The 69,780-nt window shown below is 34.7% G+C and overlaps 10 protein-coding genes and 2 long non-coding RNA genes across 12 annotated transcripts in view; 7 read left to right on the top strand and 5 right to left on the bottom strand.

The window, feature by feature from the left end:
* Window positions 1–825: 825 nt before the first annotated feature.
* UQCR-C1 (Ubiquinol-cytochrome c reductase core protein 1) lies at window positions 826–2,952 on the bottom strand. Its single transcript, XM_075291868.1, has 5 exons — window positions 2,776–2,952; window positions 2,294–2,506; window positions 1,902–2,230; window positions 1,467–1,843; window positions 826–1,409 (listed from the first exon to the last, which is right to left on the bottom strand). Exons 1-5 carry the CDS (start codon window positions 2,842–2,844, stop codon window positions 973–975), a joined length of 1,425 nt encoding a protein of 474 aa, XP_075147983.1. The 5' UTR covers window positions 2,845–2,952; the 3' UTR covers window positions 826–972.
* Window positions 2,953–4,355: 1,403 nt separating this feature from the next.
* Window positions 4,356–7,185, top strand: CycC (cyclin C). The gene is made up of 2 exons (XM_075291867.1): window positions 4,356–5,054; window positions 6,876–7,185. The coding sequence occupies exons 1-2, from the start codon at window positions 4,467–4,469 to the stop codon at window positions 7,089–7,091; spliced, it is 804 nt and encodes a 267-aa protein (XP_075147982.1). The 5' UTR covers window positions 4,356–4,466; the 3' UTR covers window positions 7,092–7,185.
* Window positions 7,114–10,786, bottom strand: LOC142221970 (GPALPP motifs-containing protein 1). Its single transcript, XM_075291865.1, has 4 exons — window positions 10,675–10,786; window positions 7,721–8,430; window positions 7,439–7,664; window positions 7,114–7,377 (listed from the first exon to the last, which is right to left on the bottom strand). Exons 2-4 carry the CDS (start codon window positions 8,365–8,367, stop codon window positions 7,213–7,215), a joined length of 1,038 nt encoding a protein of 345 aa, XP_075147980.1. The 5' UTR covers window positions 8,368–8,430; window positions 10,675–10,786; the 3' UTR covers window positions 7,114–7,212.
* On the bottom strand, window positions 8,458–10,683 carry LOC142221971 (phosphatidate cytidylyltransferase, mitochondrial). The gene has a single exon (XM_075291866.1). It carries the CDS (start codon window positions 10,616–10,618, stop codon window positions 9,611–9,613), a length of 1,008 nt encoding a protein of 335 aa, XP_075147981.1. The 5' UTR covers window positions 10,619–10,683; the 3' UTR covers window positions 8,458–9,610.
* Window positions 10,787–12,950: 2,164 nt separating the features above from the next.
* On the bottom strand, window positions 12,951–13,897 carry LOC142221969 (uncharacterized). Its single transcript, XR_012718234.1, has 3 exons — window positions 13,629–13,897; window positions 13,459–13,564; window positions 12,951–13,393 (listed from the first exon to the last, which is right to left on the bottom strand). It is a non-coding gene; the product is annotated as an uncharacterized LOC142221969 (long non-coding RNA).
* A 1,446-nt stretch (window positions 13,898–15,343) lies between these two features.
* On the top strand, window positions 15,344–17,876 carry LOC142221968 (uncharacterized). The gene is made up of 6 exons (XR_012718233.1): window positions 15,344–15,697; window positions 15,763–16,126; window positions 16,191–16,522; window positions 16,587–16,918; window positions 16,983–17,314; window positions 17,379–17,876. It is a non-coding gene; the product is annotated as an uncharacterized LOC142221968 (long non-coding RNA).
* A 416-nt stretch (window positions 17,877–18,292) lies between these two features.
* LOC142221966 (tryptophan--tRNA ligase, cytoplasmic-like) lies at window positions 18,293–21,307 on the top strand. Its single transcript, XM_075291862.1, has 5 exons — window positions 18,293–18,574; window positions 18,638–18,866; window positions 19,480–19,662; window positions 20,416–20,995; window positions 21,050–21,307. Exons 1-5 carry the CDS (start codon window positions 18,397–18,399, stop codon window positions 21,158–21,160), a joined length of 1,281 nt encoding a protein of 426 aa, XP_075147977.1. The 5' UTR covers window positions 18,293–18,396; the 3' UTR covers window positions 21,161–21,307.
* A 741-nt stretch (window positions 21,308–22,048) lies between these two features.
* LOC142221967 (BTB/POZ domain-containing protein KCTD9) lies at window positions 22,049–24,955 on the bottom strand. The gene is made up of 3 exons (XM_075291863.1): window positions 24,240–24,955; window positions 24,060–24,174; window positions 22,049–22,603 (listed from the first exon to the last, which is right to left on the bottom strand). The coding sequence occupies exons 1-3, from the start codon at window positions 24,792–24,794 to the stop codon at window positions 22,272–22,274; spliced, it is 1,002 nt and encodes a 333-aa protein (XP_075147978.1). The 5' UTR covers window positions 24,795–24,955; the 3' UTR covers window positions 22,049–22,271.
* A 1,019-nt stretch (window positions 24,956–25,974) lies between these two features.
* LOC142221965 (meiosis-specific nuclear structural protein 1) lies at window positions 25,975–27,619 on the top strand. The gene is made up of 2 exons (XM_075291861.1): window positions 25,975–27,259; window positions 27,316–27,619. Exons 1-2 carry the CDS (start codon window positions 25,983–25,985, stop codon window positions 27,446–27,448), a joined length of 1,410 nt encoding a protein of 469 aa, XP_075147976.1. The 5' UTR covers window positions 25,975–25,982; the 3' UTR covers window positions 27,449–27,619.
* Window positions 27,620–29,272: 1,653 nt separating this feature from the next.
* On the top strand, window positions 29,273–30,653 carry LOC142221964 (Golgi to ER traffic protein 4 homolog). Its single transcript, XM_075291860.1, has 2 exons — window positions 29,273–29,812; window positions 29,870–30,653. The coding sequence occupies exons 1-2, from the start codon at window positions 29,441–29,443 to the stop codon at window positions 30,509–30,511; spliced, it is 1,014 nt and encodes a 337-aa protein (XP_075147975.1). The 5' UTR covers window positions 29,273–29,440; the 3' UTR covers window positions 30,512–30,653.
* Window positions 30,654–34,678: 4,025 nt separating this feature from the next.
* On the top strand, window positions 34,679–41,076 carry LOC142221963 (E3 ubiquitin-protein ligase MARCHF5). The gene is made up of 3 exons (XM_075291859.1): window positions 34,679–35,514; window positions 35,575–35,771; window positions 40,428–41,076. Exons 1-3 carry the CDS (start codon window positions 34,831–34,833, stop codon window positions 40,843–40,845), a joined length of 1,299 nt encoding a protein of 432 aa, XP_075147974.1. The 5' UTR covers window positions 34,679–34,830; the 3' UTR covers window positions 40,846–41,076.
* Window positions 41,077–65,777: 24,701 nt separating this feature from the next.
* Window positions 65,778–69,780, top strand: part of LOC142221962 (uncharacterized) — a 5,354-nt gene continuing 1,351 nt past the window's right edge. The window contains exon 1 of the mRNA XM_075291857.1: window positions 65,778–67,018. The gene's annotated coding sequence lies outside the window, so the exon portion shown is untranslated. The remainder of the gene's footprint in view (window positions 67,019–69,780) is intronic.

The raw sequence follows: 69,780 nt of genomic DNA, 5'->3' as shown, positions 1-69,780 counted from the left end.
GTGTTGTAAAACTAATCTGTATCGTAAGTGATCCACTTTTCCTCGCCAATCACCAACAGTGAAAAATGGGATAATACCAAATATTTTTTACTATGTTTAGTTCTCGGTAATATGACAAAAGTTAAAATAAAAAAATGTTAGTTCTTGTAACATTTCTAAATGCCTTAAATTTATAAAGTAAACAATTTTAAAGCGGATAATTATAGTCATTTGAGCTGTGTGGTTTTATCATCTATATTTTGCCAGCCCGTTATTTCAGGCTCGCTTGGACTATTCTGTCCATTGTGATACCACAGCGATGAACTTCTCTCTTATCACTGAATACTGCCCGTTTCTATGTTTAGCTCAATGACAAGGTGATAGCCGAGTTCGAATGGCGTTGCACATTGCGGCGAAATCACTTAAAGAAGTTTTTAAATACTCAGAAATGTCACGAGCATTACTGAGAAGCGATAATCCACCGGTGAAAAACATTTTGGCGTTCGGTCGACACTGGGGTTGAACCCTGCCGTATATACTTGTTTTAAAGATAGTTCATTCTTGACATAGCCATAATGATGCAGCAATTTTACGTAATATTGCAATTTTTTTGGGAATCTGACAGAATTTCTACGAAGAACTAAACCCAAACCAAATGTCCTTCCCATGATTAACATTCAAAATCCAATCACATACGCCAACATGAAGAAACTTCGGAAATTCACCGAAAAGTGTCCATACTGAATCCATAATTTTAGATTTTTATTGAGAATATCGATAAAAGCTCACTCACTAATCCATCGTTATTTAAGTTCAATCCTGGCAGAAAATTCGATTGACAACATATATTGTTTATTATTTTTATATTTTAAGATGTTTTTGTTGTTTTGAATATTTGTTATCATTAAATTAATTTTCTACATATTTCATTTTCGTAACTTCGTTTCGAAATTAACCTGCAAACTCTTAAGCAATCCGCTAAATATTTATTATTTAAACTCTCAACCAGTACATAGAAGAGCGGATTCTGTTATAGTCGGGTAGATTTTCAACGGGACCAACAGCAGCTACGGCAGGACATCTGTCGAAGATATATTTCATTCCAACATCACGAATGTTTTGTACATCAACGGCATCAATACGTTGTTCAAGTTCGTGTAGGGGGATACGGCGGTTATAGCATAACATTTGGCGACCGATATCTTCGCAAACAGGAGTAGTACCGTCCAATTGCAACAACATGTTGGTCTTCAACAAGTTCTTTGCACGTTCAACTTCAGCCTCAGTTACCATGGTGCACAAACGCATCCATTCGGCTTGAACATTGAAAAGCATATTTTCGCATTCCAATGGATCGCAAACGAAATAAATGCCCCACAAACCGGTATCTTTGTAGCAAGTATTGAAGGATTGGAAGCTGTGGCACAAATCTGAAACAGGAAGCAATGTAAAAATTTCTGCTTGTTTGATTTTATTCATTTACTTACTGTCTTCAGCGCTGGCACGAGCCAAGTTAGAGGCATTGTTGACACCACCACCTTGAGAACGATCCCAAGCACCAATAAGAGTGTTAGCAACCATCAAGGGAATGTTGTCTTGATCGGTCCATCCACAGCCCTCAACAGCAACAGCAATATGGGCCAATGGCAAGGAATCATCACGCACACGCACTTCTGAACCAGTGAAACGGCATGGTGTTACTTCAGGTGCCTTACCATCGTAAGTGTTGGCCAATTTTCCTAAATGTTGCTCAGCCAATTTAACCAATTCATTGTGCTTTACACCACCAGCACCAGCCAAGACAACACGAGAAGCCTTGTAGTGGGTGCTAATGTAGTCTTGCAAATCGGATTTGCCAATAGACCTAAAAGATGTCTCGCTTTAATTACGACAAAATCAAAAGGGCCAACAAAGCTACTCACTTAATGTTCTTTGTGGGGCCCAAAATGGTTTGACCCAATGGGGTACCTTGATAGGCAGTAGCGTGCAAATGATCGAACACAACTTCTTGCAAATTGCTTTCAACTTCTTGCATTTCACGCAAAATGACAGAGCGTTCGCGTTCAATTTCAGATTCTCCCAATTTCGAGTTTTGGATGATGTCAGACAAAATTTCTACAGCCTTAGGTACATCCTTCGACAAACACTTGGCATAGAAAACAGTTTGCTCCCGAGAAGTATAGGCATTCAAATGAGCACCCATATTCTCAACTTCCAATTCCAAGTCGGTTTGGGAACGTTTGGCAGTGCCCTAAAAATGAAAAATGTTCATTAGAAACAAAGAACACTTCAGAAAAATATTAATACAAAATACCTTAAAAGCCATGTGTTCCAAGAAATGGGCAACACCATTGTTTTGGGGGGTCTCGGAACGAGAACCAGCATCGATCCAAAGACCTACGGTGGCAGTGGCAGCACCTGAATCTTCGCTAGCAACACGCAAGCTATTATCCAAAGTGGTCACCTGAGTGGCAGGGATGTTGACGAGAGTTTTCTTTAAGCTAGCAGCATCGGAAGCCTTATAGCGCTGTAAAAGGAAATCATTAGAACCACATATACCCCTAACCTCAAAATCGCTTCAAGTTCTATTAATTTAAAATAGTATTTTATCACAAAAAGAAAGAAAAAATTAATGTCTCTCATACGCCGGCTTTTTTTAATGTCGGCTACAAGAATCCATAACAATTTTCTGGCTGTATTTTGCATTTTCCATTACGTAATGTCGCAAAGGTTCTCCTTTTGTAATCGCACTATTCGATGTAACAACTGAAATTTTTGAACATTTCTTGTTTTTACCTTCAACAAATTCACTCCTTTGGTTAATTGTCGCAAGTTTTGCGAAACGCCAAGCACACGCATAGCCATGGTGATAGATATTCCTAATTTTAATTTACTGGTACACCTTAATAATTACAAAATACTCTCGTTAAAGGGGCCCACTGGCTACGAAAATTTCTATTGCACGAAGTTAGCTGCACCAAATGACATTTGCTGTTGTCAAATTTGGTATGTTCAGTGCAATCTTGAAAAATGTGAGGGGTACAACACATTGCATGAAGGGTTAGTCGATTTTTCTCTGTCGATTAGACAATGTTCCCACTGACTCGTTTTTCCAAAACATTTCACTACTGTTCACACGAGTTGAGATGGTTTAGTTCGACAGTTACCATGGAAATTAGAAATGCTGGCAGGGTAATTATTTTCATTTTATTTAACTCATTTTACAACCAAGCCGAAATGGCCATATATATATATGGTATACCTTGAGTAAGAATGTATTATACATGAGGTATACTATAAAAAGCACAATTTCATCAAAAATCGAGCTAAACGATAAGGTCCTCCTTTGAACTCCTTTCATGTGAAATGGAATTTGTGCCAAATAAAATAAAAAGCAATAAAAGGTACATCGAGAATATGGCAAGATCACATTTATCTGATAAAAATTTGGATGCCTTCATATTTTTAAGAAGTTACTTAAAACGATGAAGTACAAAAAGATTAATGTAGTGTACGAAAATACACCTAATCTAAAGGTAAGTACTATGTTCGCTTTTCAAGTTGAAATTTTCGCGATTACTTTATTAAAATAGTTCAATATAAAGGTGGGTATTAAGTTCGAGTTTAACCGCTAAAAACGTCATTTTTTCACGATTACTTTTCTTTAATAATCCATTTTAAGGAATACAAACTTTGTGAAAATTTTCACTTTAGCGATTTTAGCGGCTAAACTCGAACTTAATACTCACCTTAAAGTAGAAAAATTAACTAAATTAATGCGCAGTTTCTTGTTCCTCTAAATTTCGGCAAGACAATATGGGAATATGTTTTGTTATAATTTTGTTTGTTTATAATTTTGATTATATCATGAAAAGAAATCGCGAAAATAAAGTGATTTTCAACTTGAAAAGCGAATATAGTACTCACCTTAAGACCTTAAAATGTTTTGCTGAGTAATTTTGTTTTTCTTTTCTTCATATTGTTCAGTTGGGCTCAGTGTTCGTTAAGTATGATAGCAATTTGTAATTGGTTTCTAATTAACTCTTATGTTCTATTTTATTTTTTTTTTGTTAATAAAATTGAATTACAACAATTTTTTGACGCTGAAGATTGTTATTGCATAAAATATTTAAAGAACCCCAAACATTTCAGGAACCCGAAAAAATCCCGGGATGCCGAGATTCTATATTTTGAAATCCCGAATCCCGGGATTTATAAAAATCGATCCAGAATGACAGCCCTAGTAATTATAAGTAATTCAAATCATAAAACAAATCCCATTGTGTGAATGCGCCATAAGATCATTACTAGATAATTTTGAGGGAGCTATCACAATGTAAACATTGTCACTTACGAGTAGTGATTGCAAGTACCGAATACATTTGCATTCCAGCCAATACCAAGCAGCCGCTTCTTTCACCTGCTTTTATTTGCAAAGAGTATATAGCTCGTCTTGGAGGTTCCTTAGTTTATTATCTGTTAGTTTAATGGCTGGAAATTTCTGGCAAAGCTCACATTCACAACAATGGATATTAGATCGCCAGGATTTAATACGTGAACGGCAATATGATTTGCAAATTCTAAGTGAGGAAGAGTACCAGAAAGTGTTCATATTTTTCGCCAATGTCATTCAGGTATTGGGCGAACAATTAAAGCTGCGACAACAGGTTATTGCCACGGCGACGGTGTATTTTAAACGTTTTTATGCCCGAAATTCCTTGAAGAATATTGACCCGCTCCTATTAGCGCCGACCTGTATATTACTCGCATCAAAAGTCGAAGAGTTTGGCGTCATATCCAATTCTCGATTGATTTCAATTTGCCAGTCAGTTATCAAAAGCAAATTTAGTTATGCTTACACCCAGGACTTTCCCTATCGTACAAATCACATATTAGAGTGTGAATTTTATTTATTAGAGAATTTAGATTGTTGCCTGATAGTCTATCAACCCTATCGACCATTACTTCAACTAGTCCAGGATATGGGTCAGGAGGATCAGTTATTAACCTTAAGTTGGCGAATTGTAAATGATTCATTGCGAACGGATGTTTGTTTGCTGTATCCACCATATCAGGTAAGTTAGTTTTATTTATATATTTAATGATTCTTTTAAACCACCCTATGAAATACAATTTTTCAGATAGATATCTGAAATTACAAAATTACGACCAAATACATAAGGAAAGGACCACAAATGGTGTTAGGTACCACTCATAGGGAAGATTTTAGAAGTCAATTATTCTTAAAAATGCCGCCTGCGAAATAATTAAGAAGAATTATTAGTCTTCGGAGGGAACGGGAAACTAACATGAGAGACTTTATTGCTGCATATTCCTCTTCGTTATGACTAGTCTGGCAGTAATAATCCTGTTCAGAATTTGCTAGTCGTTGGCCTGTCCATCATGGCAGCTCATTTAATCGTTGACTAAGAACAATGTTTATAGTTATTAATGAGGGATCATATTAGCTAGGATTCTTTGAACCTTTAGATATCGGGAATCATTCTTTTTTAACTTACACTAAGTGATTTAGGAATACATAATATTAAATTGCTTGGACATTTCATTGGAGGGGTTAGAGCATAAACGGCGTAGTGCTGATGTATACTAACCTCCATAATCTGGTATTATTTTGCAACCCTACAGCGACGTAATAAATATGGTTCAAAGTCGATCTTCCTGTCTTACTTCTTGATGGTTTTTAGTGGCAACTTTCATCCGATATTCCAGAACTTGAGCTAAGAATGCCGGCAAGTCGAAGTCTATGATATTTAAATCTTACGGTAACACGTCGTTACGTTTTAATATTGGCGGTAATATTCTTCATAACGTAAGTGAAATGAGAGTATTGGGTTTTTGCCTGGATAATCACTTGAAATTCGATAAGCATGTGAACAAAGTTATATCAAATGTCACTACCATTCTGCGAAGGGTATATAACACATCGTCCGCTATACCATTTGGTGTAAGGAAGAAGATTGGGATTAGTTTGATTCTGCCGCATATTACGTATGGACTTGAGGTATTCTCAGGATCCACTTTAGGTAGCCTTCATCATTTGAAAATGTGTTTTAATCGTAGTGTTCGCTACATATATCACTTGGGTTATTATGATCATGTCACATCTCGCTCAATTGAACTCCTAGGTTGTATATTCGATAACTTCATGAAGCTTAGAACCATGATGTTGTTTTACAAAGTACTTAAATTTAGGACACCGCCAAATCTGGCAGACAGATTCCAGTTTGGAGGTTCGAGTAGAATGCATGCGTTGGTAATGCCCCGTTTTCAGACTTTGGTGATGCAGCGATCGTTCCTAAATCGAGTCACACGGTTATGGAATACCTTAATACCTTACGAAAATAGAAATTTTAATTTACCATGTTTTAAGTTTAAGGAACTGGTTTTATCTCGGTTATGAACATCTACCATAGCTAACACTTAAATTTTTCGAACTGTGTTTACGCTACAAACATCTCTTTTTCCTTCCATTCATCCATGTTCGTGTTAGGTTCTTGAATCTTGAATAGTATATTAATAACATATTCAAAAATTATATATAGTATTGATGTTGATGAGCTTAAATTATATTTTATAATTAAGTGTCAAACCAATGTAAAACTTTTGTAATCAATTTTGGCCTTATTTGAGCTTCTGATTATGATTATAAATAAAGTGAAATGAAATGAAAATGAAATAAATATAATCTCATCGTCCTCTCGGTCAATACTTTGAAATTGCCCCCATATACATAGATTGATGATTTACTTGGTGAACGAGTTAAAGAAAGATAGTTATTTAGAAACACATAATTATGTTGTGTAAATCGATATATGAATATTTCGATATGTCTATTTTGCTACAATCAATTCTTTTTTATTATTTTTTTTTTTCAGATAGCTATTGCCTGCCTTCAAATCGCTTGTGTGATTCTGCAAAAAGACTCAATGAAACAATGGTTTGCTGAGCTAAATGTTGACCTTGATAAAGTTCAAGAAATTGTTCGCGCTATTGTTAATTTATTTGAATTGTGGAAGGATTGGAAGGAAAAAGATGAAATACAAATGTTGTTGGCAAAAATTCCCAAACCAAAACCTGCACCACAGCGCTGATAATATTGCATTTGTCTTAATATTAATTTTACGAAAAATGTATTTATCATAGTCTTAAGTTAAAAATATAAAAGAGAAAGTAATACACATTGAATATATGAATTTGTGTAGAAATTTTTAATTAAAGGTATTTTGTATGGCCTCTTGAAAATTTAGTATCCAAGAGTTTGGCTTTGTCCACAATTTGCTTTGTCTGGTGGCTATCAATTTTATTTAGTTTTAAATCAATATCTCGACTAAAAGGACGTCTTTCGGGTTTAGCTCCACTTTCTTTCAGCTCCTTCGCCTGGTTAAAGAAAAATATATAGTGGTAAATGACTTTCAATAATTCTATTTCGATTGATTACCTTTCGCTTCTCTTCTTTTCTCAGTTTCTTTTGATGAATATCTACCAATGATTCTTCACGTTTGTGTTTCTTTTTATGTTTTTTTGCCATAGCCTCTTGTTCATCATCTCTTTGTTTATCGTAAAAAGCTTGAGCCTGTGCCTTTAGACTTTCTCTAGATTCTTTGGATGTACTAGGTTTCGTTTTTTCGCCATCAGCGCTTTGAGGCGTTTTAGTCCATGATGATCTGCAGAGGAGTTACATTTATTACAAAATTGTGGGCATGTTGTTCATTTAGCTTACCTATCACTAAAGTCAGGCTTTTCTTTTCCTTGATGAAAGCCTCTCTTGATGTTATTTAATGCTGCTAACCCTCCTTTTAATCCCACCTCTGGCAATTCCAACATCCATTCTTCACGAACCGTTTGATCTATGTTTGTCGGGCAATTAATTCCATCAATTGTGGCTAATTTCAGTTCTAATGCCCGTTTTTCTAACTCTATTTGTGTAGCCGACATTTCTTTGTCATTTGCAATAGGTATGGGGCCGTAGGATCCAATTAATGTGGTTTCTTCATCTTCACTGCTATCCATTTTTTGAGGGCTAGATTTGGGACTAAAGTCTTGATTTGTTGTTTGTTCTACGTTGGTGAAATCTTTTGGCATTACTGGACCTATAACTATTGATTGACTATCACTCTTCTTATTCAATAGATGTGGTGGTAAGGCTGGGCCAAAAGAATCTACTTCTTCATTTGTGTTGTCTAAATTTCTAGGAGGAGCTATGGGTTTAATGTTTGCAACATCTTCCTCTTTTCGCGAGCGTTTTTTCTCTTTACGTAGTTTCTTTTCCTTTTTATGCTTTTTTGACTTCTTTTTTAATTTCTTGATTTGTCTTCTTTTCCTTTCATCTTCAGAAGTTGATGAACTTGAACCAGTGTCGCTAGACATTCTCCTAAGGTAATATGGGTGTGTGTGAAATCAACCAAAAATTATGATGTATGGGTGTTTTAACTAAAAATAAAAAAGAAAACAAATGAGTTGAAGCTTTTGGGAATACGTCCGACATTTATTCATTTCAACAAAAGATCCATATCGGTTTATACATTTTTCTTCTATACTATATAATAGAAGTATGTTCCATAATATTAATATTCTCATTAGTGAAGTATATATTTTATTTTTAGTTGCTTATATTTTTCTAGATAAGAGGGTACAGCTTAAGAGAAAAAGGTATCACTATTCGTTTTGGATCCAACGGACTAGATAGCTACATTAGAACATTGTAAAACAAAAGCAATTTGGCCTTTTTGATTGGGAATCAAAAGAAAACAAAACTATGGTAAAACCCCATGATTTGGCCCAGTGGCCATTTTCGAATGAAGGTTATGGCGAACTAATATTCAAAGTGTACTGTTTAACAGACCTAATCTACTAATTTTCGATAAACATCCATTAATTTAACCCTAGACAGTCAACTTTCGTCAAAATGACGACGTTAAATTTTAATTTCGACGTAAGGTGTTTTTTGCTCACTTGGAAAATCATAAATTTAAGTCATACTATTCAACCAATAAATTTTTATTTATTGTTAGTGAAAATTTAACTGAGCAACATAGTAAACAAAATTTTTGTTATCATTTTTGTTCACGGTGCAATTTATAGAGCCTTGAAATAGGCCGTAGTCAAAATGACGAAGGATGCTAAAGTCAGTACAAAACATAAGGATGACTTTCCAGGGTTAAAAAATAGTATGCTCATAGAACGCTCAAGAGATTTTTTGCGTTTACAATTACCGATAACATGGGGATTACATTAGATAAAAGTCTTAGTTAATTTATATTTTTGTTTAAGCTATTAATTCTGGAATATATCCATCGTTCAATTTTGAATAAAATGCGTAAAATGCCTTATGAAAATTAAATAAAAATATATAGGAAGTTTTCTCCATCAAACATTTACACAGGCTCTATTGTCTAGTAACAAATATATTCATATTCAAACTCTATGTCTATAAAAATAAATACAAAATATTAACAATTTGTACAATTATTTGATTCTAATACAATTCCTAGTACAAAATAACAAATGCCGTAAATTAGTACATAAGTTTCAATAACAACAAATCCAGAAGCTCTTTTGTCTTATTATTAAGCGTATAAATGTAATAACAAACCAACATGTCAACTGTCTTTTATTTTTTGAAGGTTTTCATGGCCTTTCGTGAGGCATATAATATAGATTTAAGAATGCCTGCACTGGGTATGTTTTTTATTGTCTGCGTTATACTGCTACGCCACACTATATCATTTACCGATATCTGTACTATCTCGTGCAAATTTTTCAAGGCAGCCAAGGGACCAATTATGTCTATATAGCTACCCTTGAAAACAGCATTGCGTATAAGACGTCTTTGCAATTCCGCAGGAGCTTGTCGCAAATGATATTCTACGGCTTTTATTGATTTATCCTGTTCGAATTGAGTTACCAATTTCTCCGAACCTTTTTCTTTGGCACCAAAATCTACTGCTACATATTGTGCCAAGTCTTTCATTACAGGCGAATACAGATCAAAGAAATCCTTTTCTTGGGCCTTTACAATATTGGCCACTTTATTTTTATTCTCTCCAAATATCATGCGAAAGTCGCCTTTATAACTAAGATTTGATATGGTGTGAAATAATTGATATGAGGTAAATTTTTCTGGCAGCAGGAGCAAAGCAACCTGAAATGCATTTCGTAAATTTGTAGCCAAAGCTTGCTTCAATTCTTCATCATCAACGGGTGGTACAATGTCTTGAACTGGCTTGTGCAAGCGCCCCGCCATATACAAATGTTTCCATTCTAGAAGATCTTGTAACATTTGATCTTTTGATATGACACCGTATTTTATTTTCACATCCAAATCGGCCAGTGGTACTAGTGTATTAAAATAAACACCGGCACCAAACTTCTCTTGGTATGTCATTATGCATTTTGGTCCTAAATGTCGCATTGCCGAGTAATGGCTTTCATGGCGGTTAATATTTTCAGCATGCCAACCCAAAGGATCTCGAACACAAAACACCAAATCGATAATGTTGTCCTTTTGCTTAGCTACATCAACGTATCCAACTTGTTGTTTTACCCCAGAACCATAAGCGAAAACGTAAGATATGCCGCCGCGTGGGAAACGAGCCAAAATATCTTTATACAAACTCATTGATAGCTATATGGATCTATATAATATATAAACGTTAGTTGTGGGTTAATTATTACTTGTTCGAAACTAGCGTTTTTGGAGTTTTAATTCAAGAAATCCTCAATTTTTCCGGAGGATGTTACAAAAACTCTGCACTGTGCCAATTATTGCCAGTTGTAAATTTTTTTTGAATGAAGTCATGATACAGCAGCAGCAGGGTAGTGGCAATTATACAACAATACTATTCACAGACTGTAATGCTATTTTTATAATCACCACCAAGTACAAAATTTTATTTTACTGATAAAGGCCGGTATGCACCTCTAGCGAAAAATTTCATTCCCATAAGAAATGCATTGCTATTTATGCTAACGAAATTTTCGGTAGCGTTCAATTTCGTAAGCTGGTACGCACCTCTAATGAAAATAACAGGGTTGTCAAAAGCATATTTTGGCAGCAAACATTTAATTTATTACAATCATTGTGTGCGTAAAAGTTTTAAAAGGTCTGTAAATAATAAACAATTTATTTGAGGAATATTTGGAACATATATTAACAATTTTTAAAAGCGATTAGCTGGTTTAAAATTTATGTACACAGCCCTGTTTTTTTCTTGTAGACTTAAATAAATTTTTGCTACCGAAAATTTCGCTAGAGGTGTATACCGGCCTTAAGGTGAGTATTAAGTTCGAGTTTAGCCGCTAAAATCGCCATTTTTCACTATTACTTTTCTTTAATAATACTTTTTAAGGAATACAAACTTTGTGAAAACTTGCTTTGCGCTATTCCCCATCAAGTTATAATAAAATCTGCAACAAATATGTATAATTTTATGCCTTTTTTTAACGATTTAGTTTTCACTTTAGTGAACAAATGCGGCTAAACTCGATCTTAATACCCACCTATAGTAAAAACAAATCAGCAGGGCCATGTGTTTTAAATAACAAAAATTCATGGACCAAAGACGGTACCAATTTTTAATATCCCAAATGAACGATTTTTCAAGTCGATCGAAAGCATTCATTTCGCATATGAAGGAAAGAATTCTCAAAACATAATTTCTCCACGTAAAACGAACTTAGTGCCGTCTTAAAATAAATTGTAAAGGAAAGTAAAGATTTCCTTTACAATTTATTTTAAGACGGCGCTAAGTTCGTTTTTCGTGGAGAAATTATGTTTTGAGAATTGGTAAACCAGAACAGGGGAGGCGTTGTATGATTTAGGGCTGTCCCCAGGGATAAATCCTGGGATTTTCGGGACGTGGATAATCCCGAATCCCGGGATGTTTTATTTTGAATCCCGGGGTTTTTCGGGATCTCGAAAAACTAATTCTAATTTGTTCAATTGGTGACTTTTTAGCATTATTGATTAGTAAATTGGAGTCTTCATTCAGTGCAAATGGCCCTTAGATTTCATAGCCGACCATTTGATTTAATAAACATTTATAGTACAACTTGAGTAAAGATGAGTACTAAGTTCGAGTTTAGCCTCTAAAATGAAAACTAAATCAGTAAAAAAGCCATAAAATTATATACATTTGTTGCAAATTTTCATAAAGTTTGCAAAGCAAATTTTCATAAAGTTTGTATTCCTTAAATGGATTATTATAAAGGAAAGTAATCATGACAACAATGGCGATTTTAGCGGCTAATCTCGAATTTCTTAGTGGCTAAACACGAACTTAATACTCATCTTATGATATTTGTAATTGGCTTTTAATTCATTCTTATGTTCTTTTTTATTTGTTGTTAATAAAATTGAATTATAACAATTTGTTGGCGCTGTAGATCGTTATTGCTTAAAATATTAAAAGAATCGCGAAAATTTCGGGATCTCGAAAAAATCGCGGGATTCTATATTTTGAAATCCCGAATCCCGGGATTTATAAAAATCGATCCCGACTGACAGCCCTTATAAAAACCCACCCAATAAACACAAACGTTTGAAAAATGCTAAATTTCAACAATTTTTCAAACATTTTTTCAAAGGATTAGGGTAATATTCAAGTTGAGAAATTGTTGAGAAAATCGCGTTCTCAACAAAAAACAGACATTACCCTCAACAGTGAAATTCAACACATTGGCAATAATATCTCAAGTGTTGTCCTCAAATTGAAATGCATCGCTACTCAATAATTTGTCAAACAATTTTCGATGCGAGTCAAATTCAAAATTAACATCGTTGCAAATACTTTTCAACCTAAATTTGTATGAATGATATCCCCACTTCAAATTGAAAGTCAAAGCCAAAATCCTATGAATTTTGTATAATTTATTCATTTTCATCAAAATGAAACATATAATAATACACTACACTACATAATACACTACAATACCAATTGATAAATAATAATCTTATTAAACATATGAACAAATAAGAACAAAAAAAAAAAACAAACAACAAAACTTTAAATATCTTAAACATTATTAGTAAACACTTTTGCATTGATAATTCGTTTTCCTTCCTTTTGGTGTCATAAAACAGCATTAAAATTTATTAACATGCGGGCAATTTAAAATTAGGAACGTACTGGACCGCGTGTTAGAATTGATTTCCAGCAGAACGAATTCACAAAATATCCATTTTAAACTGATAATAGCATATGAATTAAACTGACGATGTGATGCACATTTTCATCCAGAAGTTGTTGATTTCAACAATTTGTTGTTTTTAACAATTTTAATTGGTTGCACTTGTAATGTTCCTGGAAACTTTTTCTTGTCGATAAGCCACTCATTTTTCATTGGTCAGCTTTTTATTGTTTGCAAGAATGTAGCATCCAAAGATTTTAGTTTTCTGCAAAGAGATTTAAATTTAGTGACTTCTTTAAAGTGTTGATTTAATTTTTCATATTGACGTACCAATTATTATAAACTATTTGAAGCAGTTCCAGTTAATTGTCCACCATTTTTTCATTAGTCAGCTATTTAATGTTTTCAAGAACGTAGAATCCATAATTTTAGTTTTCTACAAAGAGATATACATTTAGTGACTTCCTTAAAGTTTTATTTCATTTTTTATCTTCACTTACCTATTTTTATAAACTATTTGGTTATTTGTCTAAAATTTTCCATTTTTTTCATTTCTTGCAATTGACCACGAACTTCGTTGCACAAATAAGTATTGAAAACCACATGGTTTTTTCGTTGCATTTTAGGGTAGTGTTTTGTCAAAGTTTTCTCATATTATCTTCAACACCTTTTCAAAGATTTCGTCAACATTTTGGCAAATTGGAAGTAATTCGCAAACAATTTGAAGATGTATTGAAGATGAGTTATTTCAAGTCAAGTTGAATTTATGTTGAAAATTATATTTACCCTCAAACTGAAAAGTTGTTACATTTGAAAAACGGGCAGTTTTAAAATAATCCCAATAAACACAAACGTTTGAAAAATGCTAAATTTCAACAATTTTTCAAACATTTTTTCAAAGGATTAGGGTAATATTCATGTTGAGAAATTGTTGAGAAAATCGCGTTCTCAACAAAAAACAGACATTACCCTCAACAGTGAAATTCAACACATTAGCAATAATATCTCAAGTGTTATCCTCAAATTGAAATGCATCGCTACTCAATAATTTGTCAAACAATTTTCGATGCGAGTTCAAATTCAAAATTAACATCGTTGCAAATACTTTTCTACCTAAATTTGTATGAATGATATCCCCACTTCAAATTGAAAGTCAAAGCCAAAATTCTATGAATTTTGTATAATTTATTCATTTTCATCAAAATAAAATATATAATAATACACTACACTACATAATACACTACAATACCAATTGATAAATAATAATCTTATTAAACATATCAACAAATAAGAAAAAAAAAACAACAAAACTTTATCTTAAACATTATTAGTAAACACTTTTGCATTGATAATTCGATTTCCTTCCTTTTGGTTCCTTCCTTTTATTAACATGCGGGCAATTTGAAATTAGGAACGTACTGGACCGCGTGTTAGAATTGATTTTCAGCAGAAGGAATTCACAAAATATCCATTTTAAACTGATAATAGCATATGAATTAAACTGAAGATGTGATGCACATTTTCATCCAGAAGTTGTTGATTTCAACATTTTGTTGTTTTTAACAATTTTAATTGGTTGCACTTGTAATGTTTCTGGAAACTTTTTCTTGTCGATAAGCCACTCATTTTTCATTGGTCAGCTTCTTATTGTTTGCAAGAATGTAGCATCCAAAGATTTTAGTTTTCTGCAAAGAGATTTAAATTTAGTGACTTCTTTAATTTTGATTTAATTTTTCATATTGACGTACCAATTATTATAAACTATTTGAAGCAGTTCCAGTTAATTGTCCACCATTTTTTCATTGGTCAGCTTTTTAATGTTTTCAAGAACGTAGAATCCATAATTTTAGTTTTCTGCAAAGAGATATTCATTTAGTGACTTCCTTAAAGTTTTATTTCATTTTTTATTTTCACTTACCTATTTTTGTAAACTATTTGGTTATTTGTCTAAAATTTTCCATTTTTTTTATTTCTTGCAATTGACCACGAACTTCGTTGCACAAATAAGTATTGAAAACCACATGGTTTTTTCGTTGCATTTTAGGGTAGTGTTTTGTCAAAGTTTTCTCATATTATCTTCAACACCTTTTCAAAGATTTCGTCAACATTTTGGCAAATTGGAAGTAATTCGCAAACAATTTGAAGATGAGCTATTTCAAGTCAAGTTGAATTTATGTTGAAAATTATATTTACCCTCAAACTGAAAAGTTGTTGCATTTGAAAAACGCTCATCCTCCCAATAAACACAGGATGAGCGTTTTTCAAATGCAACACCTCTTCAGTTTGAGGGTAAATATCATTTTCAACATAAATTCAACTTGACTTGAAAAAGCTCATCTTCAATTCATCTTCAAATTGTTTGCGAATTACAACCAATTTGGCAAAATGTTGACGAAAACTTTGAAAATGTGTTGAAGATAATTGGAGAAAACTTTGACAAAACACTACCCTGAAATGCAACGAAAAAACCACATGGTTTTCAATACTACTTTGGACAACAAAGTTCGTGGAAGAAATACAAAAATGTGGAAATTTTTTAATAATCAATTGAAATTGCTTATAATAATTGGTAAGTAAAACTAAAACACGAAATGAAAACTTGAAGGAAGTCACTAAACTCAAATCTCTTTGCAGACAACTAAAATATTTGGATGCTGATTCTTGGACACATTAAGAGGCTGGCCGATGAAAAATGGTAGTGGCTTATCGAGAAGAGAAAGTTTCCATAAATCAAAGTGCAACCAAAAAAACTTGGTATTTATGCTTTTCCATATCAACAACTACTGGATGATAATTCGCATCACATCGATAGTTTAATTTATATCGCATCATCGGTTTAATTTGTTATTTTGTGAATTGAAATTGCTGGAAATTTATTCCAATTATCTGGCCATCAAGTTCCTGAAAATTGCCAGTATTTTAATAACAACAATTTTGTAATACCAACGTTCTTGAGGAAATCACGAAGTACCTGGTCAGTTGGAAGAAATACAAATTGGTAAGTCAAAATAAAAAGTGAAATGAAAACATAATGGAAATCACAAAACTCGATTGTTTTGCAGAAAACTAAAATCATTGAATGGTATATTCTTGGAAGATGTTGGCCGATGAAAAACCGATGAAGGAAACAACAAAGAAAAGTTTTCAGAAAACTTACAAAGTGCAACCAACTAAAACAAAGTGCAACAATTCCTATATCAAGAACTTCTGGATGAAAATGTGCATCATCGGTTTAATTTGTTATTTTGTGAATTGAAATTGCTGGAAATTTATTCCAATTATCTGGTCATCAAGTTCCTGAAAATTGCCAGTATTTTAATAACAACAATTTTGTAACACCAACGTTCTTGAGGAAATCACGAAGTACCTGGTCAGTTGGAAGAAATACAAATTGGTAAGTCAAAATAAAAAGTGAAATGAAAACATAATGGAAATCACAAAACTCGATTGTTTTGCAGAAAACTAAAATCATTGAATGGTATATTCTTGGAAGATGTTGGCCGATGAAAAACCGATGAAGGAAACAACAAAGAAAAGTTTTCAGAAAACTTACAAAGTGCAACCAACTAAAACAAAGTGCAACAATTCCTATATCAAGAACTTCTGGATGAAAATGTGCATCATCGGTTTAATTTGTTATTTTGTGAATTGAAATTGCTGGAAATTTATTCCAATTATCTGGTCATCAAGTTCCTGAAAATTGCCAGTATTTTAATAACAACAATTTTGTAACACCAACGTTCTTGAGGAAATCACGAAGTACCTGGTCAGTTGGAAGAAATACAAATTGGTAAGTCAAAATAAAAAGTGAAATGAAAACATAATGGAAATCACAAAACTCGATTGTTTTGCAGAAAATTAAAATCATTGAATGGTATATTCTTGGAAGATGTTGGCCGATGAAAAACCGATGAAGGAAACAACAAAGAAAAGTTTTCAGAAAACTTACAAAGTGCAACCAACTAAAACAAAGTGCAACAATTCCTATATCAAGAACTTCTGGATGAAAATGTGCATCATCGGTTTAATTTGTTATTTTGTGAATTGAAATTGCTGGAAATTTATTCCAATTATCTGGTCATCAAGTTCCTGAAAATTGCCAGTATTTTAATAACAACAATTTTGTAACACCAACGTTCTTGAGGAAATCACGAAGTACCTGGTCAGTTGGAAGAAATACAAATTGGTAAGTCAAAATAAAAAGTGAAATGAAAACATAATGGAAATCACAAAACTCGATTGTTTTGCAGAAAATTAAAATCATTGAATGGTATATTCTTGGAAGATGTTGGCCGATGAAAAACCGATGAAGGAAACAACAAAGAAAAGTTTTCAGAAAACTTACAAAGTTCAACCAATTAAAACAAAGTGCAACAATTCCTATATCAAGAACTTCTGGATGAAAATGTGCATTACATCAATTTACATCCCGTCATCAGTTTGATATTTTGTGATTTCCTCTTGCTGGAATCTATTCTAACACACAAGCCAGCAAGTTCCTCGATAGTAATTATTTCAAATTGCCAGCATATTAATGACACCAACATTATGGAGGAAATGGAATTATACATGTAAAAATGTTTAAGATATTTAAAGTTGTATTCATAGTTTTATTTATTAATACGTTTAATAAGATAATTACATTTTGATTGGTATAATATTATTATTTTCATATATTATTAATGTTATTTTTAAGATTATTATATTTGTTAACGAAAAAATAATAAAATTTACAAAATCCCTAGAAATTTAGTATTGACTTTCAGTTAGAACTAGGATTGACTTTCATACAAATTGTGGTTTGAAAGTATTCGCAACAATGCTAGTTTTTTATTTTTCTCACATTGAAAACTGTTTGAGAAATTATTGAGTAGCGATGCATTTCAATTTGAGGATTACAATTGAGAAATTATTGCTATTGTGTTGAATTTTACTGTTGAGGGTAATGTCTGTTTTTTGTTGAGAACGCGATTTTCTCAACAATTTCTCAACTTGAATATTACCCTAATCCTTTGAAAAAATGTTTGAAAAATTATTGAATTTTAGTATTTTTCAAACGTTTGTGTTTATTGGGCTGTGTTTATTGGGATGTCACTACCTGCACTAACGTTCTCTTGCATCTAAAAAAAACTTTTGCGATATGGCAACTACCATTTATTTTCAAATAGGATAAGAACATCTGATCATCGTTGCCCTGGAGTTACACGTTTCATATTCCGAATAGATTTTTGTCTACGGTCTATTACTGCATTTGATTTAATTAGTAATATGAGTGATACTGTAGCTGAAGGAGTGGAAGCATTGACACTTAACAATGTTAAAGACAACGAAGAACCTGTTGCTACAGGAGTTGAAGTGACTGTTAGTGACGACCAGAATGATGTAGTAGATCCATGGAATGTGACAAGTAGTAGTGATACTGGCATTGACTATGAGAAGTTAATAAGTATGCAAAGACTATTACTGTGAAATGAAGGATATGCTTACTATGTGTTGTCTCTTTATGTAGAACGTTTCGGTTCGTCAAGAATAGATGATGAATTAATAGCACGCATCGAGAAGATAACGGGCAAACCAGCTCATCCTCTAATACGCCGTGGAATATTTTTCTCTCACCGGGAACTGAACACAATTTTGAATTTAAAGGAGCAAGGAAAGCCTTTCTATTTATACACTGGACGTGGCCCTAGTTCAGAATCATTACATTTAGGACATTTGATACCATTCATTATGACGAAGTAATTAAATGATTTTTATAGAAAGATTTCAATTTAAGTAGGGTACTAAGTTCCTGTTTCAAAGTGATAATCAGTATTCGTGGGAATACCCAATTCATTTAAAGTTCTACCCCCATGTTCCGAAATTCGGAATCACAAAATGTTTGCCTTGCCATAATTTCTTAATCCTGAAACATTTTAACATAAATCTTGGTAATATAGTTAGTTCTTTTTATTAAGTAGTTCAAATTAAAATTGTATTGGAGTCTGAGAGTATCTCTATTTTTTCGTTACAAGAAAAATAAATTCTTGCGATTTCCGAATCTCGGAACATGAGGGCTAGTTTCGTATAAATATGATGAAACAGGAACATAGTATCGATCTAAGAGCGAATTCCTCATTTCCATAATATGAAAAAAGCTACCAAAATCCAATCTTATAGATCTTATGAATCTTATATATAGATCATCCAAAAATGTTAAACGATGGTCAACATTTCCCGATTTTGGAGCTTCGATAACTTTGGTTTCTCTAGTCTTTAGTTCAAAATTAAACAAAATTAGTTATGCGCTCCTTAAAATTAATTTATTCGTACTTGTAACATTTAAATTTTCACTATATTTTCGATATTTAGATATCTACAGGAAGCCTTTGACGTGCCTTTGGTAATACAAATGTCCGATGACGAGAAAACACTCTGGAAGGATTTAAAAGTGGAAGATGCTATTAAACTGGGCCATGAAAATGCCAAGGATATCATTGCCATGGGTTTTGACGTGGAGAAAACTTTTATCTTTAGCAACTTGACCTTTATGGGGTAAGTGTATTAATATTCATTCGTGTGTAAAAAAAAATGTGAGTCATAAGACAAATGATTTCATTTATACCATTCCTAGGATTTATAGTTAAGAGAGGCGTTGTAAGTAGTACTGATGACTCTCGTTACCAAATATGATAGCAAAAGTCCAGTCACTATACGCTGTTATTCCTTAGAAAATGTAATGCTGGGGTTATGGCATAAATGCTCGTCGTAAAAAGTTTCTTGCCCAATTTTTGCTGGGTATATATTTGACCTTCTATGTTCTCAGGAGAGGTCTACTTTTCCAACAAAATTAATATGGTTAAAAAAATAAATCGGGGTATTTACATCCTATATAGATGAAATTATTACTTCCAGATCAATTTACTGGATCAATATAAAAAAATTTTGATATTATATGGCATGTTGGTTCCGGTCTGTATAAGATTGTTGCTTGTTTCTGACTGCTCTTACACGAGTGGAACCCAGTGCACTTGCAATCTATAGTTCATATCAATGTTCGCCACTCGGATCGAGGTGATATCGGTATTTTATTTACCTTTCATTTCTGACCATTCGTATACTATAAATTCGTTGTCCACATCGTTCCATATCGTTAAAACTTTTGTCAGTGTCGTAAATATAAGCGTGGTCTCATCTCTTATACATATGGAATAGGCAACGAAAATCTCTAGACTTTCATCTGCAAGACATTATTATATTTATTTCATCACAAATTTACATTTTATATTTTTTTAAATATCATTTCAGACAATGTCCTGCTTTTTATCAAAATGTAATACGTATGCAAAAATGTGTGACTTTCAATCAAGTGAAAGGTATTTTTGGTTTCGGTGACTCTGACATAATTGGCAAAATCGGGTTTCCGGCTGTTCAGGCTGCGCCAGCCCTTTCAAGCACATTTCCATTTATTTTTGGCAATCGAAAGGTTCACTGCCTTGTCCCATGTGCCATAGATCAGGATCCATATTTTCGTATGTGTCGTGATGTAGCACCACGTTTGGGTTTTCCCAAATGTGCATTAATACATTCAACATTCTTCCCTGCTTTGCAAGGAGCAAAATCAAAAATGTCTGCTAGTGACCAGAATTCAGCAGTATTTTTAACCGATACCCCTAAGCAAATAAAAAATAAAATTAATAAATATGCATTTTCTGGAGGACGTGTTACTGTGGAAGAACATCGAAAATTAGGCGGTATACCAGATATTGATGTAGCCTATCAACTATTGAAATTTTTCCTAGAAGATGATGCTAAATTAGAAGAGATTCGTGTTGCATACAGCAAAGGAGAACTATTGACCGGAGAAATTAAAAAAATTGCAATTGAAGTAAGTTAGACATTATCATTTTTTATATGATATTAAAAACTTGTTATCTTCTAGACTGTTACGCCAATTGTTGAACAACATCAAGCTGCACGTAAATTGGTCACTGATGAAATTTTGCAGAAATTCATGGAAATTCGTCCCTTAAAATTCGGAAATAGTAGTTAAAGTACATTTACTTAAATATTGACTCAATTAAAATACCACGAAATATACTATTTATTTGCGCTTGTAATACATACAATGAAATATTTTTTTGTACTTTGTATCTTTTTTTTTTGTTTAGCATAAAATATAAATTGATTACTTTGTGTAGATCTGGTACTTTACTTACTTTTCATATTTCGCACTTAAGGGGACTTGTTTGTTTTGTTAGTCGTGTGAAAAACTCCAAATCTGTTTTTGCTGCAAGTAGAGAGACGAGATGGCAGCACTCTCCACTACTGATTGAGGAAAGTTGAGCTCAAATTGGATTAGGCAATTGCAGTGTATTTTTTCATTTCTTCTGTTATGTAGGCGTTTTGATTGACTGGTCGTTGAGTCAATACTGGCGCTGCATATACATAGGCTAAAGACTCTAGCCCTACCCTAGAGTTGGTCCCAAATGCCCATATGATCACACAAAAAAAGTTTGCTAAAATAGCAGTAGTTGTCTGCTGTTATTTTTTTTTTTCTTCATGGTTTAGTGAACAACAATTCATAGAATTTGTAATGTTTCCAGTGCTACCCAAAATATTAGTAGTAACAAAAATAGATTTTTATTTCCCTCTAGCATTATTCCTGCCATCTATTATCCTTTAGAGTTTATAAATACAAACTGCTGTTGCGGCTGCTCCATGTAATATATTCGCCTATTTGAACACACACAAGACAAGTGTAAAAAATAACAAACACTGTATGCTATTTCAGCTAGCATTTACTGCTTTCCCCTATTGCTATTTTTGCAGATTTTCTGACGTGTCTACTAACAAATATCTTTGGGTGTATATTATATCAGGCTTTTTGGCTACTACGATTATATATTAACTTTCGGATAATATAAGTAATTTAAATGCATTTTATAGTTGTGTATAATATCGGTGTATATTTAAACAATATGGTATTTGTATAATTACAATGAAATAAATTGTAGGAATTAAAAAAAAAAAAAGAATTTAAATCAAATGCTACACTTACATAAATGTATGTGGTGGTGAAACCCATTTAAATAATAAAATAAATACAATGAATAACATCACAGAATTAAAACATCTCGGAAGTATGCTGCCGAGGGCGGTTATTAGCGTATGGCTTGGGCCATATGCAAGGGTGTAACCATTAGGGTAAGTTCGGCATCTTTCAAATTAGCTCCTCTTAAATTTGCTTCTTGTAAATCACTGCCGGATAGATTACAGCGCTCCAAATCCGCACCCGCTAGTACGGCCGAACGTAAATTGCAATTTTTCATATTGGCATTTTTAAGATTTGCGACTCTAAGGTTCACAGCCGCCATATTAGAACTTTCTAAGCAGGCACCTTTAAGATTAACGCCTTCTAAATTAGTTCGCAGCCCAGATGGATCCTCAAAATTGCATCCTCTTAGATTTGCACCTTCCATATTGGCACATAAACCTGGATCATGGAAATTGTAAATAAGGTAGTAAAACAGATATCAATATACTGTCAAGAATCAAATAAGGCCCTACTGGGCTCGATTAAATAAATAAAATAAAAATGAAATGAAAAAAATAAAAAATAATTGTTTAATGTCGAAGCAGGGAAATTATTAAAGTCCATATAGAGATATAATAGTATTCCATTTCACAATTTATATCATCCAACAACACATTGCAATCAGAACCAACAATTAAAATTTGCAAAACTTTTAAAATTGTCTTTTTAACATTTTGCAAACGTTGGACAATATCAATAGTCCATCGATTTTAGCCAATACATGTAGTATGTATGTGTTCATAAATAGTCATCGCATGGAGATAATATCGGGAATATTCATGCGATGACGAAAACACCAAACTACTGGCAGTAACAAATTGTTGGGTTCTAAATTATTAGTGCGGGCGCTAATCGTACCATGATAGTTTTCCACCTCTCTACCGAACACTATATGGACAGCAGTAGTATGCAGTTAGTTGAATAGCAAGTATGTTGCCTGCCGCAGTTGGGAAGCGGCCAGAGAATACTTTTTGATCACTTATAAGGCAATCATTGTATACAAGGCAAGCGACACAGCGGAATTACATATAGACCTGTCTGAACGCTGTCCTTAGAAGTGCGGTAGGGTATCTCCACATTATCACACCTAGATAACTTTTATTTGGAGACCAGTATATCTAGGGTTGTTAACGCAGAAGCATATAACTATCTTGTGGATAAACAACTACCACTAGTTGATGTGTGTTCTATCTGTAATGGTCACATGACACGCGTCACCGGTTGTCCTGCAAACCTACCCGAATCATCTGATCGTAAACTGGAATGAACGAACGTAATGTTCGATACAGACAGGGAATTAGAGGTCAATGCAGTTATTTTGCGCATTGACTTAGTAAAACAACTTTTTACTTGGGGTTTCAAAAAATATAGCCTACATGACTTAAGATTAATACTACAGTAATCCCTCGATTTATGTCGTGATTGTTCCGGAATTTGACAACGTTAATCGAAACGACGTAAACCGAATTACAAATTGCTCATACTTACTCCTAAGCCATTTATGTGTGTATATGCGTGTGCATAATAAAAACAGTAATTTCGGTAAGAATTTCAGAATAAAATGTTTCGATGTCATCATCGTTGATACTTATTGTACTTATGGAAGGCGTTTCTGATAAAGTGGGCAAAAAAAAATCGACGACTTAAATCGAATAGAGACGTAAATCGAAGTTTGATGGAACAACAAATTTGACCACGTAAATCGAAACAACGTAAACCGAGACGACGTAAATCGAGGGATTGCTGTATATGAAAAAATATTAGAGAAGTTACAGTAGCTGTTTTCAATATGTTCTAGGATCTACGAAATGTTTTGACAAATAATAAGTTATTATATAAATTATCTATAAAATACCTTTAACAGATACAAGTTGTGCACACTCCAAATTGGCGTATGCCAAATCAGTGCGTTCCAAACAGCAATACGCCAAATTTGCGTGGGACAGATTACATCTTTGCATGCAGGCATACTATAATATTGTAAGCATATCGAAATAAACGCCTTAATAAAATAATTATATTTGCTTTTACATACCTTGAAATTTATATTACGAAAATCTAATTTTCTTAAGTCTGCACCAGCTAAATTCACACCTTGAAAACGTATCTCTGTAAGATGCGATGTTTGTATTAATGCTTTAATAACATCTCTGCGGGTCAACGGCTGATTATCTAAAGACTGGTTGTTCTGCATTATTTGTGATTCGAGCTGACTTACAAGCGATTCCAATCCGAAAAATTTTGCTTCTTCTAAGACACCTTCTAAACTAATATTTGGATCGACAATAAGTTGCCCGTGCCTCAAGTAATTTATAATTGGTTCAAAATAGTGGGCACTTCGATCTATAAGATAAGCTCCTTGTTCGTCCTGGTCACTTGGTATCATTGCACCATCTTGAGAAAACATTCTAGCTAACATGCTATCTGGCTCTTTGCTCACCAATGTCCATATCGTGGTTTGGAAGACTTTACCTCCGACATTTAACTTTACCCATTTGGAATTTTTATGCTTATCTATTTCCATAGTGACTTTGTTGCTGCATTCCTTATCTTTCTGCGATGCATTGCCAATGTCCCCTTCAATATTCATAATATTTAAGGCTTTTGTGAAATCGTTCAAATTATAAAATTGAAATCGGAATATGAGTTCTCTTTACTGGCCAGTGTCTATATATAAATAAAAAAGCAGCAACCAACAAAAACTGAATTAAGAATACAAATGAGTGAAAACATAGATAGATATAGATCAGCTGATTGAACGGATAGGAAACATACTAGCCAAACGCAATCTCAAGTTAATTTTAAGGTAACGGCATTAAGACAACTAATTTCAATTGCAGAGTCGGTATGCAAACGTTAGCCATAAAAAATGCATAATTATATTTGCTGACGAAAATCCGGTGAAACATTATTGAAGATTTATGATCTTTCTTCATAATTCTTTATAATTCTTTTTTTTATGCATCTACTAGTCGAACGAAAGCATTCGTTTTGGATATTGGTATGTTTCCACTGACTTGTTTACCTCATTCGTATTTCCAAAACATTTCATCCTTCACACTGAGTTGAAATTTTTTATGCGCTTTGATTGCGCGGAATAAATGCGAAATCTTTGTTTTGAGAATTTTCAGACACATATTTATACAACCCTAGATTTTTCGCAAAAAAATAGGCAGGCATATTATTTCGCATAAATAAGTTAACATCCCTGGGTTTGAGGCCCTATTTTCGGAGATAGATGAAGATATTCGATTTTCTCAGAAACGAACTTAGTACTAAGCATTAAGGTGGATTAACATACCATGCGGTCATACGAAGCGTAGCGTGGCGTATCAGCCCATACAACCGATTACCCAACGTTTGCACAATGTAAACGTGTCGTAAGATTCAGAAAAAAAACAAAAATGTACGTGTCGTTGGCGTATCAGCTGATAAAAAAACAAGCGTCATCGATTGAAAAAAAGAAAATTGCGATTAGCATGAAAATATATTTCATTACAAATGTAGTATTGCGTAGTTTTTGGTTAAAATGGACGACGAGAAATTAATATTTTTCGTGAAATTCATTTTAAATGTAAAAAACAACTTTTTTCTGCCTGTTCTTGATAGTTGGTACGTTTTTTTCAAGTTGGCTAATCGCCAAAAAATCATACGTTGCCGTTATGTTAGGGGCATTTAGTGGCTTTAGAATTTATACTTCTACCTTATATGTATACCCTGAGGAAAAGTGATGCTATCATACATTCGCTATATCTGTGTACTTGGCATCACTGCTGGGATGTCAGGAAAAATTGATGTCATTTATCGTAGTTTCCCGGGTTACACTTTACAAATTTATTTATTAAAAATGTCCTTCCGTTGTATTTCTGACAGTATTTCGAAGAAAAATCCAGATCACGAAAACTATTTCCAAAAATACGTTATCGATGAAGGAAGACGTGCTAAAACAAGTGAAATACGTAAAGATCAAAAAACAAATGAACATCAACCTCCTTCTACCCTCAACAGTATATGCAAGGAACTAAGGGATTATAAACATCGTGACATTGTAGATCAAAAGCGGAGACAACAATTACGTCAGGAAAGCCATGAGTTGCGTTTGCTACAAAATCAACTTAAGTCTGCTTTTGTATCCAAACAGTTGGCTGAGCAAAAAGAGGAGCAGCAAAGACAGAAGGAAATGGAAAAGCAAAGGAAGCGTGAGGAGGATTCCAAATGGATAGCTGAATGCGAAAGGTCCAAAGAGTTACTTCGGCAGCAGGAGGAAAATGAGCGACGTAAGAAGGAATCGATTCGTGATTTGCTTCAAACACAAATGAAGGAAATGCAAACGAAAAGAAGGAACGAGATCGAGTCAGTCATGAAAGATCGTGAAGAAATGGAAAGGACTTTGAAAAATATTCAAGCTGAGGAGCAAGCTGAGAGAGATTTAGCACAACGTTTTCGGAGTTTATGTCGAAAGGAGATGGAAGAGTGTGTTCGCAATAGAGAAATACAAAGGCAATTGGAAAAAGAGCAAAATGTCGACGAAAGTGAGAGGCTGATGGAGTTTCAAAGGTTAAAGGATAAACACAAAGATCAAATGGAGGCAGAAAAGAAACAGTTACTTGCCCAGAAAGTGGCCCTAAGTGAAAAGATCGGTTTCAAGTTGGCCGAGATAAATAAAGAAAAAAAGAATAGGGAAGATTTACTACTCTCACTACTGATAGAGGAGCGGAAAGCCAAGGAGGATGTTAAATACCGCCAAAACATTGAAAGGAAAATACGAGAACAAGCTAACATTAGAGCAGAACTAGAAATGTATCGCAAAGAAATTGCAGCCCAAAAATTAGCTAAAATTCAAGAGGAAGAAAGAAAGCTACGCGAGGACTTTATGCGCCAGATGGCAGAACGAGATAAATTAGATCAATTGTCCAATGAGAACCGCCGTCGAAAAATTGTAGAACACAGTAAAGCCTTAAGAGAAATGATAGACTTAAGACGAAAACAACGGGCTGAGGAAATAGCGGAACGAATCGGAGAATTCGAAAGATCACTAAAAACTGAACAAAATAGGTAAATGCTTTACATGATTTTTTTTAAACTGTTCTAAAAATGTAGACCTATTTCAGGGAACAACGTATTGAAGAAGAACGTATACATATCCTACAATCAACTCCGAAAGAGCTATTAAAATATTTACCGCCAGGCACTCTTAAGCCGTCAGATAGAGAGTTTCTATCAATACAGCCAGAAAAATATTAGAGAATATTTGAATATTGTATCCCTATATGCGATTGGCATCATTAACATATAGAAAAATGATCTTTACGTCGGTACCCTTTTTGTAAAAAATTTTAACTTCTGTATTTCCTTGCGGTACTATGATTACCTATTGTGGTGAAAATCTCATTAAATTCTCGGTTTTTAAAATAATTGGTATCAAACAAGTAATTTTATTCAGTTAATGTGTAGAAACTTTCCAACCAGCTTTTGTACGGGTATGTTTCTCCGATCTATTTTATTTTTAGCTGTATCAAAAGATGACCCCGGCATCAAATTTTTTGCCAAACCCGAACATAGCACCATCCTTAGGGTAGGACTTCATTCATATCCATGAGTGAAGAGCAGAACAGTGTCTTACATTGTTAAAGTATGTACCAAGTTCGAGTTTAGATTAGATTAGATTTCAAGGCATAGAAATTTCACTTATTTGGTATGTCGCAACGTTCTCTTCACCGTTTTGGCACAATTAAAAAAAAAACTATGTATTCAACCACATTTTAATTTTGAGGTTGCAAATAGCACCCGCTGCTAAGGCCTGGGGGCTAATCACGGCATTCGATATCGAGAACTTTTGATCGAAATCTAAATTTTTCGGATCACGGGAGTCGATATCGAGTTTTGTTGATCGACAATTTTTTCGATTGGTAAATTGCAATCGTAAAACATTTTTCACTTGTTTTTTACATTGTTTTCGCCATATAGGAGTAGTAAATATATTAGTTTTAGTTCGAGTTGTTGCTAATTTGTAGTAAATTTACATATAATTAACATATTTTGAATATTTAGGACTAATGCAACTCCAATAAAAGTTAATCAAAAATTGGTCATAGTCGAGTTCGGGAGTGAGCATCCTAGCTTGGCAAAGAATCATATATAAAGTGCACATGCTAGATCAATATCCTAGAGATTGTGATCAACCAATTACCGTACCATTCCGTGACAACATAACGCTTCTGGACCACCTTGTAAGAATAGTGAATTATGAAGGCTTCCACTCGAAAAAAGTTTTTAGACGGCAGACATTTATTCCTTATTTGTCGCCCATTTTTTTATTTTCATCTCATCCTCCAATTAGGAAGGAATTCGGAGGAATGTAAAAAGAGATATGGGTCCATAAGATATAATGCAATACCATTTACTTTTTACTTTGTTTTTTTTTCTACATTCTATTTTGTGACGCTAACTTAATTTTGTCATTTCATTTTGTTCTGCTTCTTTTTCTGCTGTTGGCAATGCTTGAGAAATTGCATCAAATTTCGATCGAATGCCGTGATCCAAACTTTTAATCGTATCGACAATTTTTTCGATACGATTATGAATTCGATATCGAATGCCGTGATTAGCCCCCTGTTTTGTTTTGACATGTTTGCTTACAAAAATTACTTGAGGCGTTGTTATTGATTAGTTTACATGGGAAAACTGTATAATTGGCTTGCAAATTAAATTTCTGGTGGATATGCAAATGGTATTAAGACCTTTACTATATTCGATTTTCGCATAACTTTTTTGTAAAATACATATTTAATTTTAAAGCAGATAATTTTACTCAACTGATCGGAATAGTCTGTTTCATCTATATTTTGTCAATATTTTATAGAAGTATGTTTTCTTTTATACTTTTTATTATTAAAATTAAAGTAACTACAAAACAACTAATTTTAAATTCAAAGCCAGAACATAGTGCCGTTCGATAGAAAAAAATTATTTAGTTGTAATAGCGAAACCACCTTATTAGTACGTCACGGATACAACACCAGAAAAATCTTCTCTGTAACATTTTAAAAAGGTACTATAGTACCAAGTTTTCCATCTCTGAATAGAAGTCGAAAGGAATCTATAGAATTGATATATCCAATGCAAATTGTACAAAACTTGGAGTTAGCATATTGTTCGTAAACACAAAATAACCAAATAGTTTGTCTATATACTCAGTTGAAACCATAGTTTAGAAGCAAATTATTGTGTAACGATATGATGACAGCACCTGACAAGGCAGCCACGGCATCTACTGAGAGAGGTCAAAGAGGTGTTAGTCGTGTCTTGGCTAAATTGGATTCCTCCTTAGAGTCTGGAAATTACTATGAGGCACATCAAATGTATAGAACCTTGTATTTCCGGTACACGGCACAACGAAAATTTGATGAATGCTTAGAGCTACTCTACAATGGATCTCTGAAATTAATTTCTAAACAAGAGTCGACAAGTGCTGCAGATTTAGGACTTTTGATTTTGGACACCCTTGAAAAGAGGGGCAACTGTAAAGATGGTGATTTGTGGATAGAGCGTATTGGTAACATAATTACTTGTCTTAATTCAGGCTGTGTGGAACGTGATACATTAATTGTACGTAAACTGATGGAAACATAATTTCATAATTTGTTAAAATTATTTCTTTCCAAGAATCGTGCCATCAAATGGAGTGCTGAAATGTCCGGTAATTTTCCTGGAGATCCGGCTTTGTATAAAATTCTTGCTCATGTCTTTTGGTCTGAAGGAAATACGGAATTAGCCCGACGCTATTATATGCTCTGTCGCGATGGTAACCTCTGTGGGCGCATACTAATTAAAATTAATGAAACCAAGGGTTATAGCAGTGAAGTGGATTTATTTATTGTACAAGCTGTTTTGCAACAAATTAGCGTAAACGACCACAAAACAGCAGAAGATACTTTTGCAGCGTATACTCGTTACCATCCGAAGATCAATCGCAAGGAAGCTCCTTTCAAACAACCATTATTGAATTTTGTACATTTCCTTTTTCGTTTAATGGATACAAAGAACTTGGAAGCCTTTAGGGCTCTGTGTACATTATATAAAGCTCAGTTAGAACGCGATCCAGCCTTTGACAAATACTTAACGAAGATAGGCGTTCAACATTTTGGTGCTAGTCCACCGGCTCCCGATAACCGTTTTGGTGGAATGTTTGGTGATGTTTTGTCTCATTTACTGCAAGGCATCGATGAGGATGATGATGAAGACGAGGAAGCAGGTGCTGCATCGGGTGCACGAGGCCGTGGAGATGGTGCTCATGCGCTGGACTGACGTAGTCCCGTTTGGTGGGAATAAGAGTTTATGTTTCTTCGTAGAAATAATATATTTCAAAAGTTGCTTTAGTCATATATTTTTCCAACATAATTAATGATTCAGTTTTATTTCATTAAATATTTAAACGTTTCTTAAAGGATTTATTGTGAATTTGGTTTGAATACATTTACGAATATTTTGCGTCATTGGTTTAAGTTCCTTCTTGATTAGATCTAATTCACATAATCTATTGTTAAATACCCTACACTATTTGGCTTATTCGTTTTTTAGAGTTTTTATGCATGCATACATTTTGGTGATGAGTTTAGACACATACATACATCTTCTAAAGCGAAGATTGGTCCTCGGTGAATCTGGAAATGACGTCATGTCAGAGTGAAATATTTTGATGCAACACAGCCTATATCATAGTTAAAAATTTTTTAGATTGGCCGAAACGTAAATTGGACGAAATATATGACAAATAAACTCTGCTGGAAAATCTGTAGAGCGCATTATATATGACATTTCGTCACAATACAATACTTTAAACCAGGTCTAAAGGTTGAATTAAAGTGGAATTACATACCATGCGGTCATGCGTGCGTACATTATATGCTATTGTCAAAAAAAGTTAAAATGTTGGAACTACAATTGTTTAAGTTACACGACAAAAGTAACGTATGCATATGACGCATAAAGTTGACGAACTTTTAACTTTTCAATGCGTCGGGTGCGTTGACAACATTAAACAACATGTAAACAAATCAAGAAACGAAAAACAATCTAAAATATGGACGAGAAATTATTGATTGAATTTAAAATACATAAAGTACTATACTTTAAAAAGTGGGTGGTATACAAAAACATAACAAAAAGCTTAGGGGCAAGTAATGTAATCAGTAAATTCATTGGTATTCCGACGCATACTGTGTAACTTAATTGAAGAATCGTATTCGAAGACTATTCGAGTTTTTGATTTCAAAGAGAAATTTCAACTCTTCAATCATCGGACCCATTGAACGCATGGTATGTTCCACCTTAAACCAGTCCAGACAAAGAGGCGATATTTTTTAATGCAGCTTTTGTCAACCGTTACTTTTTAAATGAATTGATTTAAAAATATGAAATTGTCCACAATCATTTCTTTAAAACTTCCATCAAAGATTTGACAAAATTAGATAATGATATAATCGTCGTCATACATATTTTTGAACTTTTAGAGTTTTGGTGGAAAAACGGAACATAGTATCTATCTAAACATTTAAAAATCGACTAGTCAAATTTAAAGTTTACAAAACGTCTCTTTGATATCTTTGAACAAAAATTCCATTTTTAAATGTTGTATCCCTAATAATAAATGATAATTATCATAATAACCCAATAAACACAGGATGAGCGTTTTTCAAATGCAACAACTTTTCAGTTTGAGGGTAAATATAATTTTTAACATAAATTCAACTTGATTTGAAATAGCTCATCTTCAAATTTGCCAAAATGTTGCTGAAATATTTGAAAAGGTGTTGAAGATAATATGAGAAAACTTTGACAAAACACTACCCTAAAATGCAACGAAAAAACCATGTGGTTTTCAATACTTATTTGTGCAACGAAGTTCGTGGTCAATTGCAAGAAATGAAAAAAATGGAAAATTTTAGACAAATAACCAAATAGTTTATAAAAATAGGTAAGTGAAGATAAAAAATGAAATAAAACTTTAAGGAAGTCACTAAATGTATATCTCTTTGTAGAAAACTAAAATTATGGATTCTACGTTCTTGAAAACATTAAATAGCTGACTAATGAAAAAATGGTGGACAATTAACTGGAACTGCTTCAAATAGTTTATAATAATTGGTACGTCAATATGAAAAATTAAATCAACACTTTAAAGAAGTCACTAAATTTAAATCTCTTTGCAGAAAACTAAAATCTTTGGATGCTACATTCTTGCAAACAATAAAAAGCTGACCAATGAAAAATGAGTGGCTTATCGACAAGAAAAAGTTTCCAGAAACATTACAAGTGCAACCAATTAAAATTGTTAAAAACAACAAATTGTTGAAATCAACAACTTCTGGATGAAAATGTGCATCACATCGTCAGTTTAATTCATATGCTATTATCAGTTTAAAATGGATATTTTGTGAATTCGTTCTGCTGGAAATCAATTCTAACACGCGGTCCAGTACGTTCCTAATTTCAAATTGCCCGCATGTCAATAAATTTTAATGCTGTTTTATGACACCAAAAGGAAGGAAATCGAATTATCAATGCAAAAGTATTTACTAATAATGTTTAAGATATTTAAAGTTTTGTTGTTTTTTTGTTCTTATTTGTTGATATGTTTAATAAGATTATTATTTATCAATTGGTATTGTAGTGTATTATGTAGTGTAGTGTATTATTATATATTTTATTTTGATGAAAATGAATAAATTATACAAAATTCATAGAATTTCGGCATTGACTTTCAATTTGAAGTGGGGTTATCATTCATACAAATTTAGGTTGAAAAGTATATGCTACCATGTTAATTTTGAATTTGACTCGCGTCGAAAATTATTTGAGAAATTATTGAATAGCGATGCATTTCAATTTGAGGATAAAACTTGAGATATTATTGCTAATGTGTTGAATATCACTGTTGAGGGTAATGTCTGTTTTTTGTTGAGAACGCGATTTTCTCAACAATTTCTCAACTTGAATATTATCCTAATCCTTTGAAAAAATGTTTGAAATTGTTGAAATTTAGCATTTTTCAAACATTTGTGTTTATTGGGAATCATGCATGTTCTGGGTCTCACCGCACTGTACACCACATAACACACATTCTTCAAACCTCTCAAAAAATTAGCTGTTCTGACTCACACGTGAGAAAACTTTTTTCGGATTTCCGATCGAAAAGTTTAACCATAAATGTTTCTTTTGCAATGAATTTTATTTGCAGACAGAAACTATACTCTACCTATTTTACCGGTAAAATTTCTGTATAATGGAATAAAACTTAAAAACAATCCCTAAACATATACATACACCACTCAAAAGAATTTTTTGTTAAAATTTTACACTTGGCCCACACAGAAAAAATTTGTACATTTTTCAGGTCTGTGGCGGTGTGAAGTGTAGTGCAGAACACCACTTAAGTGTGACACCTCGTGAAAGCAATACATGTGTGTACCTGAACAGGCACGAAGTTATGATTCGAGTTAATGATTCGTGCTCCTGAAAAGAAACTAAAATAAGTCAATATATATGTGCCCCAATTTCTTACTATCCAAAATGTTGCTATCAAGTCATACTTAATGATTTACTATCGAACACTGAAGCAGTTTTGATTCCCGAGACTCATGTCATAGAGACAGAAATCAGTGTTTTTTTGACGATTCACTCTTCTCGAGGCGAAAGATAGGTTCTACGAAATTGATTTTTGTGATATTGTTCGTTACGTGGGCCGTAAATCCGACCAAAAATGTATATATGCATTACATTACATATTGCAAGAAGTATGTTGAGTAAAGTGCATATGTTTGTTTTGACATAAAGAAATCGTCGGTAAGCTTTATGCTTAATACAAAAGCATTCTTTCGTAGTTCCAACGAAAGAAATTTGATTTTGCAACTACTATTTCAAGAGGCAAGTCACTTCATAACAAACGAAACGAACTTTCAAAAATTGAAAACTCCATATTGATTCGAATTCGAGGGACTGATTTTCTTTCGAATAGGTTTTAGTGCGATTCGTAGTGCATTAATCTTTCTTAGGGCAGGTTTATCAATGTCGTCGTGTTGAAAAAACAGCTGAACCCATACAAAATTATTAATTATTATTAATTTTTATTAAAATGATTAATTATTAATAACCCGTAGTCTATTATCCCGTTAAGTATTAATAGGATCATGAGGAACTGACCCTAACACTTTCAATTTTACTGTGAACGGCGAAAATTTACTCACCTTCAGGTATTATCAGAGCTACCCACCTTATGATTCGAGAGCTGTGGAAAACTGAACGTACTCTTCCTAAAAGTCAAAATCAATCGTATAGAAAAGTGCTCCAGTGATCATATGTTGCCATATTGCATACACAAAGCTGCTCTGTGACAAATTAAGTCCCCAATCATAGTCAATAAACAACAAATCAAGCGATAATATTCTAAAAAAGAAAAAAAAATATTAGGTGTCGTCGGTCAATGTAGGTGTTATACAAAGTTCAATTCCGTAACTTTGCACAAGAAAAAAATGAATACGATTTAGTGACAGTTTAGGACGAGCACGAAATTTTTGAGGTGGTTTTTTGTGTTGCAAAAATAGAACTAATTACGAACAAGAGATAAAATGAGTGATTCCCATACTACGATAACTACGAAAGCCGTGATCGAGACGGCTTCCAATGAAAATGAAGGACATGACGAAGATAGCAATTCTAATAATGAAAATACGGAGGATGCCATATGTTCTGCCACGCCCGTGTCTCCTTTGAAAACAGTTGTTGTTGTTGCTGCTGGGGAAGAGGGCACAAACAATGACACTGACACCAATGTGGAAGACATCAAGCGGCGAACATCATTGCAATCAAGTACGTCTGCCATAAATATATTAAGTTCAACTGGCGATATTGCTGCCAATGTTGAAGGAACTAGCTCATACAATGTCCAGGATGCTGGAAGTAATGGTGATGGGGAACGAAGTTGCTGGATATGTTTTGCTACCGATGAAGACAATCGTTTGGCCGCTTGGGTTCAACCTTGTAAATGTCGTGGTACCACGAAATGGGTCCACCAAAGTTGCTTATACCGTTGGGTAGACGAGAAACAAAAAGGCAATGCTTTGCGTACCGTAAATTGTCAACAATGTCAAACGGAGTATATTATTGTGTTTCCCCAGATGGGGAAAGTGGCCAATATACTAGAGGCATTCGATAACATTATTAGGCGCGTAAGTCCATTTTTGGCTGCTGGTATTTTTGTTGGCTCTCTCTATTGGACGGCGGTTACATATGGAGCTGTTACATTTCTACAGGTTCGTATGCACACTTAAAATGGCATGGAGGGTGTAGTGCATTTCACACTTCTCTTTCAGATTGTTGGCCATAAAAAAGGTCTAGCTCTTATGGAAAATGGTGATCCAATTTTACTATTAATTGGCCTTCCTGTTATACCGGTAGGCCTGGTATTGGGTCGCATGATTCGCTGGGAAGATGCTGTGATTCGCCTCATCCGTAATAGACGAAATGTGTGCCGTAAACTCCCACTTATGAATTTTATCATTCCTTATCCGTAAGTTCGCCAATATATGCATGCATCATTACATAACTGTGAGTCATAAAATACCGAGCAAATTAGTTAGTAAGATTATAAGCTGCATATTTTACGTCTTCAAGTGTATACATATAACAATTTAGTTATTAACTACGTATACATATAGATATACACAAGTACATTGCACATTATTTGTTGCTGTTATGAAATGAGTTAAGAATGCTACTAGAATAACAATATCAGCAGATTTTGTTCTTAATGCATATGTGTACGGGTACATTGAAAGATCGTCAGGTTTCAAGATTATGACAATATTTTCTAAAGATCCCTTCAACAGAAATAGCAAGCGTTCAATGAAAGCCAAGAGATTTGAAAATGTTGGTTATAATTGAATCCATAGCAAAAGAATAATACAGGGAACAAATCTGTATTATTATGTCTTGAAATGATATAAGATACTTCGTAGATGCGATTTGGTTATTCCTAAAAATAACGAAAATTCTTCTAATATGCATTAATGATTTTCTAAATTATTGATTTCCTTGAATTTCATATACATAGTTGTATATGAAATGCAAGAATAAAAAAGGGTATTTTAGAAAGGTTAAGGGATCGCTGTCCCACTTTCTTCACATCGTAGGTTTTATTGATAGTTTTGTTCCGACAGCAAAACTAAAAGTGACATGAAAATTCTTCTTATTAATGATTTCCTCATAAGTATGTAAATATATGCAATTCAAGAATAAAAGGAATGAGTATTTTAGAAAGGTTAAGAGATAGAGTTTGTCCCACTTTCTTTATATCGTAGTTTTTATTGATAGTTTTGTTCCGACAGAAAAACTAAAATTGCGGACTCTTGGTCATTGTCGAGTTGCATACTTTTAGGTGTTAGCCTGAAAATATGAAAAGTCTTCGGATTAATCTTTTACTAAGAGTAAACTTATATGAAATGAAAGTGGTTATTGAGTTTACCAAAATCTATAGATAGCATACACAATCTATTTTGGGTCAATTTCATGCAATGTCTTCTAAACTGGCTCAAAAAAGCCTACCAGTTTAATACCTGTCTAATGTCACTGTGTAGACGAAATGATGGGCGGAACATTCACATTTAACCATCCTTACTTGTTTAATCATCCTTACCAAGCCTTGCATTCGTGTGTCTGTAAACACTAGCACATGGGTAATCAGATATTTACGCATTTGATAGTCACCACTATGTGGAATTGTTAAATTCAAGCATTCTCTTGCCGAACAATTTTAGGTGTTGTATTTTTTCGACTTACTAGCATGGCGTTTCATTACCAGAGTTATTGTACGGATTTATGATGCGATACAAAAACATTTTTTTCACATTGAGCTGTTTGAGTTCGCCAATTGCCTCCACGCTATTTTCATTTCCAGTCTATCGGTTTCTGGGATCTACCGTGGTGCATAGGTTAGCATGCCCGCCTTGCATACAAAAGGTCGTGGGTTCAATCTCAGTTCCGACCAAACATCAACAAGTTTTTAAGCGGTGGATTATCTTCTCTAAGTAATTCTGGTGACATTTCTGAGTGTTTCAAAGCTTCTCTAAGTGACTTCACCGCAATGTGGAAAGCCGTTCGGCTATAAAAAGTAGGTCTATTGCCATTGATCTATGGTAAACATAGAATCGGACAGCACTCAGTGAGAAGTTCGCCACGGTGATATCAATATGGACTGAATAGTCTAAGTGAGCCTGAAATAACGGGCTGCCACTATACCTATCCTAGGCTATCGGCCTAGCCTCTCGTTTCTAATGCCCCCGTATAAATAAGTTTATTATAATTTGTAATCGTCATAACTTAAGTAATAAATATATATTTTCCATCCAAACAAAAGTTGTAGCTTCTTACCTCCAATATTTTAATATTCTAAACTCTACTCATATGACTCAAATTCTGACAGAGTCTTACTCAAACCTTGTTTTAGAAAGATCATCCTAATTTGATTATTCGGATTATGGAATGCAATTCCTTCCGATTATAAGAAATTTTCAGTATGTTTTGAAAGCTGAATGAGTGAGCATTTTAATTATATACTAAATCGACAACTATGTCAGCCAATATTGCGATATTGATTGTTAGTCAAATTGAAAAAGAAATCTGGAATTTTATTTAAGTTTGCTTCAAAAAATGAGGAAATATGTTACGTTAATAAATAATTGAAGTAAATCTTACCATAAATCATAAGGACCACTTATCATCTTAAATCAAAAAAATATTTAACACAAGAATATATAATCATAGTTTGAAGAAATATTTATTACTTTATTATAATTAGAAGCCCCAAAAATCCCCTATATAGCCAATTTATAACGATTGTTTTATGTCGGTATGCCACTAAAAGCGAATTGCCTTAATGCCAGTATGCCTTAACAGTGCATTGACAATACCTGTCCATGCAGTGTTTATGGAAAGAAATGTGCATTTGTTTCGTAATCTTACGAATATTGTATTCACATTTGTTTCAATTTGTTCAATTTGTTTATGATTCCGATAGTACTAATTTTTAGCTGTTGCTGTGTTGTTCATTTTATGCTATTAATGTAGGATCCAAGAGGTCTAAAATGCATTAAAATGTTTTGAATTTGAATGAACTCAATCAAACTGTTACAAAAGAACTCCATCATGAATAACTTTCTTTTTAAATAAATTCAGATGCAAGTGCTTTTTGTGGTTTGTAACAATATATAGTTTTTAATGAAATGAATGTCATGTAGCTTTACATAGCTACATAGAAATATAAAGTTTCACACATACACCTTATCGGCAGAAATTTCGTATCTGCAGGATTTGAGCTTTTACCAAATCATCGTTTTTGAAACAAAATTTAGCTAAAAAATATAAATTAATTTTTAGTTAGTTAATTAAAACAAAAATCAAGAATAATTTACATTTTTAGTGTATCAACTAATTCTTAATTGACTTCGATGATTGTGATCATTTATGTGATTGTTTTAATTTCAATTAAAAGTTAATAGAGTCAATTATTTAGATATTTGATGCCAAGAAATATTTGTGATGTATACGAGGGCAGTTCGGAAACTACTTAGCCTAGCACAAAAAGCGCGGTATAAACAGAAAAAAGTTAAGTGTTTTGGAAACTTCCATCTCTGTTATGAACACGTGTTAAATTTTGTTTCGATCTGGCAACGCCTTCATATAGAAACAGGTGTTCAAAAAAGACGCATCCGCAATTTTTTTACGATGGAAAATTAGAAATGCGTGCTGTCATTAAATATTTATATAAAATAAATATTTATAAATATAAATTTATATAAATATCGGGACAAGAGATTCATAATGATATGGTGAATGTGTTAGGTGAAAGTGCTCCTTCATATGCAACAGTAAAAATGGGTTGCTGAATTTAAACGTGGTCGTACAAGCATTGAAGATGAACAACGTAGTGGACGTCCACCTCAGTTATGCTGGTGACATTTCTGAGGGTTTCAAAGCTTCTCTAAGTGGTTTCACTGGAATGTGGAACGCCGTTCGGACTCGGCTATAAAAAGGAGGTCCCTTGTCATTGAGGTTAACATGGACTCGGTGATAAGAGAGAAGTTCACCATTGTGGTATCACAATGGACTGAATAGTGAGCCTGATACATCGGGCTGCCACATAACCAAACCTAACCTAACCTTGTTAAAAGTCGATCAAAAACGCATAAGAATGCACATTTCTCAAGCTTGTTTGGATCGTTTTAAGCGAAATAAAATGGATTAAGCGTCGTTTCATAACTGTTGATGAGACATGGATCCACCACTATACTCCAGAGACAAAAGAACAATCCAAACAATGGAATGAGGCTGGAGGAAGTGCCCCAAAGAAGGCAAAAACAATTCAATCGGCTGGTAAGGTTATGGCAACGGTTTTTTGGGACTTCAAAGGTATTTTATTGATTGACTATCTGCAAAAGGGTAAAACAATAAATTCAGAGAACTATTGCAACCTTTTGGATCAATTAAATGTACAAATTCGAGAAAATCGTCTTAGCCTATAACACAAAAAAATAATTTTTCATCAAGACAACGCACCAGCGCACAAGAGTATTTTAACAATGGCTAAAATCAACGAATTAAAGTACGAGTTGACCACCCACCTCATTCTCCTGATTTAACTCCCGGTGACTTTTACTTGTTCCCAAATCTAAAAAAATTCCTTGCTGGCAAGCGTTTCACCTCAAATGAAGATGCAATTACAGTTGTAAACCACTATTTTGAAGACCTTGAGGAAAACTATTTTAATCAAGGGATAAAATTGCTAGAAAAACGTTGGACTATGCGTATTGAAGTTTCACGAGATTATATTGAAAAATAAAAATATTTTTGAAAAACTAACTATTCTCTTTCATTGATAGGCTAAGAAGTTTCCGAACCGCCCTCGTATGTAGAAATTTTGAGATCTTGTGGTACGAATTATCGAATTTCTGTCGAAATCTGCCAGCTCCAATCTATTATCTCTTCGAGGAGATTAAGAATTGCGACTTATCTCTAAGGACGATATCCCTTTCTTAGTTTCCATAAAAATAAATTAATTTCAATGCTCGAACTTTCTAGTTATATGTAGAATATAGTTTAGTATTATTATTCCAAGTTGGCAAAGAAGGTAACTAAACCCATTATTATTTTTATATTTGAAAACATTTAGCGAGGAAGATGAAGAACAAACAGCCCAAAATCCTGCAACACCAACTCTGTCCGATCCCGTTTCAGCTACACGTATATTTTGCGGAGCTCTATTATTGCCAACTATATCCTCAATTGTTGGTCGATTATTATTCGAATCGATTGAGAACACATTGCATCGCACTCTATTGGGTGGTCTTACATTTATAACAGTTAAAGGAATTTTAAAAATTTATCTAAAACAACAACAGCACACACGCAAAAAGAAGCGCCGAATTGTTGATTATACAGATGAAAATGTACGAGTCTATGTAAATCGTTCGAATTCGAACAGAAGTCAAGGTAATGCTGCTGGAGCAGCTGCTGCCACAGGTGCTCAACAACAACAGCCACAACAAGCGAATGTGCCAAGAACCAATGAACGTGACAGTGTAGTATAGGTTATTAGATCACATTAATCAAAAATTAAATAATTGGTAAGACCAACAACAACAACTACACGCTATAATAACAATTATTATGAAGAGGTTCCGTCGTATAGTAGTTAATCTTTTTTTATATAAATAACTAATATGTACTGTTAACAAAGCTATCACGTTAGTCTTCTTCTTTCAACTTTTATGATACACAATCTATCTGATGAATTCTGAAATAAAACGAATCGAATCAAATTATCAATTGCATTAATACATCTAGTAAATCTATCTACATACATTAATAGCATAAGTATAGTGGTTGCAAAAGTTTGCTCCATAATTGTGAAAGTCAATATGTTATAGACATTTTCGAAGTTCTAATATGAATATCAATACATAATATTTCCAAGAAAATAATCATTTAAAATGATTTCCTTCTGATACATGGAAATCTGGAAAAAGTTTTAAGTGTTTAAGGACAATCGTTGGATTTCGCAAAGATATTACCATATATATGGGAGCTTTATTTGCATCCTCCTGGGGATTGTAATTATAGTTTAAAAGACGATTTTTCGATATTTCAACTTTTGGAAAAAAATTATTAAGACAAAGTCGGCTATCACAATCCTTTTTTCAGAGAGGTTCAAGAGTAACAGGTTGGCTGATAAGTCCCCGGTCTGACACATAGATGGCGTCGCTAGTATTAAATGCATATTATTTTTATATAGTACCAACCTTCAAATGATTCGTGTCAAAATTTGGCGTTTGTAAGTCAATTAGTTTGTGAGATAGAGCGTCTTTTGTGGTTGAGGTGGTTACCGACGAAAACATAAAAAAAATCCACAAAATGATTTTGAATGACCGTAAAATGAAGTTGATCGAGATAGCAGAGGCCTTAAAGATATCAAAGGAACGTGTTGGTCGTATCATGCATCAATATTTGGATATGCGGAAGCTCTGTGCATGGGTGCCGCGCGAGCTCACATTTGACCAAAAACAACAACGTGTTGATGATTCTGAGCGGTGTTTGCAACTGTTAACTCGTAATACACCCGAGTTTTTCCGTCGATAATTAAAAATGGATGAAACATGGCTCCATCACTACACTCCTGAGTCCAATCGACAGTCGGCTGAGTGGACAACGACCGGTGAACCGATGATGTATATCAACCCTTGCTTTCCTGGATGGTGGTTGCGTATCCATGAGATGGTGGTTTGGTTGATTACTGCGATAACAATCCAGGGGGCTAATCACGGCATTCGATATCGAGAAATTTTGATCGAAATCTAAATTTTTCGGATCACGGGAGTCGATATCGAGTTTTTTTGATAGACAATTTTTTCCATTGGTAAATTGCAATCGTAAAACATTTTTCACTTGTTTTCGCCATATAGGAATAGTAAATATATTAGTCTGAGTTCGAATTGTTGCTAGTTTGTAGTAAATCTACATATAATAAACATATTTTGAATATTTAGGACTAATGCAACTCCGATAAAAGTTAAACAAACATTGGTCATATTCGAGTTCGGCAGCGAGCATCCTAGCTTGGCAAAGAACCATATATAAAGTGCACATGATAGATCGATATCCAAGAGATTTTGATCAACCAAATACCGTACCATTCTGTGACAACATAACGCTTCTGGACCACCTTGTAAAAATAGTGAATTATGAAGGCTTCCACTCGCAAAAAGTTTTAAGACGGCAGACAATTGTAAAGTGATAGAAGTGACGTTGACATGCCACCAAAAATTATTTTCCATTTGAACGCCTCCTTCGTCAGCCGAAATCGTCCATTGAGCCTGCAAAAGGTGACTTTCTAACAGTGCCCACCATTTCAAACCCATGTACTTACACCAATAACAATGTGCACTTTTATTCCTTATTTGTCGCCGAATTTTTTTTATTCATCTCATCCTCTAATTAGGAAGGAATTCGGAAGGAAAAAGAGATATGGGTCCATAAGATATAATGCAATACAATTTACTTTTTACTTTGAAACCTCCAAAAACATGTTTTTTCTACATTCTATTTTGTGACGCTAACTTAATTTTGTCATTTCATTTTGTTCTGCTTCATTTTTTGCTGTTGGCAACGCTTGCGAAATTGCATCAAATTTCGATCGAATCCCGTGATCCAAACTTTTAATCGTATCGACAATTTTTTCGATACGATTATGAATTCGATATCGAATGCCGTGATTAGCCCCCAGGAGATACTGCTTTGACAACATGTAGTTGTGTCTTCGCACAGGGATGATCTTTGTCTCCACATAAAGGTGATCCAGGGGTGTGCTGCGGAAACACCCAGTCGCAGTTCTAAGGGTAGCATTCTGGCAGGTCTGTATCGGCCAATTGCCTTATATGTAATTAACAAGGTTTCTTTGTCCGTACCCCAAGTACTGAGGGCAAGTGAATTGAGTACCTTGTTTCTACCACGGACCTTATTACAAATTGCAGTGGCATGGGCAGGCGACCTGAAAAGGCTGTCTAGTGTGGCCCCAAGAATCTTGGGGTAATTTGTGGTCGGAATCGTTTCGCCATCGACACCGAATATTCAACTGCCTGCGTACCATGTAGTGAATAGTGTGGCTGAGGATTTGGTGGGGGGATATCCTCAAATTTCTCGCAGAGAAATAACTGGTAAGATTAGCGAGGTAGACGTTTAATCGATCGCAGATGTCATTAACATTGGGCCCAGGTGCCATAATTGTACAGTCGTCTGCGTATGGTATAATCTCAACGCCTTCCGAAGGGGGTGGATTAGAGGATAGGTAGAGGTTAAACAGTGCCGGAGATATCACCCCACCCTGAGGAACTCCCTGTTTCACTCTACGGGGTCTTGATTTCCTATCCCTAAGTGCTACGTACGACTGGCGCCCGCACAGATAATTAGTAACCCAACGCTTGGTTCCTGCCGGTAGGGACATGTTCTCGATGTCCTCAAAAAGTTGGCATGGTTGACTGTATGGAATGCCTCCGATAGGTCAAGCGCCACGAGGACCGTCCTGTGACACGGCTTGGGCTGATTAAGTCCCCTATTTATAAATTCTGAAATGGCATGCAAAGCCGTTGTCGTACCGTGTACTTTGCGGAATCCATGTTGATGATTAGCAGCTGGAAAGTTCTCCACAAAGCAGGGGAGGAGTAGTGCCTCAATTGTCTTGGCTACTGGTGAGAGAAGGGAAATCGGTATGTACGATTCTCCCTTGCTCGAGTCTTTGCTTGGTTTCAGTAGTGGAATCACCCTACCCATTTTCCAGATACAAATTGAGAAGCAAGTACTCAACTCCCAGTATTCCCAGATGTTTCACCATTAGCATACAGATTCCGTCAGGGCCCAGCGCTTTGGCTAGTTTCGCGCTGTTGATGACTTCGGTAACTTCGGCTGTGGTAAATTGTGTTGTGTAGTCGGCTTGGAGACCACGGATGCGACGAATGGCTCTCCTTTTCGCTTTATAACTCTCGGGGTTCGACAAACAGTCGGTTGAAGAATATGGCGCACCTTTTCGGATCAGTCACTGCCACGTCGCCAAAGGTAACTGAAATACCATCATCCCTAGTAGCGGGGTTCGAGAGGGCTCTCACTGTTGACCACAACTTACCTGTTCCTGTGCCTAGGTTACATTGCTTCAGGTGCTCTAACCAAGTGTTCCGCTTGTGCTCGTCGACTATCTTACTAATCTCTAGATTCAGTTCCCTGATTCTATGATCTGCAGTGTTAGCACGAAGGCGTTCATCCCTTCACTTGGGCAAGCTGGAATGTAGCGAGCGGCTACTGCGTTGATGATGTCCCGGAACGCCCTCTGGGCAACATGAACATGGGAGGGAGACGGGAGCTCACTGAAGCGGCGATCTGTGTATTCTCTGAAGCCTTCCCAGTTGGCTTTATTTTGGTTGATAAACGTCCGGCGTTCAGAGATTATGAAATCGGAGGGTCGGTTAATGGTGAGAATTATGTGGAGGTTACCTGATGCCAGTGAAATGACGGGTTGCCAGGATACGTCATTTATCAGACCAGGTGACGCTAAAGATATATCTGGCGAACTGCTGCAATCACCCATAATTCTCGTGGGGGCCTCTTCGTTTACCGTGCAAAATGTGGTGTCATCTATCTACTCTGCCAAAGCTATGCCTCTCTGGTCATTACCTAGGAGAGAATGCCAAAGCTCATGGTGGGCATTAAAGTCTCCTATCACCAATCTGTTATGCCCCCACAACAGCCACTCAATGTTTGGGCTATATCATGGAGCACAGCTACCAACCGGCGTTATATACACATTGTATAGCTCAATCTCGGCAGCCCCAGACTGATAGATAGAGGGTGCATAGTTCTGGAGATATCATCCCACCTTGGAGAACTGTTGTGCTATGAACTTTACGGAATCCATATTAATGGTTGGCAGCTAGAAAATAGTCCACAATGCCGGGGAGGAGTTGTGCCTCATGTGTCTCATGCTACTGGTAGGAGAAGCGATATCCGTGTTTATGATTTACCCTTGCTCTATTCTTTGCCTGGCTTCAGTTGTGGGATCGATGGCACTGTGAAGATGGAAGTCGTGGACATTTGTTTCCACCTACACACTTACCGAGGAATCTGATTTTTTTATGTTGTTTTTAGAACTTGAATTGTTAATTTAGATTAATTTCATTTACAATGAATTAATATTTATTTTTATGTTTTCCACTAGTTTAGAATAGTATTTTTATTTTGTATTTAATTAAATGAAGTATTTCCAGTATTTGTAAGTCGCAACCATGTGACACCAACATGGTATGACTTTCGGTTGACCTTCGAAACAAGTAAACAAGATCCCGTTACAAGGCCAGAGCAATGAGGAGCAGTAACTACCGTCACCTATTATATTAAGAATTACAGCAGCCAGGAAGGAAGCACCATCGTTGGTAAGTAGAGTGGTCTTTTTTTGTATATACAGTGGAAACCCAGTGCAAATATAAATTAATAGAGCCAAATACCAAAAATTCATAAATAAATAACGTGATTCTTATCGAATTAACATAGCTGCGGCTGCGTTGATAATATCCTGAGGTCACAGAAACGCGATCTAGTCTCCTCCCCAGTTGGTCTTTTGTGTGGTTGATAAACGTCCGGCCCTTTGACGATATTAAATCGGCGGATCGTTAGAAGGAGATAATTTTGGGGAAGTCGCTTGATCGGGCGATGCTAAGATTATGTCTGACGAAGTCTTAAATTCTCGTGTCTTTTTCTTAGCTCATTTACTATGCAAAATGAGATTTGATCTGCCAAAACTATACCTCTGCTAATTATCTAGGCGAGAATGCCAAAGTTCATGGTAGGCATTAGTCTCCTAGAACCAAACTGTTATGCTCGCACAACGGCCTCTCAATGGGGGACTGTAATCTGGAGCACAGCTACCAACTCGGCAGCCCCAGTCTTGGCTGCTACTCCAATACTAGTGGGAATAATGGCGAATATCAACCAACATCCATTCCCTTTAAACTATAAAAAACGTGCTGTTAATCGAAATCCAAAAGAACAGGCAGCGAAATCAACACATAAACTTAAGGTTTATCTCATCAGTCTCCCTATCCCGGCTAGGACCTGAAGCAAAGGTAGGAGGCTTCCAAGGTGTTTCTCCTCCATTACAAAAAACGAACGAAACAACGCACACACTGATGTGGCAGTCGCTTGCCGATGAGTTGGACCCATCGGGTTAAGCCGCTACGAGAACCCCCCGACGTTTAATTGGTGAACTTATCATTGAGTATTTCCCGATTTTAGGCTTAGCTTAATGAAATGGATCCTCCTTTTTATAGTAAAGTCAGAATAAAATAACTTTACGAGACTTTGAAACACTCAGAAATGTAAACACGTCGCTTTGTATAGAAGACGGGCATTGCAATCATTGCACCACTGTACCTCTCAACTAACATATCTCAGATAGCTAGTTTGTCATGTTTCGATTCAGGTTCCATTTCGAGCCTACCGCACTCCTGCAAGATACGCCTTTGCAGTATTCTCTGTTATGTAGCACTTCCAGTCAAGTTTTTTTTGTTTAAGGCAGGGCTGTGGAGTCGAGTTAATTTTGCTCGACTACGGCTCCGACTCCAACTCCAGCATTTCTTATAAGCCTCGACTCCAACTCCGACTCCGGAGGAGTCGACTCCAGGTTGTGTACCTAAATCTCGTTTTAACAGTATTCAAATTGTATTTTTAAGGTTTCAAAAAAAGACCGATATTAGTATTCTATTTGTCCAAAACAACTCTAATTTTAAATTTAGAAACGACTCGACGACAAACCTCAGCATTTTAGGGATGTAAAAGTTCTACATGTTAAATACGACACAAGACTATATAGAGACCACATCAAAATATGGGTAGATAGTTAATAACCATCTTCAGAATATGTATTTATAAAAACACAAAATTTCAAAAAATAATTATGCTTCCAGAAGTTTAAGGAGCAAAATCCTGGTATTGGTATATATAGGCATTTTATAAAAAATAAATCTATATAAAAATGAAAAATACACAAAAAACAAAATGCCGGGCTAATCAGATAGAAAGTTTAGATGCTAAACAATGTAATGTGTCGGATATATAAAACAAACATAAACTGCCAAAAATTAGGACGGACGGAATTTCAAATAACCACTACCATACAACAGATGACAAGAATAGCTGGACAGTTACGAATATTGTTTCTATAAAAGTAAAATGGTGAAACATGGATTTATAAATGGTCTGTCTGTTATGGACATTAGAGGTCATTAATTTAATGTAAAGAATTTCGAGTGGCTTTGATGAAACAAACTTTATCCCAAAAGACCGGCTCAGATAGCACGTTGGCAGAGGTTATTACAGCTTCCAAGGACATCGGGTGTACTTGGAGATTTATCAAGTAATTATGTAGGGCTATCTCAAAATCTGGGCCGACGGGAAATTTACGTATTTATTTATGGATCTCAAATAACTCTAAATTCAAAATTTCTGACAAATCTTATGAACATTTTAGACTGGAAAAATTTCTTAAAACAAATCGGAAGTTGGGTTTATATGTAGGTGCTATATCACAAAATTTTCCGGTATGACCCATCTTCGAACTCGACATGCTTGCCAAAAATTCAGAACGTTAGGTTCTAACAGGTTGGCTGATAAGTCCCCGGTCTGACACATAGAAGGCGTCGCTAGTATTAAATTCATATTATTTTTATATAGTACCAACCTTCAAATGATTCTTGTCAAAATTCGACGTCTGTAAGTCAATTAGTTTGTGAGATAGAGCGTCTTTTGTGAAGCAACTTTTTTTATTGTGAAAAAAAGGAATTTCGTGTTTTGATAAACTACTGTTTTCTGAAGGGGAAAAATACGGTAGAAGCAAAAACTTGGCTTGATAATGAGTTTCCGGACTCTGCCCCAGGGAAATCAACAATAACTGATTGGTATGCAAAATTCAAGCGTGGTGAAATGAGCACGGAAGACGGTGAACGCCCGAAAGATGTGGTTACCGACGAAAACATCAAAAAATCTACAAAATGATTTTGAATGACCGTAAAATGAAGTTGATCGAGATAGCAGAGGCCTTAAAGATATCAAAGGAACGTGTTGGTCATATCATTCATCAATATTTGGATATGCGGAAGCTCTGTGCAAACTGGGTGCCGCGCGAGCTCACATTTGACCAAAAACAACAACGTGTTGATGATTCTGAGCGGTGTTTGCAGCTGTTAACTCGTAATACATCCGAGTTTTTCCGTCGATATGTGATATGGATGAAACATGGCTCCATCACTACACTCCTGAGTCCAATCGACAGTCGGCTGAGTGGACAGCGACCGGTGAACCGTCTCCGAAGCGTGGAAAGACTCTCAAGAGTCCCCTTGAAGAAGAAGAAAGTGTTGTTCCACCAAGCCAACGCACCGTGCCACAAGTCATTGAGAACGATGGCAAAAATTCATGAATTGGGCTTCGAATTGCTTCCCCACCCACCGTATTCTCCAGATCTGGCCCCCAGCGACTTTTTCTTGTTCTCAGACCTCAAAAGGATGCTCGCAGGGAAACAATTTGGCTGCAATGAAGAGGTGATCGCCGAAACTGAGGCCTATTTTGAGGCAAAACCGAAGGAGTACTACCAAAATGGTATCAAAAAATTGGAAGGTCGTTATAACCGTTGTATTGCTCTTGAAGGGAACTATGTTGAATAATAAAAACGAATTTTGACAAAAAAATGTGTTTTTCTTTGTTAGACCAGTGACTTATCAGCCAACCTGTTACTGCTGTATTGCCTTAAAATTGTACCGTTATCAAGCGTATATATAGGGTAAAAAAATCGATATTTTAATGTGTTAAAAATGGACAATACAATTCAGCCCATATTCTAGTAAAACCTTACTTTTTATGTCATCGTGAAATTTCACCCATATAAATATTCTTTGAATGGTATGAAACCCAGTACTTCGTTTTTCGATTAAAACCGCTAATGGAATCTAAATTGCATGGTGAGCCTAGCAGATCGCCCCCTTTACATATGCATGTTGTCTATACTTTATCATTTCACTTGTTCTTGGTTTCAATTATGTGCATCACATGAATTTCACGTTTTGAAGAGTTTTTATTGCTAAAGTGCCCCAAGGGATAATATAGTCGGATTCGTTCGTCTTTTGTGTTAAAGTATAAATAGGACAATGACATTTTCAAAAAACGGCAGAACAGACGACTACTTGAAAGCCATACGGCCATTGAACTTATTTTTGACCATTTTATCTTTATACTTAAACCAAACCATAAACCTTTAATCTCCAAAAATGCGATTAATGCATTAAACCTCTTCATAATGACCCCGAGTGCGACAAAACGAAAAAAATGAATTATTGTATTTTTATATCCTACTAGCCAAACCTGGGCCGCTTCGCTGCGCCTTCCTGATTTTTCTAAACGGAGACTATTTGTTAAAAATATGGCATTTTCAAGGAATATATTGAGTTAACTGGTCAACATAGTTAACGCAATATATTCCTTCGAAGGATATATCTTATCCATAAGGATTTCAAGTTATTGGTGGGATTGATCAAGGTATTTTGTTTGGGGTTAAGGAAGAAGATAGAGCCTTGTAACATGCAATGGCTCCGGGCGAACGCAACCGTTTTCTTCAGCTGTGGTTTATTTCTCTTCAAGTTGTGTTACCCATAGCATTATTAGTCGTTAAGCACAATCGAGCAGCATTTGAGAAAATATTCATAAAATTTGCCAAGGGGAAGTATCCCTTTCTTCAACAAAAAAGGTATGTATAGGTAAGTCTACAAATAATTACGAGTCGATATGGACTTTTGCACGGTACGTAGAGAGCTAGAATTGAAAAATGGGGGTCGCTTATATGGGGGTTACATAAAATTATGAACTGGTATGGACCAATTTGTGTGTGATTGCGGATCGATTTATCTGAGGGCTATATATAACTATAGACCGATATGGACCTAGTTAGACATGGTTATTAACGGTAATATATGGTTGTTAGAGACCATATACTAACACCATGTACCAAATTTCAGCCGGATCGGATTAAATTTGCTTCTCTTAGAGGCCTCGCAAGCCAAATTTGGGGGCCGTTTATATGGGGGCTTGATGAATGATATGACCAACGCGTTGCTTTGATAGCTTTAAGGCCTCTGCTATCTCGATCAACTTCATTTTACGGTCATTCAAAATCATTTTGTGGGCTTTTTTGATGTTTTCGTCGGTAATCACCTTTTTCGGGCATCCACTGCGTTCGCCATCCTCCGTGCTCTTTTCACCACGCTTGAATTTTGCATACCAATCAATTATTGTTGATTTCCCTGCGGCAGAGTCCGGAAACTCATTATCAAGCCAAGTTTTTGCTCCCACCGTATTTTTTCCCTTCAGAAAATATTATTTTATCAAAACACGAAATTCCTTTTTTTTCATTTTTTTCACAATAACAAAAGTTGCTTCGCAAAAGAAGCTCTATCTTCCAAACTAATTGACTTACAGACGTCAAATTTTGAAACGAATCATTTGAAGGTTGGTACTATATAAAAATAATATGCATTTAATACTAGCGACGCCATCTATGTGTCGGATCGGGCACTTATCAGCCAACCTGTTACACACATAGAAAAATTTGTACCATACGGGCTCAAATCGATACCGTACATCATTGATGGCTAAATATCACTCCGTATGATACAATATCAATACAGAACGGTAGAAGCAGCACGCAAAGCACACAGACATACTATAGATTTTCCGGAAAGTCGTATTTTTTGTTTTTCCGCTAAGGCTTATTTTTTTAGAATTAAGAAAACTTTGAAGTATTTGTTAAAATTTGGATTTTTCAACTGGCATTTACTTGTGCATGAATATCTTTATTTATTACATATTTCAAAAAGATCATACAAGTTTGATAAAATAGATCTGTATCCCAATTTTAATTGTATAAAGACTCTAGACTCTAGACTTATGTCTTTATTTTAAAGAAGCGAAATCTTTGTCTCGGAATCGAACCAATATGCTTAGGGGAAGGTCAAAATCGTTGGATTTAAGTATTTGAATTTTTTAATATTGTAATTTTTTTAACATCTGAAGTTTATAAGAGGATGCGACAACGATCTCAACATTTCCGTTAATTAAGAAGCCCATATAAAATTCAATGAAGATGATCCAAATTTGTATTACTTCATTTTGGGGATCCATTTCCCGTTTTGGAACTTCTTTCTTTACTGAGATACTAAATCACATTATATTTGCGAACACATATTTCTTGCAATTGCATTAAATATTTGCAATGACACTGTGCAAATATGATCTTTCTTTACTTAATAATTTAATTTAAATAGTTTCTGCTCTCATCGTAAGATATATTGGTTTTGACATACTAACGTGTTTACGTATGGCTGTGACTTACTGGAAAATCCATATTCATTCTTGTGAGTCATTGTGTTTCAGATACCGTTAGAAAAAGGGTAACATTTCCGGTTTTAGTGCACAAGAGATGCGAATCAATTTTCCTTCTTCGAAAAAGTTCCCATGTTGAATGTGTTTTTTTCAGCTTTGTAGCTGTTGTTTTTTTTAAGTACAACTACCGATGGTGTGTTGTTTATTTTCTTTGGAAAACTAGTGAGATGATGTTGAAGGAACCTTTTTTGGCTAATGTAAAGGTACATACTTACTGTACCACTAAGCCAATTCTGTTGCAGTTTTAAACAAATTGTTGTCTTTGTTGTATTCTTTTCGTGATTTGTGTGCTTTCTTGTTATAAATGTTGTACTAAATGTGATTGTGTGTTAAGTTCGATTTAAAGGTGACCAGATGGGCGAAAAGGAATTCTTTCGCCAATTATCAAAATACACAAGGTGTCCATCGTCCACATCTTAGACTGAAGAAAATATAGGTCGTGATTTATAACAAGTTTATGAAAATTTATGAAAATGTAATAATCATTATTTTGCATACTTTTCCACTCAGTTCAGTTAGTACTTTTGCATAAAGTGGGGTACTCTGAAATAGTTTACAATTACAAAGATTTTTTTAAAGTTATTAAAATTTTACTTATACTTATTAGCAAATGTGTAATTAAAAATATTTCATACCACTCAGTTCAATTTTATAAAAATTAACGATGTTTTTGGTAAAGGCAGTTAAAATGGTCATGATTTAGCCTTTGTCATAGTTTACCTCAAATAAGGAAATTGTTTTACTATGGGGCAGGAAATTTTTTGCAACCAAAGAAAAAAAAAACTTTCTTCCGGAATGAAAAAGCCTTGCAACGATTGTCCCTATCATTTTTCATACCCACCACCATAGAATGGTGACGGGGGTATAATAAGTTTGTCATTGCGTTTGTAATCGTATCGATTTCCGACTATATAAAGTATATATATTCTTGATCAGGGAGAAATTCTAAGACGATATAACGATGTCCGTCTGTCTGTCTGTCTGTTGTAATCACGGTACAGTCTTCTATAATGAAGCAATCGTGCTGAAATTTTGCACAAACTCGTCTTTTGTCTGCAGGCAGGTCAAGTTCGAAGATGGGCTATATCGGTCCATGTTTTGGTATGGTCCCCATATAAAACGACCTCCCGATTTGGGGTCTTGGGCTTATAGAAACCGTAGTTTTTATCCAATTTGTCTGAAATTGGAAATCTAGAGGTATTTTAGGACCATAAAGAGGTGTGCCGAAGACGGTGAGTATCGGTCCATATTTTAGTATAGCCCCCATAAGAACGATCTCCCGATTTAACTCCTTAGGTTTCTAGAAACCGTAGTTTTTATCTGATTTGCCTGAAATTGTAAATATTCTGGTATTTTAGGCTCACAAAAACGTGTATCGGATTAAGTTTTTATCGGCCCATTTGGTAATGCCTCCATATAGACCGACTTCACTTCTTGACGGTGTAGAAGGCGCACTGATCATGAAAATTGCTTGAAACTCAATGTAAAATTTCCAGTTTTACTTCTACAGATTTAAGATTTCAAATCAAGACGTTATTTTATAATTTTCTTGCACACTTACAAGAGATGTTAATGATTCCTCTAAAATTCAAACAAAAATGGTTCTTATAAATCCAGAATCTGATATAGTCCTCATAGGCGAAATCTTAAAATTTATCTTCGGGAAGTGTCATCAAGTCCTCAAGCCCGCCTGAAATTTCAAAGGAAACCCTAATATTTGATGCATGGTGGTGGGTATTTAAGATTCGGCCCGGCCGAACTTAGTGCTGTATATACCTGTTATTTGATTGGTTTTATTGTTTTGTTTTTAAGCCTTTTTGTTGCATGATTATTTGGTTGTAAATGAAAAGAAAACATATTTTGTATAAAATTTCGTTCTTCAGAAAAGAAGATTTTTCCTTCTGCACTCAAAAAAAGTTTACTTGGATCCAAAGATTTTGACCTTCCCTTAAGGATTTTGATATTGATTTCGAGCCAATCTGGCTTTAAATCTAGGACTAATAAAATTAAAATTAGGATACAGATCTCATTTATCAAATCTTCATTCTTTTTTCGCGGTTTATTAATAAAGGTACTCACGTACAAACAAATGCCAGTTCAAAATTTCAAATTATACTTCAAATTAAAAAATGTTTTCTTAATTTCAAAAAAAAAAACTTTAAACCAAAGACGCTAAATCCTCAAAATAAGTCTTAGCCTATATTTGAAGCGTTTTATCTTAAATCTAAAGTTTCACTATTTCAGTTAATTTAAGGACAATTTCTTTAAATCAAAAATGTGTTTCTTTACTTTAAGGAAAATTAGTCTTAGTTCAAAGACATGCGACTTTAACGGAGGGACGCAAATTTACAGAATTTGTGTCCTATATTTAATGAAAAAAAATTTTGAAGCAAAGATTACAAATTTTATTTTAATTAAAATTTCATTATCTTCAAGAAATTTGTCCTTAATATTTTGTAAATTTCGTATCCTAAAATTTAAGTTGCGTAATCTTTAATATCACGTAAATATTTTTTTTTCAGTGTGTGTAAAGTCTAAAACTATCTTCTTTCTGTGTTAAATCTAGTTCGTTTTTTCCTAACAGCTGGATGATGAAAAGCATTCTTGAAATCGTACTCAATCGGGTTCGAAAAAGTACTTTTTTAAGTCAAAAGGCACATAAAAGACCTAAAATTTGATCGAATCCAACTCTCTGGATTCTTGCCATTCCATAAAAAAAAAAAAACAAAAATAAAAAATTTCATGAAGATTATAGCCAATGTTTTATATGGGCATTCAAGGCTACGCAGACTAGCAATGTGTGACTCAAGATCTGTCTCATTCGGATTAAGACGAACCATTATAATCTATATTCTTTGAATAGACAATAATTGACCACAGTCTTTAAGTGTTTCCAAATAACATTTTCATTTGATTTGTCACAATTTACTTACTATAAGAATAAATCGATTTTTACTAGAGTTTATGTTTTAATGTAGAAGGTTGGAAAAAATACCAAAATAGGTATAACGGCACTTATTTTACGCAAATAGTATCAACAAAGTACATAAGTGTCAATTTTTTCAAACCTGTATCCATGAACCTAATTTTTAAGGTTGACAGTTTATTATTTAACTACTCGGACGAAAAAGACTGTTGACACTCACATTTTTAGCACATTATTTTTAAGTGTAAGCATATAATGTTCTTAAACTAGTATAATATGTTAGGGACATCACATTTTCTTAAATGCAAACATATATTAATTTGGATTAATTTGTATAAACATATATGTGTTTAGAAACGTCAGTTGCAATATCTGATAAAAGAGAGATAAAAATAGCGATGTAGATAGATAATGAAAGACATCAACGTAACACAGCGAGAAAATTAAATGAGAATGGTGCTCTGCTTGAGAGACATATTTTTATATTGATAAATAACACAAGGGAACAATGGTTCTGTTGATTTAGAACTGAATATTGTTATTTGGGACGCTGAATCCAAATCTGCACTTGGTTTTTTTCTATCAGCTCGAATTTTCGAGATATACCGTTATGTTCAAAATAAAGGCACTTCCACTACATACTTTGGAATAACTTGAAAACGGTTCACCATATTAAATTAAAAACAAAATCCGAAACACCCAAAAAATATTCTCTTTAAGCCGTGCTTACATTGTTTTTCAATTTTCCAAGTAGTTTTAGAGATATCGTTGAAGTTTTGAAAAAAAAAATAACAAAAAATTTTTTTGTTCTTTAAAAATTCCAAAAAAAATTAAAATGGGACAAAATTCACAGTTGTCTTCTAGAAACAGTTAGATAAATATATTTCAAATAAAATGAGCTTTAGTTCATTACAATCGGTGCACAACTTTTGATTTTGTTCACGATTTACTGAATTGATATAAATCGCCATACAAAAATAACATTTTCTAATGTGTAAGTGTTTGTACACGCAGAGAAAGAATATGATCACCGCAACCATGTATCAAGAACAAAATGTTACTTTTTCACAGAAAACATGTAATATTTTTGTCGACACCATGTTATTTTCTCGAAAATTATGTACCTGATTTCGGAATGCATGTTATGTTTGACGAGAAAATAATATTTTTGCGACAAAAATGCTACATGATCGCCGTGAAAAAGTAACATGGAGCTCTTGAAATATGTTTGAGGTGACCATATTCCTTCTCTGGGTGCAAACTAATAATCTTCTCTATATATTCAGTCAAGTTGAAAGTGAGCTAACGATTATCTGGAAAAATACTGGCAATTTACTCAACATCAGGGACAAATTTCCTTAAAATAGAGAAATTTTAATTATGCTCTTTGCTTTAATTTTTTATAACATACCCATTACTATAGAATGGTAACGGAGGTATAATAAGTTTGTTATTCCGTTTGTAACACATCGAAATATCGATTTCCGACTATATAAAGTATATATATTCTTGATCAGGGGGAAATTCTAAGACAATATACTCGTAAGCATGTCCGTCTGTCTGTTGTAATCACGCTACAGTCTTCAATAATGGAGCTATCGTCCTGAAATTTGGAACAGAATCGTCTTTTGTCTGCACGCAGGCCAAGTTCGAAGATGGGCGATATCGGTCCAGGCTTTGATATAGCTCCCATATAAACCGATCGGCCGATTTGGGATCTTGGGCTTGTAGAAACCGTAGTTTTTATCCAATTTGCCTGAAATTGTATTTCTAAAGGTATTTTAGGACCATATAGAAGTGTGCCGAAAATGGTGAGTATCGAACCAAGTTTTGGTATAGCCTCCATATAGACCGATCTCCCGATTTTACTTCTTGGGCTTCTAGATTCCGTAGTTTTTATCCAATTTGCCTGAAATTGGATATCTAGAGGTATCCTAGGACCATAAAGAGGTGTGCCGAAAATGGCGAGTACAGGTCCATGTTTTGATATAGCCCCCATGTAGACCGATCTCCCGATTTTACTTCTTGGGCTTCTAAAATCCGTAGTTTTTACCCAATTTGCTTGAAATTGAATATCTAGAAGTATTCTAGGACAATAAAAAGGTGTGCCGAATATATTGTGTATCGGTACAGTTTTTGATATAGCCTCCTTTTAAACCGGCCCTCCGATTTGGGGTCTAGATTCTAGAACTACAATTGAATGTGCTGAATATTGTGTGTATCCCTCCATGTATTTGGCATAGCACCCATTAGACCGACCTCCCGATTAATTCCCAGGGTTTCTAGAAATTTTATTTTTTATCCGATTTGCCACAAATTGTATATATACTCGCATTTTAGACCCAGCCAGACCCCAAGTGTATATGATTTAGTTTTTATCGGCCGATTTCAGATCTTGAGGGTACAGAATGTGCACTGATCATGAAAATTGCTTGAAACTAAAAGTAAAATTTCCATATTTTATTTCTTCTAAAGATTTGAATAATGGGTAAAAATATACAGATTTTGGATTTCAAATCAAGGCGTTAGTTCATCATTTTCTTGCACATCTACACGAGATGTTTGTGATTCCTCTAAAACTCAAACAAACATGGTTCTTGTAAATCCAGAATCTGATATAGTCTTCATAGGTAAAAATCTTTAAATTTATCTTCGGGAAGTATACTGGTTGAACTGCTCTGCTTGGGAGAATATCTGTCATCAAACTCCACTGAAATTTCAAAGGAAACTATTATATTTGATTCATGGTGGTGGGTATTTAAGATTCGACCCGTCCGAACTTACTGCTGTATATACTTGTTTCTCATTAAATTTAGCATACGAATCTTTAAAAATATTTTCTCTCCGTTAAGATAGTATGTAAATTGAAGTAAGTCAAATTTTTGAGTTAAGGAAATAATGTATAAATTAACTGAAATATTGAATCTTTGGATTAAAAATAAAAGATTCTTTAGGCCGTTAGCCTCTAGTTGCTATAATAATTTGTAATTATAATAAATTAAGTAATAAATAAATACAAAATCCTTACAATAAATCCTAGCTTACATTTGGTTGGTTTGGTTTTATAAAATTAAGAAAACAGTTTTTACTTTGAAGTATCTGCTACAATTTTAATTTTTGAACTGACATTTATTTGTACGTGAATATCGATAAATGAGATCTGCATTCTAATTTTAATTTTATGGAGCCTAGATTTAAAGCTAACTAACTTCCCAAAAATTGTCTTGATTTTCGCATCTTTGGCTCGGAATCAATACCTTACCTTAGGTTATTTCAGGCTCACTTAGACTATTCAGTCCATTGTGATACCACAGTGGTGAACTTCTCGCTTATCATTGAGTGCTGCCCGATTCTATGTTAAGCTTAATGACAAGGGATCTCCTTTTTATAGCCGAATCCAAACGGCGTTCCACATTGCAGTGAGACCACTTAGAGATGCTTTGAAACACTCAGCAATGTCAACAGCAATGGGATAATGCACCGCTGAAAAACTTTAAAACTTTATGGTGTTTAGTCGAAACTAGCTTTGAACCCACGACCCTTTGTTGAAGGGTGAAAATCTTTGGAACCAAATAAACTTTTTTTGAGTGTAGTTCAAAATCCTCATTTATCTTAAGTTAGTTTTGTCCGGATAAGTCTATGTTTAACCCTCATTCCTGCTTGTAGTGAAAAAATTTGGTTCCCCGTATTATTGCCTTTAGCTTCCCATCTACCAAAAATTAAAAGTTCTGGCTTCCTCTAATCAAATGCCTCGATTTGAATAAATATATAAAATGAAATCTGGTCACTTAAAGCTTAGTGTTGTTGATCACAAGCACTGAACATTTAGCTGTTTAGTTGTTTTTTTTTTTTTTTTTTTTTGAGTCGTCTGAGAGTAGGGTCTCGCAACAGATGATGATAATTATGAAAACAATGAGAAAATAAATAAGAAGAACTTTTCAGCAAAGAACAACACTCATGCCCAACTAACACCGCAGGCATAATCAAACATTCGAATACACGCGAACAACCATGGAATGATCTTCAATCGCTTCGTTGAGGCTGCTGTTACTGTTAAGTTTGTTAGTTAGTCGGGCGATCGGTTGGTTGATTGCCTCTTCTTTGCTGCCTAACTGCCGCCTCAATTTGGTGAAATAAAAAGAAAAGTCTCACCAAAAAAAAAAAAACAAGCATATACTGGCGAAAGTTCGGGCGAGCCGAATCTTATGCACCCTCCACTATGGATAGTGCGTAAAATTGTACTAAAGACAGATAACCACAATCGATAAAAGTTATAGACGACGAAATTGGTATGGATATGTTAGGTATCACTATCGCACAATATTGTCCACCTTAGTTATGGGTGGGTTTACATGGGGGCTTATGGATATGGACAAATTATACTGAAATCACATACTGGGTTTCAATCGGATTGGATGAAATTTGGAGCTCCAAAAAGCTCAAGAAGTCAAATTTGTAAATCGGTTTATATGTATGTATAAATTATGGACCAATTTTTTGGTGGTGCTTTTAGGATATATACTGACATCAACGGGATCTAACAAAATTTGCTCCACTACAAGTCTCAAGATATCAAATCTGTGAATCAGATTACATCAGGCCTATATATAAATATTGATCGATTTGGTCTAATTATTTTATGACAGTTTGGAGGCATTTATAATGATAACGGCTGCGTCTCAAAAAGTCAAATCTGGAATCGGTATATATGGGGGCTATATATCATTGTGGGTCGATGTAGACCAGTTGGTGTATGGTAGTTTGAATACCTATTCTGACACCACGTATCAAATTCCAACTGGATAGCACAAAATTTGCTGCACCACAAGAGTCAAGAAATCAAAATTTTAAATCGGCTTATATGGGGGCTCTATATAGCTTAGGTTAGGTGGCAGCCCGAAGTCACCGTATCACCCTTTATACGGTCAAAATTTGGTCAATATAAACTTGACGTATTTCTTTCAATTTTGCATTTAAAAAACCTGAACACCCCTCATTTTGAAGGTGTGTGTGTGTGTAGAATGTTGCTCCAATTTTGATTTTGGAATTCACTCTTCAGTTGTCAAAATGCCGTCCAAGCAAGAAGAGCAGCGTATCAAAAATTTGCTCGCGCATCGCGAAAATCCGAGCTACTCGCACGCAAAGCTGGCAAAATCGCTAAAAGTTGCCAAATCAACCGTTACAAATGTAATTAAAGTGTTTGGGGAACGTTTGACGACAGCCAGGAAGTCTGGATCGGGGAGAAATCGAAAACCGGAAGCCGCTGAGACGACAAAGAGAGTTGCCGGTAGTTTCAAGCGAAACCCTAACATATCTCTCCGAGATGCCGCAAATAAGCTGGGTGTATCGTCTACAACCGTGCATCGAGCCAAAAAACGAGCCGGACTATCGACTTACAAGAAGGTAGTGACTCCAAATCGCGATGATGAACAAAATACGACGGCCAAAGCGCGATTCCGGAGGCTGTACACGACGATGCTGACGAAGTTTGACTGCGTGGTAATGGACGACGAAGCCTACGTCAAAGCCGACTACAAGCAGCTTCCGGGACAGGAGTTTTATACGGCAAAAGGAAGGGGAAAGGTAGCAGATATTTTCAAGCACATAAAACTGTCAAAGTTCGCAAAGAAATATCTGGTTTGGCAAGCCATCTGTACCTGGGGCTTGAAAAGCAGCATTTTCATAGCTTCCGGGACTGTCAACCAAGAAATTTACGCGAAAGAGTGTTTGAATAAACGTCTGCTGCCTTTCCTGAAGAAACACGGTTGTTCCGTACTGTTTTGGCCGGATTTGGCATCTTGCCATCACGGTAAAAAGGCCATGGAGTGGTACGCCGCCAACAACGTGCAGGTGGTTCCCAAGGACAAGAACCCTCCCAACACGCCAGAGCTCCGCCCAATTGATAAATACTGGGCTATTGTCAAGCGGAACCTAAAGAAGACCAAAAACAACTGCTAAGGACGAGCAGCAGTTCAAGGCAAACTGGCGAAGAAGGTGGCTGTACAAAATCTGATGGCAGGTGTCAAGCGTGAGGCCCGGCAATTCGGATTTGGAAAAGCGAAAGCCTCACTGAATATTTTTCCTGAATTTTATACAAATTGAACTTGAAAAAGAAATTTAATTTGATTTTTTAAATAAACGATTTCACCGATTTACACGCGTTTTCCCTTGACCAAATTTTGACCGTATCACCCTTTATCAGGCTAACTTAGACTATTCAGTCCATTGTGATACGACAGTGGTGAACTTCTCTCTTGTCACTGAGTACTGCCCGATTCCATGTTAAGCTCAATGACAAGGGACATCCTTTTTATAGCCGAGTCCGAACGGCGTTCCACATTGCAGTGAAACCACTTAGAGAAGCTTTGAAACTTCCAAGCCACAACTTCTAAAGCGATGCAAAGGATCCAAAAATGGAGTACTTCCGCCCTATGTCAAGCCCATGTAAAATTCATTGGAGATGATCCAAGTTTGCACTACTTCCGGATCATAATTTGGAGATCCAAACTACTTTTTTGGAAGCTTTTTTTTTGCTGGGTAGATATAGGGACAATCCAAGAATTGTATGAGTAACTTACTTGGGGGACCTCATTGAAAAAGCGAGCAAGATTAAAATTGAGAACGTTTTTAAAAACTTAACATCATGCTTGTCACTAAAATTATAAGCGAATTCAACTCGTAATCGTTAATATGTTCGTGAGCGTATTTTTCCGAAAGCCGTTACTCACGCACACTCACGAAGAGATTATTTTCGTGACTCGCGTGACTCACGACTCTCACCTGAGACACGACAATTTTTGTGAGTCACGACAATTTCGATTCACGTGCACACCTCTACACTGAAAGAATAGTTTTCTTTTCTGAGGAACGAACTTTTAGAAAAGCAAAGTTTTATTTTGACGCTAATAATTGTCTTTAAAAACAAATAAAAAAGTTTAGAGACAATCGTTGTCTCGATTATCATAAATCTAAAAAAAAAAAAATACTTAATAAGAAAGGGGAATTTTTTTTGTCTAAAATTTCGTTCCGGAGGAAAGTATTTGTTCTTTGGACGTAGTCTTGAAAAAATATTTCTATGCTTAACAAACGGAATGACAAAGTTAGTTTGCCCCCCATCCTATGGTTGAAGTTATAAAAAATAATAAAATATAAAATAAAATCATCATCAACACAGCTAAACAGCCAACAAATAAACATAAACACCAAACAAAAAAACCTATAAACATACCGACATTCAAACTCTATACAGATGAGGAGGCAACGAAGCAGACAGTCAGTCAGTTCGTAAATAAAACACTAAATGAAAAACAAGTAATAAAACAAGAAAAGAAAAAGCTTAAGGGTAAGCCGATAATATAATACCCTACACAGAAAAAACATCACCAAAATAATTCCAATTAAAAAGTTGATTGAAGCTGCAAACCTATACAATTAAAAAATTAATTGATGCAGTTAACTTTTTAATCAAACTAGAATCATTAAGTAAATGATTGAAATATTTTAAATTTTTAATAAAAAATGATACAATAACTTTTTAATCAAATTAGTCAGTTAAAAAAATTTTGGAAAATTTTTAATAAAAAATTTATTTGAAACAATCAACTTTCTAATCAACCTGAAAACCATAAGTCAGTTAAAAAAGTGTTTGAATAATTGAGTTTTGTAATCAAAGTCAATTAAATTTGTAATAAATCAATTAAGAAATTAATTGAAATTTGCTAATGAAATCTATTAATGTTCTAATCAAGATTTTTTTATGCCCAATTAAAAAAGTAATTGATGCTATCATTTTCGTGATTGAAGACATTTCAATTAAAAAAATAATTGCATCAACTAATTTCGTGATTGAATCAGGAAATTTTTTCTGTGTACGAGAGTGATCCAATAGGTATTTAGCATAAAAAAGTTGAATCGTTTTGAATAAGAGCTTCCAAAAAATTAGTTTGGGAATGATCGGGAAGTAGTGCAAACTTGGATCATCTCAAATGAATTTAGGTTAGGTTAGGTTAAAGTGGCAGCCCGATTAAGATTCAGGCTCACTTAGACTATTCAGTCCATTGTGATACCACATTAACTATAAGTACCTATTACATATGGGCACTTCTAGTTTTAACCGCTGAACCTTCTTGATTATTTTTCTTTGTTGAACCAACCATATTGTTCCAAAAACATTAGCAGACTGTTAAGTTAACGTTTTCCAGATCAGTCAGTAATCTGAAGCTATTTGCTCCTAAAAGTTGCTTGCGCAAAAATGCAGGACACTCACACAAGAGGTGTTTAATTGATTCCTTTTCCTCCGCATCATGACAGCTCATACAATAGTCATTATACTTCGCGCCTATAGTTTTTGCAAAATCGCCTATCAGGCAGCGACCCGTTATATCACATATCAGGAGTGATATCTGACGTCTTGAGAAGACCACCCTTATTGCTGAAGTCGCCGTCGCTTTTCGTCAGTCGCCACTAATTGGTATTCCGTTCGTCGATATATTCTGCTATCGAAGAAAATCGGTATTCCTGGTGTCGCTTTTTGTCGCCAACATCGTCGCTTTTGAGACTCTCTCGCTTCTACGAAGGTAAATATTGTTTGACGAACAATAATTTATTAAATAAAGCCCATACATTTTGGTTCAAATTCTAAATTTACCAGCGACGAGTTTAGTGTTTAATTTTTTAAAGAAGTTTTTAAGACTTTATTAATCGAACAATTGAAAAATAAATGTAAAAATGGAAATTTGTAAGAGGTAAAGTGACTAATCTTCAACAATTACAAAAAAATGGGAAAATCAGTATGTATAGCAGTTATGGTCATCACATTCAAATCATAGAAAACACTGTACAATTAAAGTAAACGTGTTGATTTTCAAATCTATTTATGTTTAATAGAAATCCTTCAAGGCCAATGTATTTTATTTAGCACCAAACTTAGGTAACAATTGTGTCGAACTTTGAATCATCCTTGGACACATAATGTCAACGTCCTTCCAATTGTATATGCCGGATGTTGTTATTGTCCTAATGTAGATATCTAAATCATTTCCCGAGTCAAATTTATCATTTTTTTGATTTTCCAAGTCAACATTGGATTACAAACAAATAGCATTTTAAACACAAATAATTAAAATTCAGTTTTGCACATCTGCTGACTGTTTTCTTTCAAGATGATCCGTGTGCCAATGCTCTCAGCGTCGTCGCCATTTTTGTAGTTTTGGAAGCTTTAACTGTCCTCGAATATATATCCACATTTTTTCCGCGTCAAATTAAATATTTTTTCTTAATTTTCCGACTTAGAAATAAAAATATTTTAAACCGGAAACATTAAAATTATTTTTTGCACATCAGCTGATTGTTTTCTAGTGATATCGGCCTTTTATTACCGAGTATTGTAATTGGTACAAAAAGTAATTGTCGTCGTCGCCGTCGCCACTTCGCAGGAATACCAAATGAATGACGAGACGACTTAATAGCGACAGACGACAAAAAGCGACGGCGAGAGCGTGGGCGACTTCAGGAATAAGGGTGCTAGTATGCGGATTAAGTTTAAATGGGGCCATATACGCTTGGTGTCGTTACAACCCTTGCAATTATCCCATCGAACATTTGCCATCATAACAGCCTTCTCACGCAGAAAGAGCCAGTCACCCATATTAGGTGAATATTTTGCTGCTCAGCCATCTCGTTGAGAGATTTCCGGCAGTCGATGCAGTTTTCGAGTTAAGGAACACAGAGTCCATTGGAACATTACTTCTCAGCAGGGTTGGCCTGTCACAAACTGTGACTTTTGCTACATACATTTGCGACGGTATAATATGTATGTCGCAAAAGTCGTAAACCTACTGTAGAAAACCAAATTTTGAATAGAAGAAATCCTGAACATTTTTTAATTTAGTTTGACAGTATTCGCTGTGAGTTTCTGCAGAAATTTGTGAAAGTTTTCCCATGGTCAAGCCTATTTTCTTAGGTGGTATCGAAATTCCTGTTGGTGAGTGTGCAAAATACCTTGGGGTTATATTGGACAGGAGACTGAACTTAAAGCTAAGAAAGGACGAGAAAATCCACGGTTACCCTGTACTCGTGCAAAAGGCAATAGGGAAAATGTGGGGACTAAAACCGAAAATTGTGAACATTCCTAAGAATTGAAACTTCTTCGCACATACCATCGTCTTGGATATCATCGAATTCGCTGCCTAGCTGACGCGACTAAAATATTTTCAGTTTGCGACTTTTGTTACTTTTTCTACATTTACGACGCGTATGTGACGTTTACGACGTTTACAACTTTGCGACAGTCGCAAACCTAAAAAAGTTTGATACAGACCATCTCTGCTTCTCAGTCAATCCGCCACCTCTCTCATTGCCAATACTTCAGCCTGAAAAACACTACAGTGATTAGGTAATTTTTTTGCTATTCGAATCTTTAGAATACAATCCGAAACCCACTTGTCCCTCCAATTTGGAGCCCTGAAGTCTGTGTGCACCACGCCTCACTGTTGGGAATTAAAGTATCAAACTTTTTGTCGAAAAGTGGTTTCGCCAGGATCCTGGTTAAAGGGCAGCCCGATTTATTGTTAGGCTCACTTAGACTATTCAGTACATTGAGCATCTCAGAATCCTGGAATGCTTTTAAAGTGAAATGTTTGTGGACCAAATTTCATTTTTTTGCTGGGTGGTGATTTATTTTTCATTAGGTCCAACGACCTTCAATCTTTTTTTAACCGTCTGCATAAATATGGAGATATTTAATTTTTGATCATACAAGAATTCGTTCTGAAAATATCACCCTCTTATAAAAATAATCGATTAGAAATGCGGTGTTACTAATTTTATTTAAACCCTTATTGCATTCCTATTTTCGAAAGAGAAAAATTTTGCTGGGATAGTATTCACTGTCATAAATATAAATAGCACCCCCCCTTTTATTTGATGTTTCCTGCTGGCTCATCCAACCATATAACGTGTCGGACACACGAACACCGTTTGTAGCGATCTAAAGGAATACAAAAACAAAACAAAAACGAGGTAACAATCAAAGCGTTCGTATTTAGAGTGCACTCAACAGAAATCAGTTATTGTGGTCTTCGTTGTCGGTCGATGTCATTCATAAAAGTGCTTTTGGTTCGAACGGATACGGTTACTTATAAACAACGCCATCGTCTTTTCCCCATCTCTCTCTCGAAAAAACCCCCCTTGATGACAAACACACACATCATACATCACTCCCCCTAACATACACGACGATTCAAAGCGATCAACACAAAAACACACAGTCGTGCTATAAACAACAACAAACAAACCTAAGATGATAAAACAAACCACCACCACCATTGACACTGTGCACGAGTGAATTTGGCTGATTGAACCGAAGTGAACTAAAACTCTAAACTTGTTGGTTGGCTTAAACGGACTCTGAAGACTCTGACACCACATAGATATTACCGCGGCTCAAAAGAAAAATAAAGTTTATTGTTGTTTGTAACCGTGTTCTTCTCTCTGGGTTTTTTGTTTTTGTGGTGGCTGGGATATTGTCTGGAAAAAAACTTTTCTTTCAAACTAAACAAAGAAGACATACACAGGACGGACGGACGGACAAACAGACAACAAAAATAAAAAAAACAAATATTGCATGAAGTGAACTTTAGACTCCTCCAAACTTTGAACACGATCGACCCGACAACGAAGACTAACTGCTACTAAGACTGAGGAGACGTCGTCTGTCGGCCGTTTCGCGCCGACCAAGTTCTTTATTACAAATTCGGAAACGAAAACATTAGTGTTTAATGGCAATTGCTAACCAATGGTTGGGAAAAACGAATCAAAATCAAAACCATCTCGTCGTCGCATCGTTATCATAAACACCGAAGAACAACAACATTAGTGCTTGTCTGTCATTGTCTTGCAGAAAACTAAAGAAGCAACAACAAGAGGCGTTTAACATCAACACTACCATTTGACAATGGTTAAGTTGATCGATCAGCTGAAAACCTAGACACAAGCAATAACAACAATAATAACGGCAAATGTGAAACATAATTTCAAACGGAACGGGTAAACCAAATTCGTATTGAAAAATTATATGAAATTAATTTTAAATAAAAATCGCAAAAAATGTTAAACAATATTCTGAAATAATATAATTAGTGGCTCAAAAAAAAAAAAAAAAAAACACAATAAAGAAAGGCAGAAAAGTGACATTTTTACGATCAAGTGAAGTTGTGAAGTGTGAAAAGTGGCTAATTAGCAAAAATTTTTCCTGTTGGACATCTCTCTCTCTAAATAATTGCATCAACATTTTTCCTATATCCGGCAAGTTAGAGGTAAGTATATGCAAACTATCGAAATAATTCCCCAGTCTTTTGGTAACACACAACATCACAAAAAAATAGGATTTGATTTGTCAAAGATTTGTGCACAGTGGGACATAATTGAGATAAAATAAAGGTACTTTCGAAGAATTGTTGGTACAATTAATTATAGTATAATACGGCGTCGAGAGCCGTGGTGCAAATGTTGATTAGTTCAATTCGCTAGTGATACAAAAGTCAAAAAATTCCAAAACGTTTTGTTCAAAAAGTCGAAGTCGATTATTTGTTATCTTCAAAATGGACTAATCGAGGTTTTGAAATTGTTAAAACCCGACTCACACTCCAAAAAAAGTGAATCCACTATTTCACTAAAAGTAATTTAACATTATTTTATTTCATGGAATTATTATGTTTGGAGAAAGTTTCCTTTACTCTAATAATTTTTTGCGTACACACAAAAATTTTTTTTCTGATTCAATCACGAAATTAATTGATCCAATTTATTTTTAATTGAAATATCTTCAATCACAGAAATGATAGTATCAATTAAAAAATTAATTGAAGGTCAATTAAAAAGTTAATTGATCCAATTAACAAATTAATTGATACTATTATTTTTGTGATTGATTTTTGTTTCAATTAAAAAATTTGTTGAATCTATTAAATTTTTAATTGAATATTTTTTAAAACTCAATTAAAATTTTAATTGGAAAATTTTTCGTGAAATTTTTTTGTGTGTACGCCAGTTAAATGAACTAAAAAACGATAAAAAAATTATACACAAATAGTTAGTAGTCCATTGCAATTTATATAATTTGGCTATGTGGCTTCAAATTACACAATGAAAATAAAAATAAGTAAAAAAGATTTACTAAATTCATACTTCTCACAAAATAGTTCATTATTTCTTTAAATTTGTAAAGTTTATTACAAATGCGTACGTCTTAGTATGGCACTAAGACGTTCTTGCAATTTTGCAATCTAATTTTCTTCTTCAAACTACAAAATTTTATTCAACAAGTGAAAAAAATTAATTATGTCTAATAAATTTTCTTGAATTTGCCAAAAAATATTTACTTATTTTTGTGATATCGGCGTGATGTCAGCATTTATAATCTAAATTTTCCAAAATGAACTAAAATTTTTCTTACTGGTGGGTTCACTGTTTTTTTGGGTGCATATCAACTTATCGACTTCTGATGTTTGTCAAAATCGATTAATCGAACTTAAACAAAAAAGTCCAATTGGTGTTGAAAGGGGAATGTGATGTAACGGTTGGCTGATAAGTCCCCGGTCTAACAAAGAAAAACACATTTTTTTGTCAAATTCGTTTTTATTATCCAATATAGTTCCCTTCAAGAGCGATACAACGATTATAACGACCTTCCAATTTTTTGATATCATTTTGGTAGTACTCCTTCGGTTTTGCCTCAGAATAGGCCACAGTTTCGACGATCACCTCTTCATTGCAGCCAAATTTTTTCCCTTTGAACATCCTTTTGAGGTCTGAGAACAAGAAAAAATCGCTGGGGCCAGATCTGGAGAATACGGTGGGTGGGGAAGCAATTCGAAGCCCAATTCATGAATTTTTGCCATCGTTCTCAATGACTTGTGGCACGGTGCGTTGTCTTTGTGGAACAACACTTTTTTCTTCTTCATATGGGGCCGTTTTGCCGCGATTTCGACCTTCAAACGCTCCAATAACGCCATATAATAGTCACTGTTGATGGTTTCTCCCTTCTCAAGATAATCGATAAAAATTATTCTATGCGCATCCCAAAAAACAGAGGCCATTACTTTGCCAGCGGACTTTTGAAAAACTCGGGTGTATTACTAGGTGTATTACAGCTGCAAACACCGCTCAGAATCATCAACACGTTGTTGTTTTTGGTCAAATGTGAGCTCGCGCGGCACCCATTTTGCACAGAGCTTCCGCATATCCAAATATTGATTAATTATGTGACCAACACGTTCCTTTGATATCTTTAAGGCCTCTGCTATCTCGATCAACTTCATTTTACGTCATTCAAAATCATTTTGTGGATTTTTTGGATGTTTTCGTCGGTAACCACATCTTTTGGGCGTCCACTGCGTTCACCGTCCTCCGTGCTCATTTCACCACGCTTGAATTTTGCATACCAATCAATTATTGTTGATTTCCTTGGTGCAGAGTCCGGATACTCATTATCAAGCCACCGTATTTTTTCCCTTCAGAAAGCAGTATTTTATCAAAACAAGAAATTCCTTTTTTTCCCATTTTTTTTACAATAACAAAAGTTGCTTCACAAAAGACGCTCTATCTCACAAACTAATTGACTTACAGACGTCAAATTTTGACACGAATCATTTGAAGGTTGGTACTATATAAAAATAATATGCATTTAATACTAGCGACGCCATCTATGTTTCAGACCGGGGACTTATCAGCCAACCTGTTATGTGTCTCTCTTTATTCTAAAAGTTCACTAGTCGAATGTCGCGATTTTAAGACTCAACTTTTCAACAATCGTAAAAGTCGAAAGTCAAAAAGTGAGTTTTCCATAATTTTAATAATAAAAGTATATAACCCATGTTCTTCATTTCATTTTAGAGAACATTCCGATTGTTAAGGTGGTCTTCAATTCGAATTAGAGAAAAAATTCTCTAAATATTTTATAGTAAACACAAGTAATCTTTTGATTCTCCATACAATGTAACGAATACGAACAATTTTTCTAGCGAGTGTTTCTGAGTGCTTCAACGCTTATCTCACATAGCGCTCTGATTCTCACTGT

Source organism: Haematobia irritans, chromosome 1 (genome assembly GCF_050003625.1).
Source record: "Haematobia irritans isolate KBUSLIRL chromosome 1, ASM5000362v1, whole genome shotgun sequence".
Taxonomy (NCBI): Eukaryota; Metazoa; Arthropoda; class Insecta; order Diptera; family Muscidae; genus Haematobia; species Haematobia irritans.
Note: the sequence above shows the minus strand (reverse complement) of the source record. Positions and strands in the feature narration are given on the sequence as shown.

Coding starts and splice junctions, on each gene's coding strand:
- UQCR-C1 (XM_075291868.1), bottom strand. CDS start 2,844: ATGGCTATGCGTGTGCTTGGCGTTTCGCAAAACTTGCGACAATTAACC. Junction 2,231..2,293: donor TGGAACACATGGCTTTTAAG/GTATTTTGTATT, acceptor TTTCATTTTTAG/GGCACTGCCAAACGTTCCCA. Junction 1,844..1,901: donor GGCCCCACAAAGAACATTAA/GTGAGTAGCTTT, acceptor GACATCTTTTAG/GTCTATTGGCAAATCCGATT.
- LOC142221967 (XM_075291863.1), bottom strand. CDS start 24,794: ATGAATATTGAAGGGGACATTGGCAATGCATCGCAGAAAGATAAGGAA. Junction 24,175..24,239: donor TTCGTAATATAAATTTCAAG/GTATGTAAAAGC, acceptor ACAATATTATAG/TATGCCTGCATGCAAAGATG. Junction 22,604..24,059: donor ACAACTTGTATCTGTTAAAG/GTATTTTATAGA, acceptor TCCATGATCCAG/GTTTATGTGCCAATATGGAA.
- LOC142221965 (XM_075291861.1), top strand. CDS start 25,983: ATGTCAGGAAAAATTGATGTCATTTATCGTAGTTTCCCGGGTTACACT. Junction 27,260..27,315: donor CTAAAAACTGAACAAAATAG/GTAAATGCTTTA, acceptor GACCTATTTCAG/GGAACAACGTATTGAAGAAG.
- LOC142221964 (XM_075291860.1), top strand. CDS start 29,441: ATGATGACAGCACCTGACAAGGCAGCCACGGCATCTACTGAGAGAGGT. Junction 29,813..29,869: donor TGGAACGTGATACATTAATT/GTACGTAAACTG, acceptor TTTCTTTCCAAG/AATCGTGCCATCAAATGGAG.
- LOC142221966 (XM_075291862.1), top strand. CDS start 18,397: ATGAGTGATACTGTAGCTGAAGGAGTGGAAGCATTGACACTTAACAAT. Junction 19,663..20,415: donor AGCAACTTGACCTTTATGGG/GTAAGTGTATTA, acceptor ATATCATTTCAG/ACAATGTCCTGCTTTTTATC. Junction 20,996..21,049: donor TTAAAAAAATTGCAATTGAA/GTAAGTTAGACA, acceptor GTTATCTTCTAG/ACTGTTACGCCAATTGTTGA.
- LOC142221963 (XM_075291859.1), top strand. CDS start 34,831: ATGAGTGATTCCCATACTACGATAACTACGAAAGCCGTGATCGAGACG. Junction 35,515..35,574: donor GAGCTGTTACATTTCTACAG/GTTCGTATGCAC, acceptor CTTCTCTTTCAG/ATTGTTGGCCATAAAAAAGG. Junction 35,772..40,427: donor AATTTTATCATTCCTTATCC/GTAAGTTCGCCA, acceptor GAAAACATTTAG/CGAGGAAGATGAAGAACAAA.
- LOC142221971 (XM_075291866.1), bottom strand. CDS start 10,618: ATGAGTTTGTATAAAGATATTTTGGCTCGTTTCCCACGCGGCGGCATA.
- LOC142221970 (XM_075291865.1), bottom strand. CDS start 8,367: ATGTCTAGCGACACTGGTTCAAGTTCATCAACTTCTGAAGATGAAAGG. Junction 7,665..7,720: donor AAGCCTGACTTTAGTGATAG/GTAAGCTAAATG, acceptor ACTCCTCTGCAG/ATCATCATGGACTAAAACGC. Junction 7,378..7,438: donor GAAAAGAAGAGAAGCGAAAG/GTAATCAATCGA, acceptor TTCTTTAACCAG/GCGAAGGAGCTGAAAGAAAG.
- CycC (XM_075291867.1), top strand. CDS start 4,467: ATGGCTGGAAATTTCTGGCAAAGCTCACATTCACAACAATGGATATTA. Junction 5,055..6,875: donor TGCTGTATCCACCATATCAG/GTAAGTTAGTTT, acceptor TTTTTTTTTCAG/ATAGCTATTGCCTGCCTTCA.